A 72089-nucleotide genomic window follows, 5' to 3' on the forward strand; every position below is an offset into this window, starting at 1 on the left:
TATTTTCAATAAGTATACTCGCATTGCGTAAAGTCTGACGTCACACATATTTGAACTCTTTCATTAGAACGGAAAATATAAATTGAATTTTCGACCTTTTACAATTATTTTTTCGGAGTTCTGACCTCAGATTTGGATTTTTCCCAAACATAGGAATCGACCATTGATTTATATTTTTTACCCATTTGCAACTGCTCCATTATGAAGTTGGTACAACCGTTCATTTTCATGATAGGTACTAGTGGTACAAACAAGAAAATCTTTAATCTTAAAACAGAGCAAATCACATTTAGAAAAATATGTTTAAAATCAGAGGATTTTCGTAGAATACGACTTGGGAAAGGAAAATATGGAAAGAATAATAATAAAAAAATAATAAAAGTAATAAAATAGTTTATATAGTAATAAAGAGGACGCGTAAAGGAAACATTAAGACCAGCTGTTGTAAGTTGGAAAGTCGGTAAAGTACCTTACCATGAAGAAAATCAGACACTTTAGAATGAAAAATGGAAATGGTTTTGTTACGCGAAAAAAAAGCACCGTAAAAACAAAAGAATGATTTTACCAGACTGCTTTCCCTCAAAAATACAACCGATGTTTTGTTTATGAACAAGAGTGAAACTTATACCTCCATCATGCGAGTGAAACCATATGGTATATGGTATGTAGTATGTACCTAAGATGTTTACATTCTAAAAGAACCTATTACTAAAACCTATAGACAATATTAATTAATTAATCGCATATCTTGTGAAACTTATACCTCCATGCGAGTGAAACCATATGGTACCTATGTAGTATGTACCTAAGATGTTTACATTCTAAAAGAACCTATTACTAAAACCTATAGACAATATTAATTAATTAATCGCATATCTTCCTATGTAGTATGTACCTACCTAAGATGTTTACATTCTAAAAGAACCTATTACTAAAACCTATAGACAATATTAATTAATTAATCGCATATCTTACCTATCAATGTGTCAGATGAGAATTTTAGGTGTAGTAGGCTGAAGGTAAGTTGGTATATCTCTCTGAAACAAGTGAAATAAAGTTCAAATTAGACTATAAATACATGAAAAACAAGCACCCCAACCTTCCCAAAAATAAAAAAAAAAATGGTAGTTCTAATGGAGATTGTTGAAATTTCTGACATGTTCTGGACACACATTATTTGTTATGTGTACATACCGACCTATATTATAAGCATTATAACAAACAACACCCCTTCGTAACAGCAATTTTTCAAAATTTACACCAAAACAGAACATGGTAGTTCTAATGGAGATTGTTGAAATTTCTGACATGTTCTGGACACACATTATTTGTTATGTGTACATACCGACCTCCTATCATTAATATTATTAGGAGGCAAACTGATGATGAGAGTGAAGCAGGAAGCATGTCTACCCCACTTAGTGGGGACGAGGGTTCTGCAGAAGTGAGATGACAAATCACTTCATCTCACAAGGATGATATTTCCTCGTTTTTCCCATGGCGTAGTCCTAGTCTATCATTAATATTATTAGGAGGCAAACTGATGATGAGAGCGAAGCAGGAAGCATGTCTACCCCACTTAGTAGGGACGAGGGTTCTGCAGAAGTGAGATGACAAATCACTTCATCTCACAAGGATGATATTTCCTCGTTTTTCCCATGGCGTAGTCCTAGTGGTGAACATCTCCTGTAAGGGGAAACTTGAGAACCTCGAGAGCTAGGTATTCCACCGAAAACTTCTCGGAGAGAATTGAGATTTATTCCACGAAGGACTTCTTACCTCTTGCGCAGGAAAACGCTCTCTCGTACCGTTTATCATTCCTGCGCGAGGATGAACTCTAAAGTTCGGAGGAATTCTTTGGAGAAAATCCGATGTTGAGTCGAGGTTTGAACGCTTCACTGGGCAGCCAAGCAAATGACACATTTCATAGTGCACCACATTGATAGTAGGTGTGTGATTTTCATACCATTCATCCAGGTCCTTCAAAATGTCCAAGGTCAGGTGATTCAGCAGTTTCGAATGCCACACAGCCATAGCTCTTGTGAACACGGTAATCATAGGCCTATATCAGTATTAACACGAGTTACTTCACACGGTCCATGATATTCTCCTCTCACAACTTTCTCGCTCATCCTCATAATATTTGGTCCGCACCATTATCATCCATTTCTATTTCTACCTCCTTCACCCTCACGTGAAAAATGAGAAATGAAGGTTCATAAGCAAGCACCACTGTAATCTGTCAGAGAGATATGAAATGCAATTTTCATCGCTTCATCATATAGAATGGAAAAAAAAAGAGAGGAGAACATATGGAATTTTTCCACTACTGCATTTCATTTTTATACGAAGACAACTTAATAAATCTGACTCATCAAATTCAGCATAATGTAAACTGTATCATAGCAGATACATATGTGTAATCCTTGCACTTTATATGGAGCAGAACAGATTATATCCTATACCACTCGTATGAGATATAAGATAACTTGTGGACTAGGAACTTTATTTTGACATATTCCAGGAATTTACAAGATCTTTTTGCCTACATTTCGGATGATACAGCAGAAAGAATCTCAGGATTCTTAGGCTATATTTTCAAAGGGACAATTTTAACAAGTCGGATGTGGAAGCTAAAATGATGAAAAAAATTCTCGGGTTACTGATTGAATCGCAACCGAGATTCGGCGTACAACTTCCAAATGGCCAAATGCTATATCGCTTTCGCCTATTTACCGGTAATTTTATCCTCTGCCCAAACGTAACAAATAACTAAGGCTCAAAGTAGAGAGGTAGGTAATCTCGGAATAAATATGATACGAGTATTATGCATCAGCCTATTGATACAATTTTCTTCGCTCCTGTACAAAAAAGCACGGAAAAAAATATTCCAATTTCCTTCCAAATATATGAAAATGGAAATATCCCAGAATTTATGCCATTTTATCTCTACTGGGCTCAAATCTCCTTGAAATCATTTCAAGTTTATATAGAGGTTTTCTATTAACCCTTATCTGTATAAGGCTTCTTGGATATCATCACACCACATAATCCAAATATGTATTATAGGTAAGAAGGGAGACGGAAAGGAACTTTATGGGTTTGTACTTTGTAGATACTGTTAGTGGATGTGCTAAAACACCAAGATTCCAAATGCAGGATGACAGAGAGAGAATGCATTTCTTATTGGTGTACGAGTGTATGTATGTACCTAACGGTTAAGGCAGAGTTGGAAGAAGTTGTTCCATAAAAAGGATAAAACTGCCTCCCTAAGTAAGAATATCAAGGTATAACCACAGGAACACTGAAGATATCTCCCCTTGATATTCAAATTTTGACCATTTTAAATATTTAACTCGATTTGCCTTCAACTTCTTGAAATTCTGTGAAAATTGTACTACAGCCCGGTAGGTATATGGGTTACTCTGCCTCATTCTCTATGGGGTTGATTGATACCTCATCAGGGAATATACTTTGGTCGAGGTGCACCGAAAAAGAGGGACACAAAATTTATCCAGGGGCTTTTTTTTGTACTTATACATAAGTAGTGCCTATCCTATTTTCCCCTGTTAGATTTCGAGAGGGAAAGCTTAAATTCTAGAAATTCAATTTTCATTCTGGTCACTCAACACGTTCTCTTTGCTTTTTTTCACAGAGGAAAATCTTTATTACTACCTTTCTATTGTTTTCCAGTACTTATACATAAGTAGTGCCTATCCTCTTTTCCCCTGTTAGATTTCGAGAGGGAAAGCTTAAATTCTAGAAATTCAATTTTTATTCTCGTCACTCAACACGTTCTCTTTGCTTTTTTTCACAGAGGAAAATCTTTATTACTACCTTTCTATTGTTTTCCAATACGCTTAAGCCACCCCCACGTCTTTGTACAGTCTTATAGGCAATTATATTAGGTAGGTACGGTATTTACAATTGTATGCAGTTAAGTGTAGAGTGACTATACCCACGTCTTTGTACAGTCTTATAGGCAATTATATTAGGTAGGTACGGTATTTACAATTGTATGCAGTTAAGTGTAGAGTGACTATAATTTAGACTGAGATTAGGGCATGTAGTGTCACTGTATCAACAGTAATCTCTACTATTGAACCAATACTTTTCATTGCCGCATTAATGTGTCACTGTATCAACAGTAATCTCTACTATTGAACCAATACTTTTCATTGCCGCATTAAACCCACATGAAAACGCATCCAAGGGTCAGTTTCTTATCTAAGTTATCTAAAAGGATGTTACATTTAGGAGAAAAAGGAGAAATACCAACGTCTTATACGCTTTTTTCTCGTACAGTAACCATGAGAGATAATATAGAGGCACCTATATCTAAATCCACGCTTCTATGGCATAGCTCTTGCGATGTGCTTTTTAAAACACCGAGTTTCTATTGCAAAAAGCTCTTAACATTTACGATTATTACCATGTCGTTAAAGAATATATGTTTTTAAGCACTTCTATTGTTTTAAACTTTTGTATGTATTAACTTGTTAAATAGGTAGTTTCTAGTGTATTAAAGTGCTGTTGTAATACCTAGGCGAATACGAGTATATTAAAGTCGCTATTGTAGTCGACCTCTGTTTGGAGGATCATTGTTTTTATAGCGGAATGTTTAGGTATTATTTAAACTGCATAAACGATGATATGGGATACCATGATCTGTTTATCCAGTGCTATTATCTTTATCAGATTGTATTACAGTCATAGTATTTAAACTGCATAAACGATGATATTAGATACCATGATCTGTTTATCCAGTGCTATTATCTTTATCAGATTGTATTACAGTCATATTTTTTTACAGGATTTTCATTAGTTGTTCTCAAGATTATTAAGGAAAAATCATTCCATACCTTAAAGTTATCTCACCCTTCTTATTCCAGCTTTAAACTGCATAAACGATGATATGGGATACCATGATCTGTTTATCCAGTGCTATTATCTTTATCAGATTGTATTACAGTCATATTGTTTTACAGGATTTTCATTAGTTGTTCTCAAGATTATTAAGGAAAAATCATTCCATACCTTAAAGTTATCTCACCCTTCTTATTCCAGCTCTGGCGGGAACATCTGGAGTAGTAAGTTATATCTCGATCAACAAAGTTGATATATATATATATATTTTTTTTTTTACATTGCACTGAAAAAGAAATATTCAATATTAATTTAAAAGTCACCTCTTCTGAGAAAAAATATTCAACATTATTAAATTTTCTAGCTTGAAACATATTTTCTTTAGTTACATTTATTACTGAAAGAGTATCATCAACTTCATCACATCTTTTTCTTGAAGAGAAAATTAAAAATATCTTTTGTGAACTTCTGTTACTTTATCTCTCTATTATGCTTATCTTTTTTTTTTTTTTTTTTTTTTTTTTTTTTTTTTTTTTTTTTTTTTAAATTTTTTTTTTTTTTTTTTTTTTTTTTTTTTTTTTTTTTTTTTTTTGTTTCATTATTATTGAAGATTATATTATTAGTTGTTTATTTTGTTCATATTAATATTCATAATTCCTTTATCTTACTTTTTTGTGATCTCGTGATTGATAATGATCTCGGGCTTGATACTTTCTTGGAGCTTCCCCCTGGCCCCTGGGAAGCTTCAAGAAAGTATCAAGAAACTGAATACGGACCTATGTTATGAGATCATTTAGCCCTATATTAGGTTATGCTAAGTTATGTAAGTCACATAATTATATAGGTATTGGTTGCAAAATGTGTAAAAGGTAGATAGGTAAATACCTACTAATGTTTGTTTTACCTTTACGTAAGGTTTTACCGTCAGATAAAGAAGGAGAAAATATTCATGCCACAATGATTTCGTTCAATTTTTTCTTTAAATTTCAAATAAAATTTTATGTTGATTTAGACATTTTATTATTTAAGCAGAATTTTTGAAAGTTACCCGAGTAATATTTTTTTCCAACTCGAGTTTTTTTTTTTTTTAATTTAAACTTTTATTTTTATATTTATTTTTGTACAGCCCTCTTCAGATCTTGAAATATTTGCCTCTTGGAAAACGGATTTAGGTAAGCATTAGTCTTCTTGTGAATGTGTGTGATGTGCCGAAAATGTGAAGAATTTCATAGAAAACAGTCAGTATAGGATTAGTTTTGTCTATTTCTTACTTTCCTTATCCTATAGGAAGGAAAGTAATGTAATCGGGTCAAATTTTCGATGGTCTGTTTTTAGTGCCAAAACACGTTTTGAGGTCCCTAAAGTCTAAACCCAAAGTTTCAGCCATTGCATTGGTCCGTGTGTCTGTCCTTCCGTCTGTCTGTAAAAAATAAATAAATAAATAAATAAAAATATCTCGAGAACGGTAAGAGCCAGAGACTTGAAATTTGGCATGCAGCTGTCAAATTTGACAAGGATGGGACACGAAACTTTTGGTTAAGATCGATGCAACGCTTGGCGGCATTTCGGCCGCTTTTTGGCGGTTTTCGGTGTAATTCAATGATATCTCGGGAATGGTATGAGCTAGATACTTGAAATTTGTTATGTAGTCCACAAATGTGACAAGGATGCAACAAAAAACTTTTGGTTAAGATAGGTGCTACGGTTGGCGGTATTTTGACCCCTTTTTGCGGCTTTCGACAGCTTTTTGTGGTTTTCAGCTATACTGACTAAACGGTTAGAGATATTGTAAAAGTTACAATAGATTAACACCCAAATAAGCATCATTGAATAGGATAAGGAAAGTCGTGTGATGTTCACACCAGATTTTTTTTAAGTTATTCATTTGTCCATTAAAAACAAAGAATAAATAATTAATTTAGTAGTCGCATACGCACGTCCGTCCCCATTTGACCTTTGTGAAATATTTCAGGGACTAAAGATATGCGAACATTTTCCATTTAGGTAAGTCATCAGGCTTTTCTCAAGTTTTTTTTTATTATTATTTTTTTTTTTTTTTTTTTTCTCATCATCATTATTAATACCATCATCAATTCGTAAAAAAAAACTTACAGTAGTAATGAATGAATAAAATTTAAAAAATAAATAAAAAGTTCATTTGGAAGACGAGAAAAAGTGGAAAGATTTTTTTTTCTTTTTGCCCATCAAACTTTCGAGGTTTTTTTTTCGCACTCATAAAAATGAGTTAAATTTTTTTTTTTTTTTTTTTTTTTTTTTTTTTTTTTTTCTCATCATCATTATTAATACCATCATCAATTCGTAAAAAAAAACTTACAGTAGTAATGAATGAATAAAATTTAAAAAATAAATAAAAAGTTCATTTGGAAGACGAGAAAAAGTGGAAAGATTTTTTTTTCTTTTTGCCCATCAAACTTTCGAGGTTTTTTTTTCGCACTCATAAAAATGAGAACCACATGAAAAAATAATAAAAATATAATCAGTTTTGTTTCGAGGAAAAAAAAGTTGCCTTGAAAGAAAATGGGAGATAAAAAGTTGACCTTGTAGGTTGAAGTTGGAGTTAGGTAGGTAGGTATATGATCTTAATTTAGGGTCAAAAATAAGGACTTTCAGCATGAATCTGGTATTGACAATTCTTGAGATTTCCGATGGTTTAGTACAGACGCTATCGAACAAAAAGAGAGGAAACGCGCTTCAGAAGATTTTTTCATTTTGAAATTTCAGAATGAAAATACAACTCAATTTCATTCGAAAGCTACAGGGTAGACGTACCCTATGGAGTCTTAGTGTCCTCCATAAATAAATCTTTCAGACTAATGTGGCCGTTGGGACCTTGGGAGAACAAAGGCCAGGAGAAAGAAAGGACGAGAGAGAGAGAGAGCATGATGTCTCAAATCTTTCTTCTTTCTTGTTATAGACGTTACACTGTGGACTTCTATGTCTCCTTCTGTATACTCGGACTTGAGAATCTCGAGAGGTACTCCACCGAAAACTTCTAACTTCTTCTTGCTTTGAAAAGCGTTGTACTAGTACGGAAGAATTGATAGACGATGCGATACGTCTAACGTTTTTTCCGCGAGAGGATGAACTTTGAAGTTCGGAGGAATTCTGTGGGGAAAATCCCATGTTGTCTCGACCCATACTTAGCTAGGCAGGCAAGCGAATGACACATTTCACAGTACACCACATTGATAGTATATGATTTTCAAACCATTCATCCAGGTCCTTCAAAATGTCCAAGGTCAGGTGATTCAGCAGTTTCGAATGCCACACAGCCATAGCTCTTGTGAACACGGTAATCATAGGCCTATATCAGTATTAACACGAGTTACTTCACACGGTCCATGATATTCTCCTCTCACAACTTTCTCGCTCATCCTCATAATATTTGGTCCGCACCATTATCATCCATTTCTATTTCTACCTCCTTCACCCTCACTTTTCAGCATGAATCTGGTATTGACAATTCTTGAGATTTCCGATGGTTTAGTACAGACGCTATCGGACAAAAAGAGAGGAAACGCGCTTCAGAAGATTTTTTCATTCTGAAATTTCAGAATGAAAATACAACTCAATTTCATTCGAAAGCTACAGGGTAGACGTACCCTATGGAGTCTTGGTGTCCTCCATAAATAAATCTTCCAGACTAATGTGGCCGTTGGGACCTTGGGAGAACAAAGGCCAGGAGAAAGAAAGGACGAGAGAGAGAGCATGATGTCTCAAATCTTTCTTCTTTCTTGTTATAGACGTTACACTGTGGACTTCTATGTCTCCTTCTGTATACTCGGAGCTTACAGTTTTCTTATTACCTCTCTCTCTCTGTTTCTTATTATTCTTTCTTTATTCTACCTCCTCCAGTCCTCCTCCTCCTCCTCCTCTCCCCCCTCTTCCTTCTTTCTTTCCTTCCTCTCCATACCTTCCTTCTCCTCCGTCCTTTTCTTTTCTCCATGATGCGATTTGTTCCATTTTTAGCTTCTCTTCCGAAGGTGTGCGAAAAGACATTTTGTCCTCTCTCTATATTATTCTTTCTCCTATAGGTACCTATATTTTATTATTACCCAAGTATTATTATTTCTCTCTCTTCTCTCATTCTCTTCGTTTTTCTCTGTATTTTCTTTCCTTGCCCTTCCTTCTTATGTCACTTTCTTTACCTTTCTCTTCTCTCTTTCATTTAATCTTTAGCTTTTCATGCTACATAAGCCGCTTCCTCGGTACGTTAAAGGCGAAGAAGAAAGCTCTCTTTATCCCTTCCTCTATCTCCCATCCTTCCTCTATATCTCTTCCTTCAAGGCAGTGACAAAGTTCATCTCATGGGAAATGTCACAGCTTGGAATTAGCATCACAAATTTTGAAGCGTGGAATTCGCGAAAACATGACACAGAAATGGGCCCCATATTGTCGCTAAAAAGCAATATGAAAATGGAATAATAATAATCTAGTAGCAGATAGATAAATATTTGTCAAAGTGATTCTATTCTATTCTAGTAACCAAGGTACCTAAATTCATAAAACTAACGTTCTGCCCTATCAAATAAAAAAAAAGCCCCAAATTTTCCGACACAAATAAAGTTCCCAGAACATTCCTGAAAAGCTGCAAACAGTAAACAACCATATATTATATACATGCACACATACTTATCTACATAGAGCTAATAACAGAACTATAAAATACCTTTTGTAAAAGCTATACAAAAAGCTTCGAGTGTGTACTTTGTAAAATCTATATTTATAAAGTAATAAATTTAATATGAAAAGCTGCTTTAATAGTGCTCCACAATAAATCAAATCAAATTTATGTATATTCTGTAAGGTACAGTCATGTATACTGTTAGGTACTGCATTTTCCTTATACCTAGCTGTTCATTTATATAGCACTGTATAAAATTATAGATATCTACTTAGGTATGTACCTACACAATGTATGGTAATCTTACTCTGTGGATTATTATTCCTGAATAAATATACATACATTAGATAGAGAATAAAACACCTACGGTACACGAAGAGATTTCAGTGTCATAAAAGATCCATCTGAAGAAGTATGTGTGTTCTACAAGATTTGCCAATCTTATAGTATTACCACACCATCAACGAGAAAAATGGCATAATGTTGAAATGAGATTCATAAAAGATCCATCTGAAGAAGTAGGTACACACAATGTTCTACAAGATTTGCCAATTTTATAGTATTACCACACCATCAACGAGAAAAATGGCATAATGGTGAAATGAGATTGTATGTATAGGACAGATAATAGTATACCTATAGGCGTAGAGTATACATGGAAGCTCTCAGCCTTATTCTCCTCAGAGCTGTCAGTGTGAAAAATATAAATATCATCATCATGGTGAAGAGAAACTAAGTGTAGGATATAAAAAAGAAGAGAAAGATGTAGGCGAAGAAAAGAGAAGAGGAAAAGTTTTCTTCAATTTTGATGGAACAAGAAAGAGAGACTAATGTAATACAGGAGAGAGAAGGAGGAAACACTTAAAATAGGGGGAACACATGTTCATGGAAGATAAATTTCCCTAATAATGTAATTTGTTTTGAGAACACAAGTTATTATTATTATTCCTGTCTACAAAAACATTGCGGAAGAAGTTGTAAAAGGAAAAATGACGGGAATAAAAAAGAAAGTAATATGACGAAAATAGTTGAAAAAAGAAGGAAAAATTGCAGAACGTATGTGCCGCTAAAAGAAAATATAAAAGTAGATGAAATTCCAAGTGAGGAAATTAGGTAGGTAGGAACATAATGTGAAAAAATGGGGAGATATATAAATTAGAAGAGTGAGAAAAAGAAAATACGTGCTAGAAAATGAAAATAAACATCAGATAGAATTAGGAGGAATAGGGAGGAAACCGAGAGAAAAATGATAAGAAATAAAAATGATAAAACGTATAGCATAGCGGGAGTAGCAGGTGAATAAGGGGAAGATTGGGAAATGTACCCCAACAAATGCTCGTATACAACATACAACACTCATGTACCTAAGTATTATTAGCAGATAGTATCTAGAGATATAATACCATATATTGCCTATCGTTACACAAGAAGAAAAATAATAAAGACATTCATAAGTACTGCACTAGTGACTGAGAGAATGGTCAATGGTATCAAAGATAATATCTGTTGTATCGTCTCTCTAACTAACGCAAGTTCGACTGTTTCTGGTACAGACCAGAAACAGTCCGACTGTTTCACATTTTCAATTGCATCATGAATGCTGTCAACAGACAATACAGTAAAATAGATATTAATATACAGCTAAAACTCTACCCTCCTACCCATCACATACGGCAATCTCCATGGCCAAGTGACAAACCTCAGAGTCGAATTTTTTTCGGCTTTGTGCTTAGAATTTGGGGTGCACTCAAACCACTTTCAATGAGTAACGACAATTGGAGGTATTATCAATGTTTCATGGCATTTATCCAGGACATTCCTAGACCTGCCTAGAACTAGACCTACCTAGAAAACCATTAGAGATACAACATGAGCACCACCGATACCAAAGCATGATATAAACATGGAAGGTATAGCTGTATTCGAAATTCCAAGTGAGGAAATTAGGTAGGTAGGAACATAATGTGAAAAAATGGGGAGATATATAAATTAGAAGAGTGAGAAAAAGAAAATACGTGCTAGAAAATGAAAATAAACATCAGATAGAATTAGGAGGAATAGGGAGGAAACCGAGAGAAAAATGATAAGAAATGAAAATGATAAAACGTATAGCATAGCGGGAGTAGCAGGTGAATAAGGGAAAGATTGGGAAATGTACCCCAACAAATGCTCGTATACAACATACAACACTCATGTATTACCTATATTAGCAGATAGTATCTAGAGATATACATATACTGCCTATCGTTACACAAGAAGAAAAATAATAAAGACATTCATAAGTAGGTACTGCACTAGTGACTGAGAGAATGGTATCAAAGATAATATCTGTTGTATCGTCTCTCTAACTAACGCAAGTTCGACTGTTTCTGGTACGGACCAGATCACATTTTCTATTGCATCATGAATGCTGTCAACAGACAATACAGTAAAATAGATATTAATATACAGCTAAAACTCTACCCTCCTACCCATCACATATGTATTCGTGCATGTTTTCCCCCTATTATTTATTTAATCCTCACAATCCTGCATAGCTGTTTCTCTGCAATGATGTTTCCATTGCCTCTCCATCCCACTTCATCAAACTTATTTAGTACGCACACACACATATTGCTGTATCATTTAATTTATTTTTATTTCCGCTTTCCAGACCGTTTTTATGTCGACAGCATCGACTTCAACTCCTTTATGGAAGTTTTTTTCATACTTACATTATATACGTACATATTTTGAACAATATCTCCCTTCTCACATACTGTCTCACATCACCAATGTGTCTGCATGATTGTGTACTTCTATCAGAGTGGGCAATACACGATATAGTAATGGCAGATTGCTTAGAAGATTACTTGAAAGAATTTTCCTGGATGAGTTCTAAACTTGTCTACAATCTACGACACTGGCTTCAGAAGTCAAAATGACTGCAAGAAAATCTTAATGTTCAGTTCACAGACTTCACAGTTTGTATGATGTTTAGAGGTGTCTTTGAAGTCGACTAAATAGATGGTTAAACCCAACTGATTTTCGGTACGTAGACGCTAGTATACCTACCCTACATGGTGTGAATTATTTATGCTAGGTACTTACACAATCGTACAATGTACATACCTACTCTCTATACTTCTATAGTCTGTCAAAACGTCAACATACACATGACATGTTGATGGTTGATGTAGATAAATTCAACACAAATTCCGAAAGTACCTATTGAAAGGAAGCTCATGTTTTCAGAGCCTATTTTCCATAATGGTGTAGTCGGCTTAATGAAATCCATCTACTCATTAGCACAATCACAAAACCTACAACACTTCTCTCAACTTAAACAGATTAGAGCAACTTTCAGACAGAGCACACACAATAATGTTCTTGATGGCAAAATGAAACAGGGACAAAAACGTATGGCAAAACAAAGAAGATGACAGAAGCAAAAACCCTGCGGAACAAACAAACACAAGTTTACTCGACATGTCACTTAGTGTGCGACTGGGAGACAATGAAATCCCTCTGATTTTCTATAAGTAGAGCTCTTCCTCTATCCCCGATTCCCCGTGTTCTTCTACAGTAACTGCTCCTCTGTACTTTCCCTTCAGCAGTGTTTCCCGGTGCTTTCCGGATGTACATTCCTGGTGTTTTCATTATTGTTTTTCAGTTTCGGTAAAACTGAACAACTGGCGTGAAGTTTGCACCGTCACCGTTAAATAAAAGATCGATACCACGTGAGACAAGCACTTACGCCTTGTGGTTTGTGAACCAAAGCAACGTAAAGTAATTAGAAATGAACTGATACCTACATAATTAAAAATTGTCAGTTATTCTAGAACACCTTAAGCTCGTTATCAATAGAGTAAAGAGAAGTCCCACACTTGCCTAATCTAAAACTGTAAATGTCATTGTTAATCGCACGAAAGCTACGTTTTATGATCAACGGTCACAAGTTTTAATAAGTCCAAATCCATGCTGGGTGCTCCTTTGTTTTTTCATCCATTCAAATTAAAATGGTCACTGTTTTGTGAATGCGTGTGGTGGTGTACTCTTGAAATCCCGTTCTAACACGTAACATAATGAAAGTTTTATTGTATCCCAAACAGCAGCGGTCTATCTTCAGAATAATTTCGCATCCGGGAAAGAGCGAAAAAGTTTCTAAAAAATGTTTTCCTTTTTCCTGTAGGTTAACAAGACCTTTGGAATCTGTCACAATAAAAAACCGGAATTCAATTTCAAACTTGGAAGCTGTAAGGGACAAGCAATCTCCATGGCCAAGTGACAAACCTCAGAGTCGAATTTTTTTCGGCTTTGTGCTTAGAATTTGGGGTGCACTCAAACCACTTTCAATGAGTAACGACAATTGGAGGTATTATCAATGTAAAGATAATGCCATGATACCAACGAAAATTGTAAAAAGGCTATCCAGCTTCACGACAATATGTTCAATGTTTGTATTTGTTTGAGTAGGAAAAGGACAGTTTCTCATTTCAGGTCAATAAGTCAATCCCTGAAGCGGCCGTAAAACATTAAAAACTCCAAATAAAAAGACCATGGAAGATGATCATGCATTTCAGCTGTATTCTTCATCAGTAAAGCACATATTACGTACGTGTAGGCACAGTACATTATTTTTACCGACAGAACGGAGTTTTTTAAAAAGTTCACAATATCACAATAATTTTCTACGCCAAACTTCATCACCACACTCAAAACTTCCTCCTGCTCTCCTTACCCCACCTCTTCTTTCCCCTCCTCCTCTTCGTCCTCCTCCTCCTCCTCCTCTTCCTTCCGACCCCACTCCGTTATGGAAGTTTTTTTCATACTTACATTATATACGTACATATTTTGAACAATATCTCCCTTCTTAGAGCATATTTCGCACCACTATGCTGTCTCACATCACCAATGTGTCTGCATGATTGTGTACTTCTATCAGAGTGGGCAATACACGATATAGTAATGGCAGATTGCTTAGAAGATTACTTGAAAGAATTTTCCTGGATGAGTTCTAAACTTGTCTGCAATCTACGACACTGGCTTCAGAAGTCAAAATGACTGCAAGAAAATCTTATGTTCAGTTCACAGTTTGTATGATGTTTAGAGGTGTCTTTGAAGTCGACTAAATAGATGGTTAAACCCAACTGATTTTCGGTACGTAGACGCTAGTATACCTACCCTACATGGTGTGAATTATTTATGCTAGGTACTTACACAATCGTACAATGTACATACCTACTCTCTATGGTCTGTCAAAACGTCAACATATACACATGACATGTTGATGTAGATAAATTCAACACAAATTCCGAAAGTACCTATTGAAAGGAAGCTCATGTTTTCAGAGCCTATTTTCAATAGTGGTGAAGTCGGCTTAATGAAATCCATCTACTCATTAACGCAATCACAAAACCTACAACACTTCTCTCAACTTAAACAGATTAGAGCAACTTTCAGACAGAGCACACACAATAATTTTCCTGATGGCAAAATGAAACAGGGACAAAAACGTATGGCAAAACAAAGAATATGACAGAAGCAAAAACCCTGCGGAACAAACAAACACAAGTTTACTCGACATGTCACTTAGTGTGCGACTGGGAGACAATGAAATCCCTCTGATTTTCTATAAGTAGAGCTTTTCCTCTATCCCCGATTCCCCGTGTTCTTCTACAGATCTACAGTAACTGCTCCTCTGTACTTTCCCTTCAGCAGTGTTTCCCGGTGCTTTCCGGATGTACATTCCTGGTGTTTTCATTATTGTTTTTCAGTTTCGGTAAAACTGAACAACTGGCGTGAAGTTTGCACCGTCACCGTTAAATAAAAGATATTAGATACACCGTGAGACTAGCACTTACGCCTGGTGGTTTATGAACCAAAGCAACGTAAAGTAATTAGAAATGAACTGATACCTACATAATTAAAAATTGTCAGTTATTCTAGAACACCTTAAGCTCGTTATCAATATAGTAAAGAGAAGTCCCACACTTGCTTAGTGTAAAACTGTAAATGTCATTGTTAATCGCACGAAAGCTACGTTTTATGACCAACGGTCACAAGTTTTAATAAGTCCAAATCCATGCTGGGTGCTCCTTTGTTTTTTCATCCATTCAAATTAAAATGTTCACTGTTTTGTGAATGCGTGTGGTGGTGTACTCTTGAAATCCCGTTCTAACACGTAACATAATGAAAGTTTTATTGTATCCCAAACAGCAGCGGTCTATCTTCAGAATAATTTCGCATCCGGGAAAGAGCGAAAAAGTTTCTAAAAAATGTTTTCCTTTTTCCTGTAGGTTAACAAGACCTTTGGAATCTGTCACAATAAAAAACCGGAATTCAATTTCAAACTTGGAAGCTGTAAGGGACAAGCAATCTCCACCAACATCACCCAGTATGAAAACAAAATATTTCTACAATTCAACAAATCCTCCATTTCCCCCAGTAATTCGAAAGTTATGAGTAGAAAGCATTAATGCTTTTGTTTGTTTGTATTCTGGAATAGCAATCAGCATTAGTATTAGGTACTATTAGCAATAATAAATATGGATGTCGTTTAATGATGGTCGATAAATGGTCGGAAGGTAAAATTTCCCCTGCTCTAAGCCGGATTTGTCCACAGGAGCAGGATTTAAATTTTGCGAACAATACCAGTCATACTGGTATACTGTAGGTAGATATGAAGGTACCTACAGGGATGAATGAAGATTTTGAGCCAAGTGTGCTTCGTCGTTTGTAATACTTTCACGCCAATACTAATAGCAACTCAATTTATTCGTATGGAACTTCACAAAGATACCTAGTGTGGATTTATACATTTGCTGCAGGAACATGGCATCCACCCCACCCAGTATAACGTTATGCTCATAAAAATATTAAGCAAATAATAGCAACCTTAACACCGAACGCTATAATTTAATACATTGATATTAACGACTTCTCTAGGTAGATATGAAGGTATACCTAATACAGGTATGAAACTTTGAGGACTTTGAGCCAAGTGTGCTTCGTCGTTTGTAATACTTTCACGCCAATACTAATAGCAACTCACTCGGAAAAAACCCTCTGGTAGCCCAAAACCTCCCAACGGTGTAGCAAACTTCATCATCACATTCATATTTACCATTCCAGAGTTATCGCGGAACACACAGACAAAATCTTGGTGTTAAAACATGGAACTCTTTTCATTCCTTGGAAAGTACATGCAGAGAAATCCATTTCCAACCTAAATTCACCCACCAGGGTTTTTTCTTCGTCATATAGTGTGGATTTGTACATTTCAATTGTTCCCAGGAATAAGGGCCTACGTCAGTTAGTAGCAAACATAACATAGGCCCTTCTTCCTGGAAACTATTCATTTGCTGCAGGCACGTGACATCCACCCCACCCTGTACAACGTTATGCTCATAAAAATATTAAGCAAATAATAGCAACCTTAACACCGAACGCTATAATTTAATACATTGATATTAACGACTTCTCCCTTACCTTGTCTTCCGTTTTATGACATTGTAAAAGTTTTGCTGTCTGGCTCAAAACTTAACAGATAACCACCGTAGCTTCTCATCTGCCAACACACAAAGGAAACATAAAAACACTGTAAGACGATTTAAAGTTTATGATTCAATGTTAGTAAATTTATTATTTAAAGGTTTGGTGTTTTACTTACACCAAAGTACTTAGGAACTAATAAATACGTAGGTACCTACTTGTCGTAAAAATGTAATTTTCTACCATCTAATACCTCATCAGAGATGATGTAGTGTTCATAAGAATTGAAGGTCACGCTTTTTTTGTGTGAAGTGCAACTGTGCAAAGTCTTTCTCTGTAGAACGTCAAATCGCTCTTTTCGAAGGAATTTAAAAAGTTAGACCAGAAATAATTGGGTAAGAGCACTTGGTAGAAGGAATCTTCACAAAATCATTTAGACGGTAATGTATGAGTAGAAGAAGGAGGAGGATCTCAATGTTCTAATTTTCACTAAGCACATTTTCACAGAACGGTATCACTTGGATGAAATACCTACTGAACTAGGTCATGAGGAGGAGAAACAAAAAGAAAAACCCTCCGTCTCTGAAAAGTTATGTATTACGAGTAATGTTCTTGAATATTAATCAAACTTGACACACAATTTCCAATTCTAACTCTGAACGAAGAAAACTAAAAACTGTGCTCAAATAAAACTTTTTTATCTACCAATGATATAAATAAAAACAGGATAAAATGGAAAACAAATAATAAAAGATTACAAAACTATTTAATCTACTTTTACGGGATAAAAAATTGAGATTTTCATATCATTTTTCCTGATGCTATGTGAGACGTCTGTTTTTTCCCACTTTCTGTGGGCATGCTGTATTGTCAAGTGGACATGATGACGATGACGGGCGTTCAGACGAGGTTGAAACCGGGGAAATTTAGAAAAGTAGAGAGCGACAAGTTGAGAGAAAGCTGAAAATAGTGGGAGCTCTACTTTTCGGATTTATACCGAGGTAGCAAAACCTGGCCACGTCTTCCCTCTTCCCTACAATAATAATGAAAGCTTATTAAATATTTGTGATCTTTCTCCGTTTTTCTCTCCTTCCTCCTTTCCGCTTTCTCTCCCATTTCGTCTCTCTTTTCCTCTCATGTTCTTCTAATTCTTTCTTTTCCTCGCTTCCGTTTTTTCTCTCCCATAAATTATATGACTCAACATTAATAATAAATTGGTAAAATGCTGAGGTAATATTTTCTTAATAAGTGCTGCTGATTACCCCCTTTCCCCGACTCTTTCTCATTCCCTCCCTTCGTGTCGTGTCCTTCTTCTCCTCTTCTCTCTCTCTCTCTCTTCCTCTCTCTCATTTCTCATTTTCTTATCTACTTTTCTTATTTTCTCACTTTTTGCGTCTCCTCACTCTCAATGTCCTTCTTCTCCTTTCCATTCCTTTCCATTCATTTTCTCTCTACCTCTTCTCTCTCTCTCTCTCTCTCTTCCTCTCTCTCATTTCTCATTTTCTTATCTACTTTTCTTATTTTCTCACTTTTTGCGTCTCCTCACTCTTCCTCTCTCTCATTTCTCATTTTCTTATCTACTTTTCTTATTTTCTCACTTTTTGCGTCTCCTCACTCTCATTTTTCAAATTTTCATAAAAACTCCTGTTTTTAGCCCGTCCTTCCTTTATTATTACGATAGTAATAAAAAAAGGTATAAGGGACGGGCTATTGTATTCGCTTAATTTTCATAGCCCCGCTTGTTTTTTTTTCCTCTCTCCATTTTTTTCCTGTCTTGTACCTACTTTATTTGCTTGAATTTTTAACTTCTTTTCCCCTAATTCCTGTTTTTTCCTCTCTCCATTTTTTTCCTGTCTTGTACCTACTTTATTTGCTTGAATTTTTAACTTCTTTTCCCCTAATTCCTGTTTTTCTTTTCTTTTTCTCAGTAATAGTAATTAACATTATATTATCAATTTCAACTCTCCACGGTATTCTTCTCTTTCCCTCTCCCCGTCTTTCTCTGTCCCTCCTCCAAGTATGAACTTACTCTTAAGTCAATTACCCTCCCTAAGTACGATCTTATAGTCTCAAGTCAATTAGACATTTAGTAAGAGAAGAGTTCCCCAACGGAAAATACCTCGTAAGGTCATAAGACTATAAGTATACTATCCTCAAGAAGTTGAGAGTATCTACCTACCTATAGATCGGCAAAATGTACCTAGGTAAGTACATACAAGGTTCATGCATCAAAAAACTTCTTTTACCTACATAAGTAGGTACCTACCTTCTTTATCCAACTCAGTTACGTGGCTTACGTGTAAAAGTTCAAACTTCAGACCACTTTACAAAAACATTGTGTAAACATGGTAAGGGCACACATAGGTAATATTATGAGGCAACTTTAAACAAACGCTACCCAGCATGCAAAGGACGAAGGGATCTGAAGACGAATGAATTTATTGCATGCCTTTAATACCAATTAATATCGACCCAATAATAAGTACAATGCAGAGTATAAATTAATTCGAATAATAATACCCATTTCTATATTGGTAATAATAACATATTACGAGAAAAATACAAAATACGTATACAGGATGGCCGAAATCACGAGTACTTACCTTTTAAATCACCTACCTATACTCTGATGTCTGTTCACACCGATTTTTAAAGGAATAATATCTATATCCTACCCCAGATACCTATCTATGTATAAAAGGAGAATAAAATGAAACCCAGGTAAAACACTATAAATAGTGAGCTTTGAAAGAATATTTACTTCGAGCGCGGGGGATTCCCTGTACATGTTAGAACACAGAGCTGAGTGTCCAACATCACCCAGTATGAAAACAAAATATTTCTACAATTCAACAAATCCTCCATTTCCCCCAGTAATTCGAAAGTTATGAGTAGAAAGCATTAATGCTTTTGTTTGTATTCTGGAATAGCAATCAGCATTAGTATTAGGTACTATTAGCAATAATAAATATGGATGTCGTTAATGATGGTCGATAAATGGTCGGAAGGTAAAATTTCCCCTGCTCTAAGCCGGATTTGTCCACAGGAGCAGGATTTAAATTTTGCGAACAATCTCCATGGCCAAGTGACAAACCTCAAAGTCGAATTTTTTTCGGCTTTGTGCTTAGAATTTGGGGTGCACTCAAACCACTTTCAATGAGTAACGACAATTGGAGGTATTATCAATGTAAAGATAATGCCATGATACCAACGAAAATTGTAAAAAGGCTATCCAGCTTCACGACAATATGTTCAATGTTTGTATTTGTTTGAGTAGGAAAAGGACAGTTTCTCATTTCCTTCACGACAATATGTTCAATGTTTGTAGGTCAATTTCAGGTCAATAAGTCAATCCCTGAAGCGGCCGTAAAACATTAAAAACTCCAAATAAAAAGACCATGGAAGATGATCATGCATTTCAAAAGCTCTTTTCTCACCCTCTACCTCTGTTCCAGAACCTCAGCTTTATGGCCTGACTTTACCACTTTATTTTTTACCTTCCTCAGTTCCTCACCCACATCACCATTCCTGCCTTCCTGTAGTATCGTGTTGTACTTGTACAGGAGTGGTGGGATTTCAAGTGCATTTATTTTTTGTCCCATGTTCCATTATTTTTATTTTTTTACTCTTTTAATTATGTTTTTATTTTCTGTTGGATTAGACGTGTATAATATGCAGAGTGGATTTTGTGTTCTCCTCTGGTGACACTTTTACTCTGCTCGGACAAAAATGTGTGGACATTTTGAATCACACTCGAGCTACGCTACTTATCAAAGAAAAGAAATAAATGAATAGAATTACATACATATTATTTATGTAAATGTAAATACTCAGGAAATCAGACAATTTCTACAGTGATTTTCGGATAATGAGAAATGTGCGGGATTCAACATTTCATGAGAAGAGATACTGGCAGCTTGATGTAATTGTTCTTCAAAATAGATATTGAAAAAGACAAAGCAAACTTTGCTTTGAAGATTATAATAACCAAAATTCGCCAGCCTAGTTAGCTTAGTTGGTAGTGCGTCTGCCTTGTAAGCGCTAGGCCGCGGGTTCGATTCCCGCCCGGGGCGGATTAACTCGAGCTACGCTACTTATCAAAGAAAAGAAATAAATGAATAGAATTACATAGGTACATATTATTTATGTAAATGTAAATATTCAGGAAATCAGACAATTTCTACAGTGATTTTCGGATAATGAGAAATGTGCGAGATTCAATATTTCATGAGAATAGATCAATAGATACTGGCAGCTTGTAATTGTTCTTCAAAATAGATATTGAAAAAGACAAAGCAAACTTTGCTTTGAAGGTTATAATAACCAAAATTCACGTAGGTAAAAGGTATAGAGTATAGACGGTAGGTACATAAGTTATAACCTCACTGAAAATTCAACACAGATGCTATTTCTTAATGTTAAAGTGCAGTGAAAGGATTTACTCATGACACGTGCTCCAAGGGGTTTACATAAAATAACATTTATGTATTGTTATTTAAATAAACCCTACAAGCCACTGTTTCTGAATATTATTCCAGATAAAACAAAACTAGCGCAAAACAAAAGGTAGAAGAAGCCACAAATCATCTGGAGTCTGGACAGATATCTCTGAAGAAGAGATTAGAGAACGTGAAAAGGAAAAGTGAAGGCTTGCTAAGGGCCCCTACGTAATATCAATTGGGTACCTTAAGGAAATGCTGAGGCAGTTTTAATTATCCAAAGACTAGCCTGAATTTCAGACAAAGACTTGTAAACTCCATGTGCATCAATCCTCCTTACAGTGATATTTCGAGCATACTCTACCACCTGTATGGAGAAAAAATTGAATGCATTTTCATTCATTAATGTCACTGGAGGGAACAAATAGATAAAAATGTAGGTATCTTCTTACAGTGATATTTCGAGCATTCTCTACCACCTGTATGGAGAAAAAATTGAATGCATTTTCATTCATTAATGTCACTGGAGGGAACAAATAGATAAAAATGTAGGTATCTTGAATGTAAACAAACAAAAAACACAAACCATTACCTAAAAACATTAGACACTGTAACATGCATCATCAGTGCAAGTCGATAACTAGGGCATCCCACCACGCAAACGAAATGAATTGCTAGCTGGAAATGAAAAAAAAAAGCACAAAACGAAATAGCTGTACAAAAACAAGGTTGCGAAATAATGTATTTCACCTAATTGAAAACACAATAAATAAATAAAAGGATAAAAAAAGCTAAGTACTTGAGTAAGTTGGTGAATATAAAAAATACATTGTATAGGTCCCTCACACTTACAAGTAGAAAAAAGTTGCCTTCTTTTGTGGGAAAAGAATAGAAAGTAACAGGGATGTAGGAGGAAGGAAGGCGGGAGAAGAGAACTTTAAAGTCAACCTTTTTGAAGTGAAGCACAAGGCAGGGATAAAAAAAGCTAAGTACTTGAGTAAGTTGGTGAATATAAAAAAATACATTGTATAGGTCCCTCACACTTACAAGTGGAAAAAAGTTGCCTTCTTTTGTGGGAGAAGAATAGAAAGTAACAGGGATGTAGGAGGAAGGAAGGCGGGAGAAGAGAACTTTAAAGTCAACCTTTTTGAAGTGAAGCACAAGGCAGGCGGTTGATTTTCTTTTCATCTGAATGGAAGGAAATTGTTGTTGTTTCCACCACAATTTGTTTGGAGGAAAAAAAAGTTTTTTCCCTACAAAAAAAAAAAAATCCCTGACAAAATGACATTACCTACATTTTATCCTGTCAGGTTTGTATACGGTAAAGTTGGAAGTACCTATTTTCTTACACTTTAGTCTTGTCTGTCTGGTTCTAGATGTCAGTAGGTAAGTGTTGAAAGACGTACAGACGTACACTTTAATTAAACATTTACCATACTAGCTGAACTTTTCACCGATGACCGGTACTGTTACTAACTCAATAGCGAAAGCATAGCAATTACAGAACTTGGAAACTTAGTACAATTATTATACGTACGTAGGTAGGTAAGTACTGGTTTTTGATAACTTTTGATCTTTCGTGTTTGATTAATAGGAGGAAAAGCAGAGTTGAGATTTTCATATTATTTTTCCTGATGCTATGTGAGACGTCTGTTTTTTCCCACTTTCTGTGGGCATGCTGTATTGTCAAGTGGACATGATAACGATGACGGGCGTCCAGACGAGGTTGCGAAACCGGGGAAATTTAGAAAAGTAGAGAGCGACAACTTGAGAGAAAGCTGAAAATAGTGGGAGCTCTACTTTTCGGATTTATACCGAGGTAGCAAAACCTGGCCACGTCTTCCCTCTTCCCTACTTCAATAATACTCATTTACATGACTATAAATTACCTATGACAGGTGGCACCTACATTTATTTTGATCAAAAGGAGAAAGGAGCCCAATTTTCTCAGTAAACTGTCTAGCACGCTGCATCAGAGCTTTAATAATGTGCATTGTAAAATAGACAAAATCGACATTCTAAGAATTCAACTGAAATAAAACCAACTATAATAATAAGAACCAGGGATAACAAGAACTAGTAGCATAATAGAGTTAATAGAACTTCAAGTTCTCTCCAACTATAATCAACTAATCAAAGAGCTTAAACTTTCAAGCCCTGATGTGCTCTAGTTAAAATTTTACGGGCCAGCCTAGTTAGCTAAGTTGGTAGTGCGTCTGCCTTGTAAGCGCTAGGCCGCGGGTTCGATTCCCGCCCGGGGCAACTCAATAGTGAAAGCATAGCAATTACAGAACTTGGAAACTTACTACAATTATTATACGTACGTAGGTAGGTAAGTACTGGTTTTTGATAACTTTTGATCTTTCGTGTTTGATTAATAGGAGGAAAAGCAGAAAATGTAGATAAGTACGTACCTACCTATTGTTATTCATAATAAATTATCACAAAATACCTAATTACATATATATAGGTAAAGCAACAATAGTCAATAATACTCATTTACATGACTATAAATTACCTATGACAGGTGGCACCTACATTTATTTTGATCATAAGGAGAAAGGAGCCCAATTTTCTCAGTAAACTGTCTAGCATGCTGCATCAGAGCTTTAATAATGTGCATTGTAAAATAGACAAAATCGACATTCTAAGAATTCAACTGAAATAAAACCAACTATAATAATAAGAACCAGGGATAACAAGAACTAGTAGCATAATAGAGTTAATAGAACTTCAAGTTCTCTCCAACTATAATCAACTAATCAAAGAGCTCAAACTTTCAAGCCCTGATGTGCTCTAGTTAAAATTTTACGAAACCTGAAAGTTTCCTCAGAGTACCTGTACATACATATATATCAAAACTCAAAACTGTAGATATCTACATTTCACGGAATAAATGAAAGTAAGTAGGTGACTAACATTAACATACCGAACGCAGTAAACTTTCAAGCCCTGATGTGCTCTAGTTAAAATTTTACGAAACCTGATTCCTCAGAGTACCTGTACATATATCAAAACTCAAAACTGTAGATATCTACATTTCACGGAATAAATGAAAGTAAGTAGGTGACTAACATTAACATACCGAACGCAGTCTAAGGAAAAGGCTTATCAAAAGCTTCAGTTGACTTGAAAAGTTCACAAGTGCCACCGACGTAGACATATTTTATTCAAAGGCGCATTTTCTAAAGGCCTCGTGAAAATTTCTAAGCTCGGAGGCACGACATATAGAAATACCTGGGTTCAAGTGGGAGACACACCACACAATATTGTGAGATGTGACATAATATCAAGCATCCAGCGAGACGAAAATCCCAACACTCTGCTATAACACGAGAATTTCTGGAATGAAAATGAATGAAAAGATTGAAAAGATGAACGACTACCTAAGTAACTGCATGAGATGATGAAAGAAAATATTAATGCAAGTCAATGAAGGCAAAAAATTAGAGATGGTAATAGTCTCTACGCCTCTCGAAGACTCGTTATTCCTGAATTACTTTTTAATACTTATAAGTATATATTTTAAGAAATAAATATACTAAAATATTTTAGTATTAGGGAAGATGTCACAAAGTCACAAGTATCTGATGATACAAGCAAGTTTACATCACCCCCCCTTACGAAATATGATTTAAGTATAAATAAACTTTCCATTCAATGCCATGATGAAAATGCAGGAAAAAGTATACACTTTTTAATAAATAAAAGAAAAACAATTTTTGATAGAAAAATCAGATACCGATTTGTAAGAAAATTGAGAAAAACGCAGGAAAAAAGGGGGAACGCATAGTCGCATACGTAAGATAAGGGAATGCGTGGGTTGATTGTATGGAAGAACTGATATTTGTTGAAAAATATAATATCGTGTTTGAATAGACACTGTAAGACGATTTAAAGTTTATGATTCAATGTTAGTAAATTTATTATTTAAAGGTTTGGTGTTTTACTTGCACCAAAGTACTTAGGAACTAATAAATACGTAGGTACTTGTCGTAAAAATGTAATTTTCTACCATCTAATACCTCATCAGAGATGATGTAGTGTTCATAAGTATTGAAGGTCACGCTTTTTTTGTGTGAAGTGCAACTATGCAAAGTCTTTCGCTGTAGAACGTCAAATTGCTCTTTTCGAAGGAATTTAAAAAGTTAGACCAGAAATAATAATTGGGTAAGCTCACAAAATCATTTAGACGGTAATGTATGAGTAGAAGAAGAAGGAGGAGGATCTCAATGTTCTAATTTTCACTAAGCACATTTTCACAGAACGATATTACTTGGATGAAATACCTACTGAACTAGGTCATGAGGAGGAGAAACAAAAAGAAAAACCCTCCGTCTCTGAAAAGTTATGTATTACGAGTAATGTTCTTGAATATTAATCAAACTTGACACACAATTTCCAATTCTAACTCTGAACGAAGAAAACTAAAAACTGTGCTCAAATAAAACTTTTTTATCTACCAATGATATAAATAAAAACAGGATAAAATGGAAAACAAATAATAAAAGATTACAAAACTATTTAATCTACTTTTACGGGATAAAAAAAGCTAAGTACTTGAGTAAGTTGGTGAATATAAAAAAATACATTGTATAGGTCCCTCACACTTACAAGTGGAAAAAAGTTGCCTTCTTTTGTGGGAGAAGAATAGAAAGTAACAGGGATGTAGGAGGAAGGAAGGCGGGAGAAGAGAACTTTAAAGTCAACCTTTTTGAAGTGAAGCACAAGGCAGGCGGTTGATTTTCTTTTCATCTGAATGGAAGGAAATTGTTGTTGTTTCCACCACAATTTGTTTGGAGGAAAAAAAAGTTTTTTCCCTACAAAAAAAAAAAAATCCCTGACAAAATGACATTACCTACATTTTATCCTGTCAGGTTTGTATACGGTAAAGTTGGAAGTACCTATTTTCTTACACTTTAGTCTTGTCTGTCTGGTTCTAGATGTCAGTAGGTAAGTGTTGAAAGACGTACAGACGTACACTTTAATTAAACATTTACCATACTAGCTGAACTTTTCACCGATGACCGGTACTGTTACTAACTCAATAGTGAAAGCATAGCAATTACAGAACTTGGAAACTTACTACAATTATTATACGTACGTAGGTAGGTAAGTACTGGTTTTTGATAACTTTTGATCTTTCGTGTTTGATTAATAGGAGGAAAAGCAGAAAATGTAGATAAGTACGTACCTACCTATTGTTATTCATAATAAATTATCACAAAATACCTAATTACATATATATAGGTAAAGCAACAATAGTCAATAATACTCATTTACATGACTATAAATTACCTATGACAGGTGGCACCTACATTTATTTTGATCATAAGGAGAAAGGAGCCCAATTTTCTCAGTAAACTGTCTAGCATGCTGCATCAGAGCTTTAATAATGTGCATTGTAAAATAGACAAAATCGACATTCTAAGAATTCAACTGAAATAAAACCAACTATAATAATAAGAACCAGGGATAACAAGAACTGAAGCTTATGAAGCTCCTTTTGAAAGGCACAATACCTATGGGCTTCGGCGACACGAAAGTTAAAACGTCCGAAAATGGACCAAAATAGAGTCCAAATGAGATTGCAGACCTGGCTGATCTTTTGTTATATCGGTTCTTTTGATATCAACATCATGGCTTGGATGTTCTTCATTATAATATGGCTAGCCCACCATCATTATTAGAATCATCATGATATTATTTCATTTTACATTATCTGAGTGGTGAGTGGGTTGGCTGAATAAGATAGTCACTCTGTTCAGAAGGCCAACAGATGTAGCGAACATTCTCTGATAAGGTCATAAGACTATAAGTACTATCCTCAAGAAGTTGAGAGTATCTACCTAATACCTATAGATCGGCAAAATGTACCTAGGTAAGTACATACAAGATTCATGCATCAAAAAACTTCTTTTACCTACATAAGTAGGTACCTACCTTCTTTATCCAACTCACTTACGTGGCTTTCGTGTAAAAGTTCAAACTTCAGACCACTTTACAAAAACATTGTGTAAACATGGTAAGGGCACACATAGGTAATATGAGGCAACTATAAACAAACGCTACCCAGCATGCAAAGGACGAAGGGATCTGAAGACGAATGAATTTATTGCATGCCTTTAATACCAATTAATATCGACCCAATAATAAGTACAATGCAGAGTATAAATTAATTCTAATAATAATACCCATTCCTATATTGGTAATAATAACATATTACGAGAAAAATACGAAATACGTATACAGGATGGCCGAAATCACGAGTACTTACCTTTTAAATCACCTACCTATACTCTGGTGTCTGTTCACACCGATTTTTAAAGGCATAATATCTTTATCCTACCCCAGATACCTATACCTATCTATGTATAAAAGGAAATGAAACCCAGGTAAAACACTAAATAGTGAGCTTTGAAAGAATATTTACTTCGAGCGCGGGGGATTCCCTGTACATGTTAGAACACAGAGCTGAGTGTCCAACATCACCCCACCAAACAAACGAGTCTGGCAAGTGAGAGACGGTATTAAGAACACATAGGCAAATTAGACAAGCAAAACATAATCTACAGAAAATTCAATCCCTAGATTTATCCACCGGAATAACTACACCGAGGAAAATTTGGTGATGGGGTGTCACAAGTTAGGGTGGAAGAACTCGATTATTGGTTTCTAAATACCTACTAGTCTAACTTTCCAAGTAGGTACAGTCCATTAGTACTTACTCTGTTTTAGGTTGTTAGAATGCTATATTATGGTGTCAAGCTTTACGATGTACAGTTGTTCCATATTAGAGTTCCGGAACTCAGTCAATCGATTGGGCTTCCAGCTTCCAGGAAGGAAGGGAATCAGTCATATTTTATTGTACCTAAGTCGCTAAATACCTACTAGTCTAACTTTCCAAGTAGGTACAGTCCATTAGTAATGGACCACATACATATTTTTGAGTCACACTGTTGAAAGGAGTGTAGAGTTGGAGGGAGGTGTGACGGACTGACGGGTTTGTGAAGAAGGCGGAGGGTGGGAAGTAAGCACGAAGGTCTATGGGAGAGAAACATACGAAGGAATGGGAGAGGAAGAGGGAGGTTTTCAGTGAATGAACCGTGTGTGTTCGTCAAGGAGGTTTGTGTTTAATATTTTTCGGTGTTTATTTAAAAACATGCTAGCTTTTGAAATAACCACAGACGGTGGGTAATATGGGCGAGGTATGTTACATTTTAATTTGATGTAGGCTCATTTTATTCACGAAATTAACTCACACATGGGTACCTAGTACCTATTTAACACACATCTTGTAAGTTCCCTGTTCCCTCCACCGTTTCCCCAGAATGGCCCTACTACATCTACGCACTTCCTTTTAATTACCTACCACTTAGTTACTAAAGCTGAGAACAAACTTTGTCTTTGTCTGAAATGGAATAATTATTATGTCTACCTACTTGGGAAATTAAAGTAGGAAGTTAAGTAGGTACACAGTTACAAACGTTACTAGATACTAAAATGTATGTAGAAACAGGAACATACAAATGTATGATTATTTACCTATTTAACACTAGGGTTGGGACATCGACATCGATGTTTTGAAAACATCGATACATCGGAACAAAAACATCGATGTCAACATCGATGTTTTTGATTACGATATATCGGATACTCGATATATCGAAGTTTAAAAACATCGATGTATCGCACATCGATGTTTTCGTCTCGATGTCCCAACCCTATTTAACACACATCTTGTAAGTTCCCTGTTCCCTCCACCGTTTCCCCAGAATGGCCCCACTACATCTACGCACTTCCTTTTAATTACCTACCACTTAGTTACCAAAGCTGAGAACAAACTTTGTCTTTGTCTGAAATGGAATAATTTAGATGTAGTGTATTTTGGAATATGCAAATTCCGCTGAAAACTTGCACACGTACTTAGATACTGTACGTCTCCAAACGTTTGAATTTATAACGAAGGCGAGAGCCAAGCCGGGACATATTATGAAGGCATAATTTGTCTAGCTCTGGCATACCAAACCTTGTTTAAATGCGAATTCTGGACATTCATTTTGTCTTCAATATCTTTCATAGATGTGGGATCAACTGATTGATTAATCATCAGGCTTCTGAATGAATTTTTTTTAAAATTCTCGAGATAAATCTAATAAATTCAGAGGTTTTTCATACCTCCCTATGTATAGGTAAGTCCTCTTTATTTAAAAGGCACTTTTACTCACTCTCCTTTCAGATCACTCTGAATCAGTACCAAGGCTTGGATCATTTTCGGTCTTCTTCTTTGATGTCCACAACAGTATTTCATCAATGTTATCTGGAAGGCATTTCACAAAGCTGAAAACACCTTGTGTCAAGAATTACACTCAATTATGAATAACGTTCAAGAACGTCACATAATCATGTTTATGCCTGCCCTTCATGTATATCTCTCCTAGCTTTGAGTCCTCTTTATATCAATTTGTATAATGCAATGCAAATTGTCCAGTCCTATCAAAAACCTTTAAATGGAAACCCAGAGAGAGTCAATAAAGCCATTCAACATCTTTCATAGATGTGGGATCAACTGATGATTGATTAATCATCAGGCTTCTGAATGAATTTTTTTTAAAATTCTCGAGATAAATCTAATAAATTCAGAGGTTTTTCATACCTCCCTATGTATAGGTAAGTCCTCTTTATTTAAAAGGCACTTTTACTCACTCTCCTTTCAGATCACTCTGAATCAGTATTAAGGCTTGGATCATTTTCGGTCTTCTTCTTTGATGTCCACAACAGTATTTCATCAATGTTATCTGGAAATCTGGAAGGCATTTCATAAAGCTGAAAACACCTTGTGTCACAGAATTACACTCAATTATGAATAACGTTCCAGAACGTCACATAATCATGTTTATGCCTGCCCTTCATGTATATCTCTCCTAGCTTTGAGTCCTCTTTGTATCAATTTGTATAATGCAATGCAAATTGTCCAGTCCTATCAAAAACCTTTAAATGGAAACCCAGAGAGAGTCAATAAAGCCAGCACGAGAATTTTCGATATTCGGCTAGCAACAAAAATAATTATGCAGACCAGACCGTGTATGAAGGTAATGAAGGCCGGAATATTAATTATGTGGAACAGCATAGACCGTGTAACACACAGGATTCTATAACTATACCCATAACAATGGTGTTCATATCGAGTCAGCAAGATCAATGGCGGTCATTTTCAATTTTATGGAAATTTAAAAGGTTTCTAGTTAGTTACCTTGTCTAGTTTGGCTCGAGAATTCAATTATATCAGAATGTTCGTTAGTATAAACACTGATATGGGGCAATAACGTTTTATTAAAATTGTAATAGCAGTGTGCCCCCAAAGGGGATAGAAAATTGTGTTTGAGAGGTAAATTTATTGGAAAAATGTTTAGGTTACATCAATCTATTTTTAGTTCCTCGAACTCTTTCTATTAGGTTTCTAATGCTCGCTGCGTTGTGATTTTGTATCATCATGATATTCAAACATTCAGAGTGATCAAAATATCTGTCGAATAACAATACCTAATTCTGGCATTAGTACATTACAACATTTCCAGCACGCAGATCAATCAACCAACCTAAAGTGGTTTTGAGTGTGTTGAAATGACAGTGACAAAATGATTAGAGGATATGAGGCTTTGAAAAGAGGATGGGAAGGAAGAGAAGAGGCAGGGAGGATAAGAAGGAGAGGTAGAGAGGAAGAGGAAGATGAGTGTGAATGGAGTATGAGGGTGCGTGCGTGAGGGAAGACTGGAATAGGTAGAGGAGGGAGGAGGAGGAAGAGGAAGAGAAAGGGAGAGATGTCATGAATACCATTTCCTATTTCACAATGGGACTCCGTGTTACAGGATGACTCAAGTATATTGATGTACGGGTGCGTGCGTGAGGGAAGACTGGAATAGGTAGAGGAGGGAGGAGGAGGAAGCAGAAGAGAAAGGGAGAGATGTCATGAATACCATTTCCTATTTCACAATGGGACTCCGTGTTACAGGATGACTCAAGTATATTGATGTACTTTCCACCAAACAATCATGTCTGTCAAAAATAGGAACGGTATTTGGAACAAATAGGCAAATTAGACAAACGAGACACAATTTACAGAAAATTCAATCCCTAGATTTATCCACCGGAATAACTACACCGAGGAAAAATTGGTGATAGGGTGTCACAAGTTAGGGTGGAAGAACTCGATTATTGGTTGTTTGAATAGAGAATTCACAATCATTAAAAAAAGTAAAAAAAAAATCTGGTGTGAACATCACACGACTTTCTATTACATTTGAGTATCGAACCCGCAACTTCTCAACTCTAAGTCAGAGAGTGCTAAAAGTTTCACCATTCGATTCGGCGTGAAAAATCCCATGGGATCAACTATTCACATGCTTACTTGTTAATGGTTTACAACTAAAAGGGAAATTCTTTGACACCGGGGAGTACCTATCGAACTCGCAACTTCTCAACTGTAAGTCGGAGAGTGCTAAAAGTAGCACCATTCGATTCCGCGTGAAAAATCACATGGGATCAACTATTCACTTGCTTATTTAGTAACGGTTCACAAATAAAAGGGAAATTTGTTGACACAGGGGAGTATCGAACCCGCAACTTCTCAACTGTAAGTCAGATGCTAAAAGTAGCACCATTCGATTCCCCGTGAAAAATCACATGGGATCAACTATTCATTTGCTTATTTGGTAACGGTTCACAAATAAAACGGAAATTTGTTGACACAGGGGAGTATCGAACCCTCAACTTCTCAACTGTAAGTCAGAGAGTGCTAAAAGTAGCACCATTAGATTCCGCGTGAAAAATCACATGGGATTGACTATTCACTTGCTTATTTGGTAACGGTTCACGAATAAAAGGGAAATTTACGACACAGGGAAGTATCGAACCCACAACTTCTCAACTGTAAGTCAGAGAGTTCTAAAAGTAGCACCATTCGATTCCGCGTGAAAAATCACATGGGATTAACTCTTCTCAACTGTAAGTCAGAGAGTGCTAAAAGTAGCACCATTCGATTCCGCGTGAAAAATCACATGGGATCAACTAGTCACTTGCTTATTTGGTAACGGTTCAAAATAAAAGTAAATTTGTTGACACAGGGGAGTATCGAACCCGCAACTTCTCAACTGTAAGTCAGAGAGTGCTAAAAGTAGCACCATTCGATTTCCCGTGAAAAATCACAAGGATCAACTATTCACTTGCTTATTTGGTAACGGTTCACAAATAAAAGGGAAATTTGTTGACACAGGGGAGTATCGAACCAGGAACTTCTCAACTGTAAGTCAGAGAGTGCTAAAAGTAGCACCATTCGATTCCGCGTGAAAAATCACATGGGATTGACTATTTACTTGCTTATTTGGTAACGGTTCAAAATAAAAGGGAAATTTGTTGACACAGGGGAGTATCGAACCCGCAACTTCTCAACTGTACGTCAGAGAGTGCTAAAAGTAGCACCATTCGATTCCCCGTGAAAAATCACATGGGATCAACTATTCATTTGCTTATTTGGTAACGGTTCACAAATAAAACGGAAATTTGTTGACACAGGGGAGTATCGAACCCTCAACTTCTCAACTGTAAGTCAGAGAGTGCTAAAAGTAGCACCATTCGATTGTGCGTGAAAAATCACATGGGATCAACTATTCACTTGCTTATTTGGTAACGGTTCACAAATAAAAGGGAAATTTGTTGACGGCGTGAAAAATCCCATGGGATCAACTATTCTCATGCTTACTTGTTAATGGTTCACAAATAAAAGGGAAATTTGTTGACACCGGGGAGTATCGAACCCGCAACTTCTCAAATGTAAGTCAGTACCTATTTAACACACATCTTGTAAGTTCCCTGTTCCCTCAACCGTTTCCCCAGAATGGCCCTACTACCTACATCTACGCACTTCCTTTTAATTACCTACCACTTAGTTACCAAAGCTGAGAACAAACTTAAGTAGGAAGTTAAGTAGGTACACAGTTACAAACGTTACTAGATACTAAAATGTATGTAGGAACAGGAACATACAAATGTATGATTATTTTTTCGGACTCGTTCTGCCTTTGAGTGATTGGAAATCCAACTAATCAATCACTGATATGGCTCAAATCGGCAAAAGGCCTTTCCTTAATTTCTCCTTCATTGACAAAGCCCAATTTTCCCAACGTCTACACTCAAAAAGAAACTTTTGAAGCTCCTTTTGAAAGGCACAATATGGGCTTCGGCGAAACGAAAGTTAAAACGTCCAAAAATGGACCAAAATAGAGTCCAAATGAGATTGCAGACATATGATCAGCCAAGTTTCTGGCTGATCATTTGTTATATCGGTTCTTTTGATATCAACATCATGGCTTGGCTTGGATGTTCTTCATTATAATATAGCTCACTATCATTATTAGAATCATCATGATTTTATTTCATTTTATGATTTTACATTATCTGAGTGGTGAGTGGGTTGGCTGAATAAGATAGTCACTCTGTTCAGAAGGCCAACAGATGTAGCGAACATTCTCTGGAATCAATCACTGATATGGCTCAAATCGGGAAAAGGCCTTTCCTTAATTTCTCCTTCATTGGCAAAGCCCAATTTTCCCAACGTCTACACTCAAAAAGAAACTTTTGAAACTCCTTTTGTAAATGTAAATGCAGTTTCTTTGTGTTATTATATCACAACTTTGGTGCTCACTGCAGCATTGTAGGATTTTTCCCAATATCTCAAGGCAAAGCCCAATTTTCCCAACGTCTACACTCAAAAAGAAGCTTTTGAAGCTCCTTTTGAAAGGCACAATATGGGCTTCGGCGAAACGAAAGTTAAAACGTCCGAAAATGAACCAAAATAGAGTCCAAATGAGATTGCAGACATATTTATGATCAGCCAGGTCTCTGGCTGATCATTTGTTATATCGGTTCTTTTGATATCAACATCATGGCTTGGCCTGGATGTTCTTCATTATAATATAGCTCACTATCATTATTAGAATCATCAAGATTTTATTTCATTTTATGATTTTACACTATCTGAGTGGTGAGTGGGTTGGCTAAATAAGATAGTCACTCTGTTCAGAAGGCCAACAGATGTAGCGAACATTCTCTGTAGAAATACAATAATTTTGCTCTTCCATATTCAACAGGGGGTATAGCTCAGTGGTAGAGCATTCGACTGCAGATCGAGAGGTCCCCGGTTCAAACCCGGGTGCCCCCTCAATTTTTTTATAGTCTTTTATTTTGTTTGTATGATCTTAGTCTATTAGGTATCGTTTTGATCGAGAGTATCCAGACCTCAGCAGTTATGGTCTATCTTTTGGTAACAGAATTGTTAATCAGATATCAGGATTAGCTCGATTTTGGGAAAGTCAGGTTAGAAATCCAAATTCTATCCGAGGGTCACTCCATAGTCCGTAGGTATGTCCAATTTCAGCTTTGAATTCTTTGGTTCGAAGTGATCTTAGTATATTAGGGTATCGTTTTGATCGAGAGTATCCAGACCTCAGCAGTTATGGTCTATCTTTTGGTAACAGAATTTGTTAATCAGATATCAGGATTAGCTCGATATTGGGAAAGTCAGGTTAGAAATCCAAATTCTATCCGAGGGTCACTCCATAGTCCGTAGGTATGTCCAATTTCAGCTTTGAATTCTTTGAATGTTTGTACTTGTACTAATACAAACAAGCTATGGTCTATTCTAAACAACTTGTTTCTTTACAGCTCGTAAGTATTTATCATTGTTGTTATTTCTTTAGCTCGATATTGGGAAAGTCAGGTTAGAAATCCAAATTCTATCCGAGGGTCACTCCACAGTCCGTAGGTATGTCCTATTTCAGCTTTGAATTCTTTGAATGTCTATACTTGTACTAATACAAACAAGCTATGGTCTATTCTAAACAACTTGTTTCTTTACAGCTCGTAAGTATTTATCATTGTTGTTATTTGTGACTGTTCAAAAACCAGAGTAAACACTCCACAAAACACCATCACATAAGAAAAGAATTAAAACACAAATTTGTTGACTCAGGATCTTGAAATCTGGAAGAAAAAAGTGAATGGGGAATTGAATACTAACATCGAAAGACTAGTGATTTGAGAACCAAACAGAAAATTAAACAAATAAACTGATCAATCTGTTTTCTTTATTTAGGGTTTTCAAGTAATTCTTCGGACGGATAAAATGAATAGGTAGGTTACTAACAAAGTGATGCTCAATCTTGACTTCTGTAGATGTAATTCCGTTTCCTCAAAAGAAGACTAAAAGGAATGGTAAAGGAAGAACATAAATTTGAAGGATGAGGTCCCATGGAAATTCCATGTGTTTCTGTAAATTAGAAAATTATTCCTCACCCAATTGCTAAAGTTCGCAATCCATTTTTCATTTCCATATCCAAAACATTCTCCCAAATAAATTCGACGAGCCATTATTCCTGAAATCCTGGACATCACACACTCGTCCTGGGGCCTGGGTTTTCATTTGAAAATATTTCCTCGTCCTATCACAGACAGAATAGACTGACGACGCCTATGGAATACAATACATCTTATAAATAGATTAGTCTAGAACTCTATGTACAGGCTATACGTCCATTTCAGTCCACTTTACATTTAGGCTGGACCTTTTTGTATCCTGGATTAATCACGAAGATAGGTATTGTCCTCACTCCCTCATCACAGACAGAATAGACTGACGACGCCTATGGAATACAATACATCTTATAAATAGATTAGTCTAGAACTTTATATGTACAGGCTATAGGTACGTCCATTTCAGTCCACTTTACATTTAGGCTGGACCTTTTTGTATCCTGGATTAATCACGAAGATAGGTATTGTCCTCACTCCCTCGATTCCTCACTACATGGGTTTCCTGATATTTCACGCCTGATTTCCCACCGCTTTCTTAAACAAGTTTACCTTTCCTACCTGCCCTACCTCTAGCAATATCATGTTACATCTCACCACAGCTTTCCTCGTTTGCATTTCAACATAAAGGGTAAACATACACTTATCCGCTGTCTTGTACTTGTTTGAGCTCTTGTAAGTTGCTCCGGTCATATTAATTGATGTTAAGGGTTGGGACTAGGATATTGAGATGTACTTTACATACCTGTAGCACGAGCAATGGGTACAAACAACACGTTTTGTTCTATACTGAATGTAAAAGATATCTACTAAACAGCAATGATCTTTCCGTCCACTTTACATTTAGGCTGGACTTTTTTATTCCGTCCACTTTACATTTAGGCTGGACTTTTTTACGAAGATAGGTATTGTCCTCACTCCCTCGATTCCTCACTACATGGGTTTCCTGGTATTTCACGCCTGATTTCCCACCGCTTTCTTAAACAAGTTTACCTTTCCTACCTGTCCTACCTCTAGCAATATCATGTTACATCTCACCACAGCTTTCCTCGTTTGCATTTCAACATAAAGGGTAAACATACACTTATCCGCTGTCTTGTAGGTACTTGTTTGAGCTCTTGTAAGTTGCTACGGTCATATTAATTGATGTTAAGGGTTGGGACTAGGATATTGAGATGTCCTTTACATACCTGTAGCACGAGCAATGGGTACAAACAACACGTTTTGTTCTATACTGAATGTAAAAGATATCTACTAAACAGCAATGAGGCGTGTAGACTTGAGAATCTTAAGATTCTGTTTGAGATTATGTGATTCTGCGTGCTGGAAATGTTGTAATGTACTAATGCCAGAATTAGGTATTGTTATTCGACAGATATTTTGATCACTCTGAATGTTTGAATCCGGTCATATTAATTGATGTTAAGGGTTGGGACTAGGATATAGAGATGCACTTTACATACCTGTAGCACGGGCAATGGGTACAAACAACACGTTTTGTTCTATACTGAATGTAAAAGATATCTACTAAACAGCAATGAGACGTGTAGACTTGAGAATCTCACTTTACATACCTGTAGCACGAGCAATGTGTACAAACAACACGTTTTGTTCTATACTGAATGTAAAAGATATCTACTAAACAGCAATGAGACGTGTAGACTTGAGAATCTTAAGATTCTGTTTGAGATTATGTGATCTGCGTGCTGGAAATGTTGTAATGTACTAATGCCAGAATTAGGTATTGTTATTCGACAGATATTTTGATCACTCTGAATGTTTGAATATCATGATGATACAAAATCACAACGCAGCGAGCATTAGAAACCTAATAGAAAGAGTTCGAGGAACTAAAAATAGATTGATGTAACCTAAACATTTTTCCAATAAATTTACCTCTCAAACACAATTTTCTATCCCCTTTGGGGGCACACTGCTATTACAATTTTAATAAAACGTTATTGCCCCGTATCAGTGTTTATACTAACGAACATTCTGATATAATTGAATTCTCGAGCCAAACTAGACAAGGTAACTAACTAGAAACCTTTTAAATTGAACATTTTTCCAATAAAGATACCTCTCAAACACAATTTTCTATCCCCTTTGGGGGCACACTGCTATTACAATTTTAATAAAACGTTATTGCCCCATATCAGTGTTTATACTAACGAACATTCTGATATAATTGAATTCTCGAGCCAAACTAGACAAGGTAACTAACTAGAAACCTTTTAAATTTCCATAAAATTGAAAATGACCGCCATTGATCTTGCTGACTCTATATGAACACCATTGTTATGGGTATAGTTATAGAATCCTGTATGTTACATGGTCTATGCTGTTCCACATAATTAATATTCCGGCCTTCATTACCTTCATACACGGTCTGGTCTGCATAATTATTTTTGTTGCTAGCCGAATATCGAAAATTCTCGTGCTGGCTTTATTGACTCTCTCTGGGTTTCCATTTAAAGGTTTTTGATAGGACTGGACAATTTGCATTGCATTATACAAATTGATATAAAGAGGACTCAAAGCTAGGAGAGATATACATGAAGGGCAGGCATAAACATGATTATGTGACGTTCTGGAACGTTATTCATAATTGAGTGTAATTCTGTGACACAAGGTGTTTTCAGCTTTATGAAATGCCTTCCAGATTTCCAGATAACATTGATGAAATACTGTTGTGGACATCAAAGAAGAAGACCGAAAATGATCCAAGCCTTAATACTGATTCAGAGTGATCTGAAAGGAGAGTGAGTAAAAGTGCCTTTTAAATAAAGAGGACTTACCTATACATAGGGAGGTATGAAAAACCTCTGAATTTATTAGATTTATCTCGAGAATTTTAAAAAAAATTCATTCAGAAGCCTGATGATTAATCAATCATCAGTTGATCCCACATCTATGAAAGATGTTGAAGACAAAATGAATGTCCAGAATTCGCATTTAAACAAGGTTTGGTATGCCAGAGCTAGACAAATTATGCCTTCATAATATGTCCCGGCTTGGCTCTCGGCTTCGTTATAAATTCAAACGTTTGGAGACGTAGTTACAGTATCTTATTAGAAACATAACGTGTGCAAGTTTTCAGCGGAATTTGCATATTCCAAAATACACTACATCTACATCATGCGCTAAATGGAATAATTATGAAAACATGGAAAAGAGACATAGGGCATTTCAAAAGTAGATCAGAGTATGAATGGGAAGGAAGAGAAGAGGTAGGGAGGATAAGAAGGAGAGGTAGGGAGGAAGAGGGAGATGAGGTTTAAATGGGAAAAAGTAGAAAGTTACCATGGGCTAAAAACCACTTTTTTGGAATCAGGGGACCCCAAAACGGATATTTCCACCCATTTCCCGATTTTGAAAATGGAGTATGAAGGTGCGTGCGTGAGGGAAGACTGGAATAGGTAGAGGAGGGAGGAGGAGGAGGAGGAAGCAGAAGAGAAAGGGAGAGATGTCATGAATACCATTTCCTATTTCACAATGAGACTCCGTGTTACAGGATGGCTCAAGTATATTGATGTGCTTTCCACCAAACAATCATGTCTGGCAAAAATAGGAACCGTATTTGGAACAAATAGGCAAATTAGACAAACGAAACACAATTTACAGAAAATCCAATACCTAGATTTATCCACCGGAATAACTACACCGAGGAAAAATTGGTGATAGGGTGTCACAAGTTAGGGTGGAAGAACTCGATTATTGGTTAAACAAGAGAAGAAGAACAAGACAAGGTGGAAAAGGAGGAGAAGAAGGGCACGTGGAGAGGAGGAAAGGGAGAAGGAGGAGATAGAAAGATATATCGTACAAAATATAAAATATGTTGATACATTGAGCTGAAAATCTAACATTATAGACAGGGAGATAAAAGAGGAGCTATTAGGAGAAGAAGGGCACGTGGAGAGGAGGAAAGGGAGAAGGAGGAGATAGAAAGATATATCGTACAAAATATAAAATATGTTGATACATTGAGCTGAAAATCTAACATTATAGACAGGGAGATAAAAGAGGAGCTATTAGGTACCTTAAGTGGGACTGTCTACCTCTTCCATAATGTGGTGATGGTGATTCACAGTTTAGCAAAGTAATATAAGTAGGTTTTAGCCCTTTCTTGGCATTGTAACCAACCGTTAGCCTTTTCCAGACAGGGGGAGTGCCTTTCACTAATTTTTTCAAGTATTGACCTTTCTGTCCTTCGTATATCGTATTTTTATTCACCTCAATTTTTATTATAAAATTGGATAAGAAGAGGAAGTCCCTTTATCAGTTTAGCAAAGTAATATTAGTAGGTTTAGCCCTTTCTTGGCATTGTAACCAACCGTTAGCCTTTTCCAGACAGGGGGAGTGCCTTTCACTAATTTTTTTCGAGTATTGACCTTTCTGTCCTTCGTATATCGTATTTTTATTCACCTCAATTTTTATTATAAAATTGGATAGGAGGAGGAAGTCCCTTTACCAAGGCTTGGATCATTTTCGGTCTTCTTCTTTGATGTCCACAACAGTATTTCATCAATGTTATCTGGAAGGCATTTCATAAAGCTGAAAACACCTTGTGTCACAGAATTACACTCAATTATGAATAACGTTCAAGAACGTCACATAATCATGTTTATGCCTGCCCTTCATGTATATCTCTCCTAGCTTTGAGCGAGAGCCAAGCCGGGACATATTATGAAGGCATAATTTGTCTAGCTCTGGCATACCAAACCTTGTTTAAATACGAATTCTGGACATTCATTTTGTCTTCAATATCTTTCATAGATGTGGGATCAACTGATTGATTAATCATCAGGCTTCTGAATGAATTTTTTTTTAAATTCTCGAGATAAATCTAATAAATTCAGAGGTTTTTCATACCTCCCTATGTATAGGTAAGTCCTCTTTATTTAAAGGCACTTTTACTCACTCTCCTTTCATATCACTCTGAATCAGTACCAAGGCTTGGATCATTTTCGGTCTTCTTCTTTGATGTCCACGTCTGAATGTTAAAATATCATGATGATACAAAATCACAACGCAGCGAGCATTAGAAACCTAATAGAAAGAGTTCAAGGAACTAAAAATAGATTGATGTAACCTGAACATTTTTCCAATAAAGATACCTCTCAACACACAATTTTCTATCCCCTTTGGGGGCACACTGCTATTACAATTTTAATAAAACGTTATTGCCCCATATCAGTGTTTATACTAACGAACATTCTGATATAATTGAATTCTCGAGCCAAACTAGACAAGGTAACTAACTAGAAACCTTTTAAATTTCCATAAAATTGAAAATGACCGCCATTGATCTTGCTGACTCTATATGAACACCATTGTTATGGGTATAGTTATAGAATCCTGTATGTTACATGGTCTATGCTGTTCCACATAATTAATATTCCGGCCTTCATTACCTTTATACATGGTCTGGTCTGCATAATTATTTGTTGCTAGCCGAATATCGAAAATTCTCGTGTTGGCTTTATTGACTCTCTCTGGGTTTCCATTTAAAGGTTTTTGATAGGACTGGACGATTTGCATTGCATTATACAAATTGATACAAAGAGGACTCAAAGCTAGGAGAGATATACACGAAGGGCAGGCATAAACATGATTATGTGACGTTCTGGAACGTTATTCATAATTGAGTGTAATTCTGTGACACAAGGTGTTTTCAGCTTTGTGAAATCCCTTCCAGATAACATTGATGAAATACTGTTGTGGACATCAAAGAAGAAGACCGAAAATGATCCAAGCCTTGGTACTGATTCAGAGTGATATGAAAGGAGAGTGAGTAAAAGTGCCTTTTAAATAAAGAGGACTTATCTATACATAGGGAGGTATGAAAACCTCTGAATTTATTAGATTTATCTCGAGAATTTTAAAAAAAATTCATTCAGAAGCCTGATGATTAATCAATCAGTTGATCCCACATCTATGAAAGATATTGAAGACAAAATGAATGTCCAGAATTCGCATTTAAACAAGGTTTGGTATGCCAGAGCTAGACAAATTATGCCTTCATAATATGTCCCGGCTTGGCTCTCGCCTTCGTTATAAATTCAAACGTTTGGAGACGTAGTTACAGTATCTTATTAGAAACATAACGTGTGCAAGTTTTCAGCGGAATTTGCATATTCCAAAATACACTATGTACATCTACATCATCATGCGCTAAATGGAATAATTATGAAAACATGGAAAAGAGACATAGGGCATTTCAAAAGTAGATCAGAGTATGAGAAGAGATCAAAATAATACACCCATTATCCGACAGACTATAAAGGTGTTATTTAAATCTATGTTATCGAGGCAGTGTGGACGATTCAGTCGTACATCCATCAATTTCGATCGACGGCCGGTCGACTATGTGTGAACACACCCTAATATCAGCAAAGGATGATCACTGAATTTTGACGATAGTATGAACATGGTGCTTTTTAGACTTCTTTTCCTCATTACAATAACCATTAATTAGAGCTTGGGGGTTAGGTAATGATGAATTTCCTTTTACAAGAAAGATCAATCACGTGAGTTGTGTCGTTCTTCAGAAAGATGAAGACAAAAATGAATTAAGTAAAGGGAAAAATACACCCGTTATCCGACAGACTATAAAGGTGTGTCCAAACTTAGTCGACCGGCCGTCGATTGACGTATTTCGACGAGGTAAATCTATGTAACCTATCGAAGCAGTGTGGACGGTTCAGTCGACATCAGTCGCCGGCCGGTCGACTATGTGTGGACACAGGGACACACCCTAATATCAGCAAAGGATGATCACTGAATTTTGACGATAGTATGAACATGGATGAATGATGAATTTCCTTTTACAAGAAAGATCAATCACGTGAGTTGTGTCGTTCTTCAGAAAGATGAAGACAAAAATGAATTAAGTAAAGGAAACATAACTTTGTTTCTTCTAAATGTTTTCCACAAAAACACAACACATTGCACTATGTTCCCAAAAATATGTATAAAAAATAAAAAATAAAATAAACCATGTTTTCCTGAAATTTCGTAACGGTATCTCTTCGGGTGGTGGTGTTTTCTTTTTATCTTTTCCCATTTTTTAGGTATAAATGTTTTCCACAAAAACACAACACATTGCACTATGTTCCCAAAAATATGTATAAAAAATAAAAATAAAATAAACCATGTTTTCCTGAAATTTCGTAACGGTATCTCTTCGGGTGGTGGTGTTTTCTTTTTATCTTTTCCCATTTTTTTTTTTCTTGAGTTTTTTCTCCTTTTGTTTATATTTTTGTCACGAAAACGATATAATTTTAGACAGTGTGTGGATAATGTATGTGCATATCTTACACATGAACTTACGACATAAAAAACAAGAGAAGAAGAACAAGACAAGGTGGAAAAGGAGGAGAAGAAGGGCACGTGGAGAGGAGGAAGAGGAGGAAAGGGAGAAGGAGGAGATAGAAAGATATATCGTACAAAATATAAAATATGTTGATACCTACATTGAGCTGAAAATCTAACATTATAGACAGGGAGATAAAAGAGGAGCTATTAGCTATTAGGTACCTTAAGTGGGACTGTCTACCTCTTCCATAATGTGGTGATGGTGATTCACAGTTTAGCAAAGTAATATAAGTAGGTTTTAGCCCTTTCTTGGCATTGTAACCAACCGTTAGCCTTTTCCAGACAGGGGGAGTGCCTTTCACTAATTTTTTCAAGCATTGACCTTTCTGTCCGTCGTATATCGTATTTTTATTCACCTCAATTTTTATTATAAAATTGGATAGGAGGAGGAAGTCCCTTTAATGACAGTCGGGTGTAATCCGGATGTATAACACAAGGGGAAGAAATTTGTCATAAAATACCAATAGAATGACCCTGTAGAAAAGAACTCTATTTACATCCATAAAATGCTGCATCCAAAATGATAAAGCACTAGAGCTCGGAATAAAGATGAGGTAATTCGAATCTCGGATCAGAATTTCTTCTTCTCTCTGGAGACATGCTGCTCACAATGTGGTGAAAATCAGATCTCGAATGGGTCTGTAGACCTGGCTGATCATTTGTTATATCGGTTCTTTTGATATCAACATCATGGCTTGGCTTCGATGTTCTTCATTATAATAAAGCTCACTATCATTATTAGAATCATCATGATTTTATTTCATTTTACATTATCTGAGTGGTGAGTGGGTTGGCTGAATAAGATAGCCACTCTGTTCAGAAGGCCAACAGATGTAGCGAACATTCTCTGTAGAAATACAATAATTTTCCTCTTCCATATTCAACAGGGGGTATAGATCTCGAATGAAATTATCAACTGTGTCCCTATATGAGGGAAAATGAAACAGTTATCTAGTGTGAAAGGAGGTAAGGTAAATTATTTGTGTATGGAAAAGTAGCCAGAAATATTTCGTCTTATTTGGACAGTAGAGAGAGAAATTTATAGACAGAAATTTAGAGAAAGGAGCGACGAGGAAAGTAAGTAAAGTGATGATAAGAGACATGCTGCTCACAATGTGGTGAAAATCAGATCTCCGATGAAATTATCAACTGTGTCCCCATATGAGGGAAAATGAAACAGTTATGTAGTGTGAAAGGAGGTAAGGGAAATTATTTGTGTATATGGAAAAGTAACCAGAAATGTTTCGTCTTATTTGGACAGTAGAGAGAGAAATTTATAGACAGAAATTTAGAGAAAGGAGCGACGAGGAAAGTAAGTAAAGTGATGATAATAAAAATGGAGAGAGATCGAAATAGATGCGTCTATTCAATCTGTCCATTGCTTTGATTAGATCAAAGTAAACTTCACTAAGTTCCTAAAATGGAGAGAGATCGAAATAGATGCGTCTATTCAATCTGTCCATTGCTTTGATTAGATCAAAGTAAACTTCACTAAGTTCCTATTCCTACCTCTTTTTTTTAAATTGAACTAAAAATTTTCCCTTTACAGCATCCATACCTATTCACTTACAGATGCTTCAGGCTTTCTAATATTAGTTCTGAAATTGAACTAAAAATTTTCCCTTTACAGCATCCATACCTATTCACTTACAGATGCTTCAGGCTTTCTAATATTAGTTCTGCTATTGCTTGATAAATGAAACTAAAGTCAGTAAATGAAGCTCGAGAAGAGGAAAAATCTAAGAGAAGAAGGGAAAACTACGGAAAAAAGCGAAAATAAGAGAGCGTGAAAAAATGAAAACACCGAAAAATAAGCTTAATAGAAAACAAGAAACTCTGTCCATTGGGTGTGAGCGAAAATAAGAGAGCGTGAAAAAATGAAAACACCGAAAAATAAGCTTAATAGAAAACAAGAAGCTCTGTCCATTGGGTGTGACACAATGCTTCCTCCAGATACTGAAAGAGGAAACAGCTTTGATTCCAGAGAGCGTTACTTGAAAACCAGAGTTAGATCGAGGTCGACTAAAAAGAGTAAATCCGTTGCTTGACTCTAACAGTCTGTTTTAGGTAACACAGCAATGCGGGATTGAAGCCGAAGCCGCATTGGGTATGAAAGGGTGTCGTCTAGATATCCTAGGATCAAGCGTAGACAAACCTCGATATAGGATCAACCTTAGAAGATATAGGATCAACTGTAGACAAAAGGGTGTCGTCTAGATATCCTAGGATCAAGCGTAGACAAACCTCGATATAGGATCAACCTTAGAAGATATAGGATCAACTGTAGACGAACCCGGATGGGTGAGGATACAAATATCTTGCGGCTAATATCATCAGAGCTTCCAATGAGTCTGCTAAGTTGGGAAGCAAACATATACACACATTACCTACTCCTACTAATACATGAAGAAGGGACGAGACGTGGAGAAGACAAAGAAAGTAAAGCCAGAGAAAGGGAGAAAATGGAAAAATAAAAGAATTGGATGTACAAAAAAGAAAAAGAAACTCCTGGTTTCAAAGTTGCAGATGTCATCGAAAAACTAAATGGGAAAAAGGCCATGTCATAAGTTGTTCCACAGCTGTGCAGACCTGGTCAGGGTTGGGGAGCTATGTGCCATGAAGAAACCGAATTTTCTTTTTCAAATTTGGACAAAATGAAATTTTCGGAAGGAACATTATTAGAAAAACATCCAAGAACACGAGACATGTGTTACGTAGAGTTGACAGTTGATGTCCTGCTGTCCATTTTGGTCAAGGTTGTTCTTGTTCTCGCTTTGACATTCGTATAGATTGAAATTTTCGGACCTAACAAATAATGCATAACGTATGCTTTGCAAAAGCTCCATGTGGCGGACACATCAATTATTTTCATTTCAATGTCACCTATCTTGTTTTACTTACAATAGGAACGTGTTATGTACCTACCTATATCTCAGTCGATTTGTTTTGCAGACATTCAGATGTTAAAATAGGGTAGAGTTAGCACACAACACAAAATTCAGGACCATTTCAAGCCGATATTGCAAATTGTGTCATCGGCATCGGTAAGTAGGTCCGTACATATTAGTATTTACGTAGGTACTCCAAAACTATCTATCTCCAAAAGTGATAGACTTCACGATTCGCCACTATAATAAACATTCTGATCTGAACAATTTCGAAATTCAGGACCATTTCAAGCCGATATTGCAAATTGTGTCATCGGCATCGGTAAGTAGGTCCGTATCCGTACATATTAGTATTTAGGTACGTAGGTACTCCAAAACTATCTATCTCCAAAAGTGATAGACTTCACGATTCGCCACTATAATAAACATTCTGATCTGAACAATTTCATCCAAAAGTGATAGACTTCACGATTCGCCACTATAATAAACATTCTGATCTGAACAATTTCTACGTTATCTGTGGGTTGGCCAAGTACTAACCATGTAATAATGAAACAGCTTTATATTATGTAAATTGTTCAATGATAAGCAGATGGGGATATAGCTCAGTGGTAGAGCATTCGACTGCAGATCGAGAGGTCCCCGGTTCAAACCCGGGTGTCCCCTTAATTTTTTGATCCTTTTCTTATTATTTTCAATCAATGCTTGGCATTATACACATTTCAATTTGCAACGCTTACTTATAGCCTTGTAGGGCTGTATTTCATTTCTTTTCTTTTTTTACCACAAGCACAAGATTCATCCCTTATTCCAGAAAATTGAGTCTCGGAAAATAATCATAATCACAAAACCAGAAAAGAGTGTTTAACACGATTATATTGTATCTCTTCTCCTAATGTATGAGATTAATGAGTGTAAATATTTTGACATGAAGAGATTACACGACATAAAAAAATACAAACAGAAGTCTGAGGGGGAAGAGAGAGGTGGATGAGAACATTCTGATGATGGAGATGGTGGTGGGGTGTCACAAAAAATGTGTTTTTAAATCTTTCGACACAGGGGAGGTCCCAGACCCCCGCCCAAGCCCCCCTGTCAAGTTCTCACCACATCTTACGTCTCAGATCTTCAGAGTGTAAGATTAATAAATATTATTTGAACACACTTATCTTGCTAGGGTCTGGGTGTTTCTAATGTGAAAAGATGACATGAGAAGTGAAGAATTAAAGTGTTAGTCTCAGATCTTCAGAGTGTAAGATTAATAAATATTATTTGAACACACTTATCTTCCTAGGGTCTGGGTGTTTCTAATGTGAAAAGATGACATGAGAAGTGAAGAATTAAAGTGTTCTAGCTCGACTCTTCATTATGTTAATGTGTTCTCAGTTCAAACGAAATGAAGATGCTCCAAGAGAGGAGACGAAAATGAAATATTAGCCCACAAATATTTAAATGACTTTTTCGTTCCATTTGTCTGTCGCCCGCGGGTGTTTTGTCGTTTGCAGTATCGTTTTATCGTTCAATTTGGAGCTAGGGGTAAAAATAGCAAACATTTCTTCGTGTCGTTTGTTTTTTCGAATTCTTGACGTTCAAGTAGTTTCCAGGACTGGTATCGTTTTATCGTCCAATTTGGAGCTAGGGGTAAAAATAGCAAACATTTCTTCGTGTCGTTTGTTTTTTCGAATTCTTGACGTTCAAGTAGTTTCCAGGACTATTAATTGCTCATTTAATTTATGCTGTAATAGGGAGGAATTCTAACTTTCTTAGTTTCTTGATGAACCCTGTCCTTTTCAGCATTTCTTTGAATTCACTGAAGTAATAGGAAAGAGCTGCCCAATCTTTGAACTTGGCACTTGAGTATGTAGGTGTGCGTGTTCTGATGGTTAATATCCCGCCCTCAATATGCCCTCCCTATTTAATAGGGACCTGTCCTTTTCTAGACAGGTATCTCATCCATCTCCCTCCCTCTCTCATTCATCATTTACTGCTAGTACAATGTAATGCCGCTCAGGCCGTCTGAGAGACCATCGGAACGTGTGTGTGGCGGGAAAAGCTAGAAGCCCAGGTCTTCAAACAGTCTGAGCCAGCATAATGGAAGTATCATCTATTAGAGACCCAGGTCTTCAGACAGTCTGAGCCAGCATAATGGAAGTATCATCTAATCTTTGAACGCTCCCAAGTATCCCTCTCATTTTAAAAGCTGCCTCTTTCACTCTAAATGTCAGGAACTAGACAAAATAGGTACTTATGTTCTATTCTATCCCATTTTCCGCCAGAAAAGATTGAAGAAGAAACTAATCGAGAGATGTCAAGATCAGATATATACAGTTGGGAGAAAACTTTAAATGTTGTCACCCCGACACATTGGTTTCAAATGCCTCTTGGTGTTGGAATTTATTCCATTTGAGGTTTTCCGCCAAAAAAGATCGAAGAAGCGACTAATCGAGAGATGTCAAGATCAGATATATACAGTTGGGAGAAAACTTTAAATGTTGTCACGCCGACACATTGGTTTCAAATGCCTCTTGGTGTTGGAATTTATTCCATTTGAGTGAGAAGGAGAGAGATAATTTATAAATAGGGAGACACAGTTGGGAGAAAACTTTAAATGTTGTCACCCCGACACATTGGTTTCAAATGCCTCTTGGTGTTGGAATTTATTCCATTTGAGTGAGAAGGAGAGAGATAATTTATAAATAGGGAGACAGGGAGAGAGAGGAGGGAGAGGGAGAGAGAGGAGGGAGAGGGAGAGAGAGGAGGGAGAGGGAGAGAGAGAGAGAGAGAGTAAGAGAGAGAGAGGCTCGAGGGAAAGAGAGAGATTTAGAAGGGCTAGGGTAATGGGTAAGGAGACTTCTGAGGGGGTATTCTCTACATTCAGTAGAAGTAGGAGGGAGAGGGGGAGAGAGGAGGGAGAGAGAGGAGGGAGAGAGAGAGAGAGAGAGGGGCTCGAGGGAAAGAGAGAGATTTAGAAGGGCTAGGGTAATGGGTAAGGAGACTTCTGAGGGGGTATTCTCTACATTCAGTAGAAGTAGACATAATGAGATTAGGTATGAGAATGAGAGGGTGTGTTTATAATTAATGAGCACCAGAAGATAGAGGAAGATACATCTCAACTCAAGTGATAATTAAACATGTTGGTGATATTTTGAAATTTAAATACACTCAACGAGTGGCTGTTTGTATTTCGAAAAGGTTAGTTATAGAGGGGGAGAGAGAGGGAGAGAGAGATAAGGAAAGAGAGTAAGAGAGAGAGGGGCTCGAGGGAAAGAGAGAGATTTAGAAGGGCTAGGGTAATGGGTAAGGAGACTTCTGAGGGGGTATTCTCTACATTTTTTTTTTAAATAGAGGTTTGACAGAGGGAACTGTAACTTCTATGGTCTTATCGTCCCGAAATCGAAGAGTACCTAATGATTTAAAATTTTCAAGACTAGAGCCCGTTCTCCCTTTATTCCCAATATGATGTTGAAGTCACCCCATCCATTTATTAGCCTTGCTCGGAGTAGCTTAACACAGGTGACGCTAAAACCGGTCTTAAAATAACGACTGAAGTGTTATCTAAAACTTTCTCGCTTTGAGTTATAGGTCGTCGCGACAAATTTCGAAATCAGAGCTCATTTGTGTGAGAAAATGTGAAAAAAACCAGTTTTTTTGGACAAAATTTGCCCCACCACTTTCGTGTTCCTGGTAAAAAGATCTTTAATTTGATATATAGGTCGACCAGGTTTGGACAAGTCCTTCTATGGGAACAGACAGACTGACAGACACCGAAGCGAATACAATAGCCCGTCCACCATACCTTTTGATATTACTATTGTAATAATAAAGGTAGGACGGTTGGTGATATTTTGAAATTTAAATACACTCAACGAGTGGCTGTTTGTATTTCGAAAAGGTTAGTTATTTTGGTGATATTTTGAAATTTAAATACACTCAACGAGTGGCTGTTTGTATTTCGAGAAGGTTAGTTAGGGTAAGTGTACCATTTATTCGCCCACCTAAAAAACGTACCATTTATTGGCCCACCTGCCCACATTTATTTTTCTAATTTTTGAGTAAACAAAGGGTCCGAAAAACCATATGACTTACCTATTGGCTAAATTTGCACACTATATTCTGACTGACTGTAATATTTGACAATGTTCGACTAGAACCTAAACAAAGGGTCCCTAAATTTTTGGGTCCGAAAAACCATATGACTTACCTATTGGCTAAATTTGCACACTATATTCTGACTGACTGTAATATTTGACAATGTTCGACTAGAGAATAAATGGTACACTTACCCTATGTGCCCAGGATGGGGCTCAAATGACAGGGAGGAGGTAAACAAAGGGTCTCTAAATTTTTGGGTCCGAAAAACCATATGACTCATCACCTATTGGCTAAATTTGCACACTATATTCTGACTGACTGTAATATTTGACAATGTTCGACTAGATTCAATTCGTTGACTCCCAAAATGAGAAAGTTATTCTAAAAATAGGAAGTTAACCTTCTCGTTCGAATAACTACCTATATATTTCTACGATTATATTTTGCTTTTCCAATCAAGCGAGCGAGTTTTATATCGAAATAAAAGGAAATTCGAGTTTTTTATAGGTTGAATGCAATTTAAAAACAAAATGATCATTCATTTGATTGGACAAATTAGAGCGGAAAATTGGATAGTAATAGAAAGCTTGAAAAGTTGACCAATATTCATCAAGGGATTTGTTTTAGGTGCATACCTACCCATCAGGAGGTCTTGTTTTAGGAACTTTGTGAGTGGAAAATCAAAAGGTAAGTTTTGAAATCACTTAGGTATTGAAGCAATTTTATTAAAAACTAAGTGCATGAGATCAAACACAAAAAGCCCTCTTTGTGGCTTGGGTGTGGGGGCAAGCAGCCCTAAAAGATGGGTTGAGCTAATACGAAAGTACATGAGATCTACCTATAAGTTACAAAAGATCTAACCAGGTCGCAGTAACATAGGGTGTTTATTATAGCCGATGACACTATTTACACCAATACCTATAGGTAGGCTTGCCAAACGTCCCGAATTGGCCGGGACAGTCCCGAATTTCAGGGGGTGTCCCGGCGTCCCGTTCAGTTTTTTAGTCTGAGCCAGCATAATTGAAGTATCATTTGCCTTTGTAAAAACCTAATTCAACTGAGGAACCTAGAAGTCAAAGGCAAAGGTTTACTTCCAACTCTCATTCTCTCCTCCACCTCCTCGTCCTTCTCTCTCTCTCTCTCTCTCTCTCTCTCTCTCTCTCCCACCCTCTCTCTCCCTCTCTCTCTCTCTCCCTCCCCTCTCCCCCCCACCCTTCAGTTAATTATTATTATTATTGATTTGATTTTACTTTCATCTTTCATGTAATGATTTAAAATCACGACTAGAGCCCGTTCTTCCTTTGTTCCTTTTAACATTTCCTTTATTCCTTTTCCTTTTAATTATCTACTGAAGTGTTATCTAAAACTTTCTCGCTTTGAGTTCATAGGTCGTCGCGACAAATTTCAAGTTCAGAGCTCATTTGAGTAAGAAAATATAAAAAAAAAAAAAATCTCCCAAAAAACAGGGTTTTTTTGGGCTTTTTTGTTTTCTGGACAAAATTTGCACCACCACTTTCGTGTTCCTGGTAAAAAGACCATTAATTTGATATATAGGTCGACCAGGTTTGGATAAATCCTTCTATGGGGACAGACAGACCGACAGACAGACGACACCGAAGCGAATACAATAGCCCGTCCCTTATACCTTTTTTTATTACTGTAATATTAAAGGAAGGAAGGACGGACTAAAAAGGACAAGGAGAAGGAATAGAAGAGGACAAGGAAAAATGAGAAGGGAGAAAAGGAGGAAAAAGGGGAACAAAAAATAAAGGGGTCGCGGATTTGGCGATTTTGTTCGCGGATTTTGCGATTATGTTCGCGGATTTGGCAATTATGTTCGCGGATTCGCATCCCGAATAAGTTTTGGATATTTGGCAAGCCTACCTCTATCCAAACCTCTTTAAAAAAGTCGAAATAACTGCAACCCCTGCGGGAGTCAGACTATAGGTAATTATTAAGCTTCTAGACTTCAAATTCTTTAGAAAAATCTTTACCAGAATTTCCCAGGTTCCTTCAATCCTATGAGGGTATTGGGGATCTCATCACATCCAGAACACATAACTTCTATGAGGGTCTCAAGACACTTTCCGCGATCTTCCGTCTTTATTATGAAGAAACGCGGAAATATGCAAATTGGATTTATTAACACAGAAAAGAAAGTGTCTAGGTTTCCACCCGAACAAGCACTAGCGCATCTGAGAATTGATTATACCGAGTACCTTAGGTATAAGAATACAAGGTACCTATACAAAGAATTACAGTGGGGTGGGGTGAAATTTTCAAAAGGAGAGGCTATTAACCCATATACAGCATACTAATCTGCTTATGTGTTTACCTCGCCAAGTGTGGAACCGGAAAAATAATGCTTCAAAAAATAAATCAGCATCAACAATACAAGCAAGCACAGGAATCGAAAGAAAATGCCTTCCAAAGAGCACAGTATGTGGGTCTACCCGGTATGCTTATTCCATAAATAATTATGCTAAGAAAACACGTTAATCTTAAAAGTTACAACATTTTCGGATAAAATATTACTTAGTCCTCACTTCGTCCCCCTCTACCGTTCCAAGACCCTTTTACCTAAGACGTGTTTAGGAGGGGGACATGGGGAGGGAGCTGGAGGGAATATGTGAAAGAAAAAGGTGGGAAGGAACACGAAATGTTACTCTACTAATGGGATATTACTTAGGTACTCCTCACTTCGTCCCCCTCTACGGTTCCAAGACCCTTTTACCTAAGACGTGTTTAGGAGGGGGACATGGGGAGGGAGCTGAAGGGAATATGTGAAAGAAAAAGGTGGGAAGGAACACGAAATGTTACTCTACTAATGGGAAAGGCGACTCTCTATCTTAATCTACCTGAAGAGGTGCGGGCACATTTGAAAGGAAAATCTGCGAAACCGCACGTTGTATTAGCTGCAGGTGGAAGGGCTTGGAGGGACGTTTTGAGAGACAAACCAAAATGTTTGACATCTCCGGGGATTCCGACTGGGATTTCAGGATTCAGGACGGGGATTAAAAGGAGTTTTTAGAGAAGAAAAGGGATTGAAGATATGTATCTGAATGTACCATAAATACTTAGGTGGCTAATTGGCTAGATATGTAAGTGCTTTTTCAGACATCAAAGAGGACAGTTGAATAATTCGTAAAAAAACCCAATGTATTTATGATCACTGTAAGTACTTACTTAATAGGTACCTACTTATGTACTAGGTATTCTAGGTAACACTTGGAAAGCTGAGAATATCCATCAAGATTCTGGGTTTTCTTTAGATTTTGTGGATGTGAATTACCTTATCACTTATCACCGGCACCGGGTTATGATTACTGTAAGTAGGTACCTACCTACTTATGTACTAGGTAAAACTTGGAAAGCTGAAAATATTCATCAAGATTCTGGGTTTTCTTTAGACTTTGTGGATGTGAATTACCTTATCACTTATCACCGGCACCGGTTCTATTTTTAGGTGAATTACCAAATTACCTACCTAAGTACCTACCTACTTCTATCACCAACATCTGCTTCGGTCCTCCGTCGGTTGCCTATTTACGAGTCACAATATTTTGGAGACAATGAAACTTCCAATTTCAAACCAAGTCATATCCCCAAAACCGTAACATTCTTTCCCAAGTGTTCTTAGCTGCCGAGCTGATTGCAATACACATTGAACATTTGAGATGTCCACTTTCGTATTCCTGGTAAAAAGACCATTAATTTTATATATAGGTCGACCAGGCTTGGATAAATCCTTCTATGGGGACAGACAGACCGACAGACAGACGACACCGAACCGAATACAATAGCCCGTCCCTTATACCTTTTTTATTACTATGGTAATATTAAAGGAAGGACGGGCTAAAAAGGACAAGGAGAAGGAATAGAAGAGGACAAGGAAAAATGAGAAGAGAGAAAAGGAGGAAAAAGGGGAACAAAAAATAAAGGGAAATCGAAAAGAAATAACGGCACTAAGGTACACAGGAAAACTTGTTTGAAAGTAATAATAAAGGAAGGACGGGCTAAAAAGGACAAGGAGAAGGAATAGAAGAGGACAAGGAAAAATGAGAAGGGAGAAAAGGAGGAAAAAGGGGAACAAAAAATAAAGGGAAATCGAAAAGAAATAACGGCACTAAGGTACACAGGAAAACTTGTTTGAAAAGACATCGAAATGGAACAAGAAGGTAAGTAAAGCAAGAAAGGAGAGATCCTAGTCATTGCGAAAGCAAAGCAAAAGATTGCACAACGATAAAAGGTGGAACTTACCTAAATACACTTGAGGATACAAATCTACTGACACAGTAGTGTATCCTTGCCACTGGAAACTAGGAACTTTTGCATGGCAAACAACGTAAAAGGTGGAACTTACCTGAATACACTTGAGGATACAAATCTACTGAGCTACTGACACAGTAGTGTATCCTTGCCACTGGAAACTAGGAACTTTTGCATGGCAAACAACCAGGATATATTACCTCTGTGGACCGTGTCCGGAATTTTCACCTCACCATACTTCAGATAGGTACATACTGACTTAACACAGATCAACATCGCCTGAAAATTTGCATTCCATCAAATTCACCTAATTTATATGGGTTCCATCCAGTCTTCCATACTGACTTAACACAGATCAACATCGCCTGAAATTTTGCATTCCAACAAATTCACCTAATTTATATGGGTTCCATCCAGTCTTCTAGTCATAGCCGATCAACACTAATCGACAACGATTGACAATATTCTACGTGGATCGGCTACAGTGTAAACGCATCTTTACGACTAGGTATCTAGTTATGTCAAGAGTTTATGAAGTACGACCTTCATAATCCTGAAAATCCCGACATTCACAGTTTCACAGAATCGCAAAATCTGCAGAGGACGAGGCACAGCAGATCGGCATCCTGTAAGGCCACTCACGTTCTGACTATCTGACACACCTAGGTTTGACATCATCAAACCGTCAACGCGTGTGTGACGGGAAAAGCTTCCAACTTCTATTCTCTCAGAAGGTTTGAATTGTTTGGAGACAGAAGTTTGAAACTTCATCCGCCACACACGTTTCGGCGCGCGGCGGTCTATCAGGCAGTGACAGTCGGAATGTGAATGGCTGGCCAAGTTGTGAATACCTACATGGGGTTTTTGAGTTTTTACAGTTGTGTCCACACATAGTCGACCCCGTCGATCGACCATCGATCAACGTATATCTATGCTGTCGAGGCAGTGTACCGTTTCAGTCGACGTCGATCGAAGGCGTCGACCATGTTTGGACACACCTTTAGGTTCCCCTTTTGAAAACCTCCAACTTTTATTCTCTCGGACGGTCTGAAGACAAAAGTCTGAAACTTTATCGGCGCGACGCGCGACGGTCTTTCAGGTAGTGACAGTCGGAATGTGAATGGCTGGCCCAAGTTGTGAATACCTACATGGGGTTTTTGGGTTTATACAGTTGTGTCCACACATAGTCGACCCCGTCGATCGACCATCGATCAACGTATATCTATGTTGTCGAGGCAGTGTACCGTTTCAGTCGACGTCGATCGAAGGCGTCGACCATGTTTGGACACACCTTTAGGTTCCCCTTTTGAAAACCTCACCACACGCCTCTGCCAGTAAGTACAATGAGGGGTGCAAGATAGGGTGCACCGGTGCTGCTGGGTTGATCATAGAATTTTATGTTATAGCTTGAAAATTTTCGAAAAATTTTCTTCGCCACGTATGAGTTTGGTTTTCTCGAATGGAGAAATGAAATTATCGTCAAGTGTTACCAATGTAGGTAATAGGTATATCTGGGTAAGTATAGGTAAGTATAATCTAGGGAGGTAGGTAGTAGGTAGATACATACCTAATAAGCTAATAACTAATAACAAAGCTAAGTAGGTAGATACGTTTTCAATTCAGTCGATCGACAAGACATGAATAGACTTTTTTTTATGAGGAGGAAAAATCTTTATGACTTCTCCAGCATGGTGTGGAGGGTATGCTGGAGTCACGGCTCAGGGTATGGTGTTTCGCCCTTCTGTGGCACCATTTCTGGCCGCTCAACCCCTCTTCTTTCTTGGTCCCGGAACTTTTCTGTTATGACTTCGGGAAGCACATCAATAGACTGGAACCCTTTAAGAAGGTAAAGGTGTGTTATCTATTAGAGACCCAGGTCTTCAGACAGTCTGAGCCAGCATAATTGAAGTATCATCTATTAGAGACCCAGGTCTTCAGACAGTCTGACACGGCTGTCAAAGTATTTTGGTGGAATGAAAAGTTTATAGTGTTTACCTAACTACTTGCATAGTGTGAACGCTGTCTACCCTCAGGATTTACCTTTACAGGTGAAAATGTTAGAAACTTTGCCATTTATTTTACCATCTTTTAGTCCCTACCAGGGCAGCTAAGGAGGAATGTATCTTTGGGGGCGAACTTAGCTGAGAATATCCATTTAAAACATTTTAAAATTTCAAAAGTATGTAGGTAGGAAAAACTGCTTTATTTTTCCTTTCCTTAAAAACCGCCATACATCATGGGAAGTGGGAAACTTATTTGTTTTCCTGTCTCAGAACTTTGAGAGAGCTAGGTAGATCCATTATACACATGTTAAGTAACCACCTCAAAGAAACTTGGTAAGGACTTACCTTAGGATCTGTCTTCGTTCTTTAACAAGTAGCCCAAAACAGACAGAAGTCTGTTGTCCGGAATTTTCACCTCACCATACTTCAGATACATACTGACTTAACACAGATCAACATCGCCTGAAAATTTGCATTCCATCAAATTCACCTAATTTATATGGGTTCCATCCAGTCTTCTAGTCAAAGCCGATCAACACTAATCGACGTCGATCGACTACACTCCAAACGCATATGTACGAGTAGTTATGCCAAGAGTTTATGAAGTACGACCTTCATAATCCTGAAAATCCCGACATTCACAGTTTCACAGAATCGCAAAATCTGCAGAGGACGAGGCAATAGAATAGAATAGAATAGAATAGAATAGAATAGAATATACCTTGTTTATCCTGCCAGAATGAGACTGAAAAGTTTTGAGAGAGGTAGGTAGATCCATTGTACACATGTTAAGTAACCACCTCAAAGAAACTTGGTAAGGACTTACCTTAGGATCTGTCTTCGTTCTTTAACAAGTACCTAGCCCAAAACAGAAGTCTGATGTCTGATTCTATTTTAGAACAAGAAAATTCCTCAGTATTTACCTACTAAATTTCAGGCTAAAAACTAGGTCTCTAGGAAGATAGGTAGAGGACGAGGCAACCTTGTTTTGCTTCCTACGTGACAATCCTCACCGGAGAACAGAGAGAAAAAAAAAGAATTAAAGATTTTTAAATTAAAAGAAATAAAGAATATGACACAGAACCCGCCCGAACCGCCAACCCGTAGACCCCAAGACGGGAAGCGGAGAAGGTAGATTGGAAGAAAAAATAATACAAGCGATTTTCAAAAGTTTTTTTCCTCTTCTCTTTCTACCTCTCCCTCTTTCCCTCTTCTTCCCTCCTTCTTCCTTTCTCCATCTCTCTTTCATTTTCCCTTTCTCTCTTCACCCCTGTCTTTTTACCAATCATCTTTTCTTTCTTTCCATCCCTTTGACTAACTGTGGATTTTCATTTCCACTAATTGATCCTTCAGTGTCTGATTCTATTTTAGAACAATAAAATTCCTCAGTATTTACCTACTAAATTTCAGGCTAAAAACTAGGTCTCTAGGAAGATAGGTAGGTCTCCTAGGCATAGGTACCTAACCAAATTTTATTTACCTTTCGGAATTTCCCCCTCTTCCGAAGCCCGTTTCCTGCCGTGGTAGGTCCTGTTCTAAACCATATGATCTGTATTCGGTTCAAATTTCAAAAGGAAAATACATACTTCTCTTCCAGGAATATAGGAACAACAGGGTCCCTGGGTCCTTCCCTATGACACTAGATAATTCCAGACCTGTCCCAACTTTAAAGTGCTTTGTCCCCTCACCGCGCCATAATAATTCAAAGTAGACGACCTAGTTGATTACAATGCGAGGGACGGGGGTTCGGCGAAGAAGAGGGATAAACTTTTCTCTTAACTTTTTTCGCCAGGTGAAACTGGGTATGATTTATTGGAGTTTTCTGAATTCCTAATTTCTTTCATTAAGAGAGGCGAGGTTAGAGAGGTGGACAAGGAGTCTCTTTTGTATCTCCTACGTTTTCAAGTTGGTTGGGTTTCAAACTTGAAGGGTCTATTTTTCATCTCGTTCTTCCTTCTCCTCCTCCTCCTTCTTTCGTCTTATACTTTTCCTTCTTTCATATTCTCCTTCGCATCCTTTCACGAAATTCTTCTTCCTCTTAAAGACTATGGTAGGGATTCCTTCTTGGTTATCTTCAATTCGACATTATACATCTTGGTACCTAAGTAGGTAAGCAAGTACAAGAAATTGAGAACCAGTTTACTAGTACCTCCTCTTCTCACAAATTCCACTGCAAGTGCCAACGCTCAAACTAACTACTCATGGTCCCACGTGGCTGATTAGAGAGCATCCAAAAAAGCAAGCGCCGTCGCCAGCACAACAAGCAAAAGTCTGCAAAAGGAACTTCGTCTTCCTTCAGCGCGCCGGCCTGGTATGACAGTAATTTGGTTCAAGTGACTATCAACATTAGGTAGTTGATGTATCCCTTCACAAGTACTTCTTAGCTTACGTATCAGATAAGAAATAAAATTTATGTGTCTACTTACCTAGCACATTCGCTTCATAATCATTGTGAACATCCACAAAATCAGCCGTTTACTCAATCCCGGAATAAGCACACTTGAAACACAATTTAACACACCAAAAACTTTTTAATCAATTTACAATTAAGTTAACAATAAGTGACGTTTCTTTACAAAGATCCAAAAGCTGGACTTGAATTTTAGAAATAAGAATTTACTATGAGCAGATCAAATGCTTGAAGACCATCTAGAAAACAAGGTTGATTTCGTTAAAGTCGCACTTATCAGGTAGGTATCGAAAACCTTTTCAATTTTTTCTACAAAATTAAAAGAATTTTAAAGCAAAATAATCTTAAAATTATTTATTTAAAAGCATTAATTATGTATGTACATTATTTATTTACGAAGAAAATTTGAGAGATGAGAAATATCGAAAACCTTTTCAATTTTTTCTACAAAATTAAAAGAATTTTTGAAGCAAAATAATCTTAAAATTATTTATTTAAAAGCATTAATTATGTATGTACATTATTTATTTACGAAGAAAATTTGAGAGATAAGAAAAAAGGCAAGATGAAAAGATCGTAAGAAAATTTGTCACCGGTGTCAAATTTTATCCAGAGCGGACCACTTTTACATAAATTTACACAAACACCTACCTGGTTATATTAACAAGGCAATTGTCAAATCTAACTACCTAGTTAATTAAAAACACTTTTAACTACCAACGAAAACACTTTGAATAAAAAGTAAAAATCAAAATTACGAACGCAGGATAAAATTTTCAAAACGAAGACACAAACACGGAGCTGCAAGCACTTCGAGTTCAGAACGGGTTATATTAACAAGGCAATTGTCAAATCTAACTAGTTAATTAAAAACACTTTTAACTACCAACGAAAACACTTTGAATAAAAGTAAAAATCAAAATTACGAACGCAGGATAAAATTTTCAAAACGAAGACACAAACACGGAGCTGCAAGCACTTCGAGTTCAGAACAAAAACTGACAAAAATTTGAAACGAAAATACTAGCGGAGCAAAAGCGTCAGGGGAAAAGTTCAGATGAGCTGCCCCATCTACTCGTACCTACTTATAGGAGCCAGAATTTTTTATTGTGACCGAAATTTCTTTTTAGTTAAGATAGGTATCTAGGTTAAATAGATCGCTTCCTACTACCTACCTAGGTAACTATAGGTATAAAGGTGTAATTACCAATCGATGTCGATCGACGAAGAGCTGCCCTATCTACTCGTACCTACCTACTTATAGGAGCCAGAATTTTTTATTGTGACCGAAATTTCTTTTTAGTTAGATAGGTAGGTATCTAGGTTAAATAGATCGCTTCCTACTACCTACCTAGGTAACTATAGGTATAAAGGTGTAATTACCAATCGATGTCGATCGAGGTATGTAGGTTAAATAAGTATATCGCTTCCTACTACCTACCTAGGTAACTATAGGTATAAAGGTGTAATTACCAATCGATGTCGATCGACAATATCAACATAAAGTGGAGGAAGAGCTGCCCTATCTACTCGTACCTACTTATAGGAGCCAGAATTTTTTATTGTGACCGAAATTTCTTTTTAGTTAGATAGGTATTTAGGTTAAATAGATCGGTACCTACTACCTACCTAGGTAACTATAGGTATAAAGGTGTAATTACCAATCGATGTCGATCGTCAATATCAATATAAAGTGGAATTCATATGAGGCAAGGATTTTGGTGGAGTGGAAAACCAAGAGATTATTTTGGTATCGCTTATCGCAATCTGGATAAAGCGATCTGCAATCAAAAGGCTCTTCAGAGGCGAGATCCAGTAGTGATCGAACCAATTAGCAATTTTTTTGCGAGGACTGAGAAGTGCAAAAGAACTTCAAGTGGAAATCAGAACTTTGAGTGAGGAATGAGGCAAGGATTTTGGTGGAGTGGAAAACTAAGAGATTATTTTGGTATCGCTTATCGCAATCTGGATAAAGCGATCTGCAAACTGCAATCAAAAGGCTCTTCAGAGGCTAGATCCAGATGGCAGATCACTTGAGATCACCTTCCTAGGGCTCTCTGAAATTCGCACTTTTCACGAGTGCTAAAAAATTAGTGATCGAACCAATTAGCAATTTTTACTGCGCGAGGACTGAGAAGTGCAAAAGAACTTCAAGTGGAAATCAGAACTTTGAGTGAGGAATGAGGAAAATGAAACGGGGGAAGCGGATATAAAAACGCTGGCAGAAGCTGGATTGTGCAAAATATTGGAAGACTGTCGCCTGAAGAATTAATTCACTGTTCATATCAACTCATCTATGCAAGACTGGCAAGACAAATGTCGCCTCAATTTAGTCTTTTCGCAATTAAAATCTTTATTTCCCTTTTTCCTATTTTTTGCACATTCTCTATTTTATCTATTTTTCTGCTGTTCTTTTCTTTATCTGTCTATTTTTTATGAGAGTTCAATTCATACTGATTCTTTCTTTTCAGAAAAAAATAATAATGTAAATGTGTATTTTACGATCCATTCTCTGAAATATTTCTGTAGACACCATTAAGATTTCTGTATCTAGTTATTTCCATTTTCCATTTAATAGGTCTACTATCTACTTATGCAGTTTGTCCTAGATATGTATTAGAAAATCATAATCATTAAGTATCTAGGTACGTAACACTAGCAATGTCGTTCCCAATTCCCTTCGTATTCATAAAAGTTAAATACGATAGTGCCGATTATATGGGAAGATCGTAACTCACTATTCTGTTTATCAACACGTTTTATTCTGGGCTTCCAATCTGCCACCTTTTTCCTCAAAACCGATAACAACCCCCTTCATTCGAACTTTTATTGCAAGGGAAGGTGGCCATTTACCTTGACGTTTTTTTACGCCTGTTCTTTTCATCCGTTCTTGTTCATGCTGAGTCGTGCTTAGAAATGCCAAAATGTTAGTTGTTAGTGTTGTTATAATATAATTATGGGTTTATTAAATACAGATAAGAATATGGTTTTGAAATCGAGGCTTATTCACCAAAATAAGACATATCTTCACTGATGGTATGTACAGTAGTAGGTTCATAAATAATATTTTCCATTAGATACCTAGGTACATACCTACCTAATTATAACGTTGGAAAAAGTTTTATGGGGAAGATTTTCGACATTTCCACTAATTTACAGAAAACATCTCCCGCACTCTTCTCTGTAGCTTCGTTTGAATTGTTCAAGTTATCAGGTTTTAATATCTCTGATTACCTAACTTTATAATATTTTTTTATTAATTAATTATTTTGGCATCATAACTTTCTTAAAGCTTTATTCTTGCACTTTAAGCAACGACATAGGCACAATATTATAGGATTAATTAATTATTTTGGCATCATAACTTTCTTAAAGCTTTATTCTTGCACTTTAAGCAACGACATAGGCACAATATTATAGGTAGGTATTAAGTACATTATAACTACTGGTCATTTCCCTCGTTCCCTTATGGTTCACAAAGGTGTATAAAACATGAATATAATAATTATGAGCTCCTCAGTTATCGCACAACATATGGGTACTTGTACCTCAATCATAACATGGACCTGGAATTTCACCTTGTTTCCTCAAAAATTTTCAAAATGGGGAGTAAGTAGGTAGTTGAGGGTGATAAATGTTTCACTTTACTAATATCAAGGTTTTGCAACGTTTTTGCCGTGACACGAAGCTTGAAGTTTAAAGCTTACTCTACCTCAATCACAACATGGACCTGGAATTTCACCTTGTTTCCTCAAAAAATTTCAAAATGGGGAGTAAGTAGGTAGTTGAGGGAACTTGAGGGTGATAAATGTTTCACTTTACTAATATCAAGGTTTTGCAACGTTTTTGCCGTGACACGAAGCTTGAAGTTTAAAGCTTACTCTTACTGCTAAGTTTAGTCACAAGACTTACTTACAAGGTCAGAAGTGCAACATACGTCATGCAGTGCACCTTATTGTGCCGGTAACAATGTTCAGTTCTTTAGACTATTTTCACAGACTAGCCGTCGGCGTTTGGCCGTTCTGTTTTCCTAAACGTCCTGTTTATGTATATCAAGTCATGTATTAATAGGGTACTGTCCTCAGGGACGCAACTAAGATAACTTTTTCCAATCTAAGATATTCCGTCAAGCTCAGATGTTCAATACACCCACATGATGGTAAAATCTTATGCAATCCGTAATCTGTATCTCTGATCCTTGAATCTCTTAGTCACAAGACTTACTTACAAGGTCAGAAGTGCAACATACGTCATGCAGTGCACCTTATTGTGCCGGTAACAATGTTCAGTTCTTGCATCAAGAAGGGTTTCATTAGTTGCTGCTCACTTACCCTAATGTGTTGCTCTGATGAGGCTTGGAACTGCTACTAACCTGGACATTTTATCTACATAGAGTTCTAGACTATCTCCTAAGAAAATTTATTGGGAACAGCCTGTGTTGAAAAACTGCTAACTAAAAATTCCCTTTCAAAATTCGCCCAAACCATAAACATGGGATCCTTAAGTTCCCGCAACACGCGTCACAAATGAGTAAGTAGGTGTGTGTGAGAGTGTGTAAATTCCTCACAACTCAATTTAGATTAATACACGGGTCACCTCAAGGTCAGAAGTGCAACATACGTCATGCAGTGCACCTTATTGTGCCGGTAACAATGTTCAGTTCTTGCATCAAGAAGGCTTTCATTAGTTGCTGCTCACTTACCCTAATGCCTTGCTCTGATGAGGCTTGGAACTGCTACTAACCTGGACATTTTATCTACATAGGGTTCTAGACTATCTCCTAAGAAAATTTATTGGGAACAGCCTGTGTTGCAAAACTATTAACTAAAAATTCCTTTTCAAAATTCGCCCTAACCATAAACATGGGATCCTTAAGTTCTCGCAACACGCGTCACAAATGAGTAAGTAGGTGTGTGTGAGAGTGTGTAAATTCCTCACAACTCAATTTAGATTAATACACGGGTCACCTGAGAAACAATGTTGATCAACACTACACCGTCCCCACTATTATTTTCAATTTTGTTGATTTGTTGACCAACAGTATTCAAACATACAGTTTTGAAAGCATAAAATTAGGATGTTGAAGAGACAGCCCACGGACGCCAACCGGTTTTGCTTTATTCAATCACAGTTCACAGACTCTGCTAGTATTCTCTAGGGAATCTGGCAATCAAATACGTATTGATCCATTTCTCCATTTGACTTTGACACAGTATAATATCTAAAATATTGAATGTGGTAATTAAAACACCATCAGGGGGTCCATTATTTAGGCTCTCTCACCTTCCCACTTACTAAGCTCACATGACATATCAGTTTCATAAACGGGTGTCATTTTCGGTAGGTAAATATTATGTGTGAGATATGAGTATATCTTATGGCAATATAAGTGTTATGAGAATTTTCACACATCTTTGTGATATTTATTCCATATTTCTTCCTCATAGCAAGTATTTGTCTCCTAAAAGCCCTACGTATGATTGTAGACGGGATTCGAGAGGTAATAAATATTTGTAATCTGGATTTAGCGATTTAGTCTCTTATGGCAATATAAGTATTATAAGAATTTTCACACATCTTTGTGATATTTATTCCATATTTCTTCCTCATAGCAACTATTTGTCTCCTAAAAGCCCTACGTATGATTGTAGACGGGATTCGAGAGGTAATAAATATTTGTAATCTGGATTTAGCGATTTAGTCTACCATATTTTTCACACACTTCTAAATCAGAAGACTTGATATTTTCATTGAATAGCTCCAAACTCGAAATTGAAAAAAATGTAAATCGGGAAAGAGAAAAAATCGTTCAAATTTCTAGGAGAAAGAGAGAAGTCGAAATAAAAATCCAATTTAAAAACACAATCGCTGCTGTTCTATTGTTTGTTGGCTCTTGTGTGAGATTAATTTATTCAGGAATGTTAAGTACCTGATGCATTAATTTAAAACAATCAATAAATTAAATTTGAAGAGCGACAGTATTAGAGTGTTTTCAGAAATAAATTAAATCGAACAAAGATGTTTTCTAGGAAAAAATGATTTTGGAAACGTGTCAAATATCCTGAAATACCTCTCTGCGCTCTGCCTCATTATGTTGAACAATACACGTGAAGAGTTGAGATGTGAGATGTGAGGAATTAAAATGTTCGAAATAAATTAATTTATTTAAGAGTTGAAGACAATAAATTGAAAACCATCAAATATCTTCCTGTAGAATGAAACAGAAAAAGGAAAGTAGGGACAGCAAGATCTTCCTCTATGATTCGATCGCTTTTCAGTTTTCAGAGCAATAGTTTAGGAAAAGCTCACTCATTTTTACGTTTTCAGGCATTTAGTTTGCAGCCCAAGTTTTTTTAAACATTGCAGAAAGATTCGTTTTATGGTGACCAAAAATAGGTATCTGTGGGCTGAACCTCTAGAAATGTACGGTTCGACCGCTATTGGCCCGCTTTCCAGAGCAAAAGTTGTAAAGGGCCTGGGGCCAAAAACGTACCTAATACTTTTCGCATAGAACTACAACTCTACATGCACTTTGTGTTCGTAGTCTGCAGTTTCCTATGTGTGCCAATAAAAACTTCATTTTTCACCATGTCCAATTTGTTGAAATCATTCAAATATTCCAACACTTGAACATACTGCTCGGAATTTATTTGAGAAACTTTTTTTTTTTTTTTTTTTTTTTTTTCAGTCCTGTTCTTCTGCATAATTCCATTATTTTGTGGGCCAATTTTTGTTCAAAATAAAGACGAGTGGTCAGTGACCCAGAACGGGGATTGATACAGTCCTTGGAATGTAGTTAAAGATGCTTTCTTTGGAATGACCGATACCACGGTGACCCTTTCTAAGTAAAACAATGATTGAAGTGAAGTCATTTCCAACAATGAAAGCAATGCTTCAAGCAAAATACATCTTACAATGTCGTCTTTATGCAGGAAAGACGGGACAGAACGTGGTTGAATCCAGAGACACTTCTTGCTGATTACTTTTCCAAGAAGTGAACTCTCTAGACTCTCCTTAGTTTGTTTATCTTCCTTTTCTCCTCGAGTTGTTCCATGTCATAGTAAAAAAAAGAAGTAAAAATCAAAGTAAAAGGTACGTGATAAAAAGTATACCTATACGTGCTGTACAAGAGCTAGAGCCCTAATAGTTATGTTCGTCCCTTGGAGTAATATTGAGTAGAATCGTCAAGGAAGCTGTTATAATAATTCTTGGTCAACGCATCAAGTCCATACTTAAGACAAGGCTTGGAACACAAAAAAGCATGAAGATAAAAGCCACCTTCTGTCCACACATAATCCCGAAGAAGAACAAGAGAACATTTCTCTGTAATGTGGGAAGGAGGGGTTTTTTATTGGCTTGAAAAGCTTCTTAGATCTTCGGAGGTGTCATAAGATATTTTTTATAATGCTAAGTGTGCTACAATTGCTGGAAAACAGCAATAAAAGAAAGTTAGCCCTGAATTTATGTACCTGTGTATCTCTTCTTCATGTCATTGTAAAAAAAGAAGTAAAAATCAAAGTAAGGAACGTGAAAAAAAGTATACTTACCTACGTGCTGTACAAGAGCTAGAGCCCTATTTATGTTCGTCCCTTGGAGTAATATTGAGTAGAATTGTCAAGGAAGCTGTTATAATAATTCTTGGTCAACGCATCAAGTCCATACTTAAGACAAGGCTTGGAACACAAAAAAGCATGAAAATAAAAGCCACCTTCTGTCCACACATAATCCCGAAGAAGAACAAGAGAACATTTCTCTGTAATGTTGTAAGGAGGGGTTTTTTATTGGCTTGAAAAGCTTCTTAGATCTTTTGAGGTGTCATAAGATACTTTTTATAATGCTAAGTGTGCTACAATTGCTGGAAAACAGCAATAAAAGAAAGTTAGCCCTGAATTTATGTACCTGTGTATCTCTTCTCTTGTAAACTATAAATTTATCTCGAACTGCCCAGTGCCCATGAGATGTAAATCTGACCCAAGTGACCAAACCTATAGAAAGATATCGTCTCCATTTTCTTGTTCTTCTCTCGTTATCTTCTTCCTGATCTCAAAATTCCCGAGAAACCCAGAAAAGAAAGGTAAACAAATATAAGTATCTACCTATAACTTAGTAGGTAGGTATTTAATGCTTACATTATGAGCGAAGTAGTGAAGTCAGTAATTAAGCTTTTATTTACAAACAACTTTTTCTGTGAAAGTAGATTGTTACAGAAGATACCTGGAATTTGTGCCCGGTCCGTTCCCTAGTTCCTAATTATCTACCAACGTAACATGTGATGAACTAAGGCAAAGGCCTTTATTCACACTTCATTAGATTTTATTCAGGTAATAAGAGCGAAATCGAATGGCCCTAATATTGTTTAGCTTTAAATGGGAATTCCTTCTTTAACTGTGCCGGAATCCCTTCAAGTTGTTAAGCTTTGGAAGGTTATTTTACTGTTTGTATGAAGCTGTACATCAAAATATCGCAGTCGAAGAGATGACCGCTAATATTGGCGCTAATAATTCTTTCTTTAACTGTGAATCCCTTCAAGTTGTTAAGCTTTGGAAGGTTATTTTACTGTTTGTATGAAGCTGTACATCAAAATATCGCAGTCGAAGAAATGACCGGTCAAGAAAGTACGTACATAGCTGTGTCTTTCTCCTGGCTCTCTGGGGAATCTGGGGATATCGGTTCTAAGTTATTAAGGGAAGGGAGGGGGAGAGCAGGTGGAAATCGCAGGAAAAAGGCGATGTGGCGATGTTGATCGGTATTTATATGCCCTTTTAGATTTTTTTTTTTTTCTGAAAGCTCATTTTGTAAAAAGGAAGGCCAATGTAAAAAGCAGACATAATTCGTACAAAGCTTAGGGGAGAGGATGAGAGAGAGAGAGAGAGAGAGAGAGAGAGAGAGAGAGAGAGAGAGAGAGAGAGAGAGAGAGAGAGAGAGAGAAGAGAGAGGAGACTAAGAGGATGAGAGATAGAGAAAGAAAGGAATTTTTCGTTAATCTCTTTTGCACACTGCATATTTGGTGGAGTTTTTTTTGTGGTTTTGTTTTTTTTGTTTTTTTTTTTTTTTTTTTTTTTTTTCCTCTTTGCTTGTGAAATCTGTGCCAAAATGTTTGGATTGCTTTTCTATATTTTCACATAAGAGATCTCTGGAAGTTATATTATGGAAATAAAATATAATATCAAATAGAGAGTGCAGGCATGGGGCTTTGAGGATTGGACTTGTCTTGAAACTTGTCGGAAAAAGAAACCTGAGGGTATGATCGTTTTTGTGGCACAAAACAAACTGATAGAGGTACACAGGAAATTGATAAAAGAAATAATCTGACACAAACACAAATATTGGGATTTTTGATTTTGAATATGGAAAACGACTGGAGATTCAAGGATCAGAGATACAGATTACGGATTGCATAAGATTTTACCATCATGTGGGTGTATTGAACATCTGAGCTTGACGGAATATCTTAGATTGTACTTAGAATATTTTTCATTCTGGAATAATGTTCTCTTTTTTTCGCCGCCTTCTTTTATATCCAAATTTTTTGGCATTTCCTACATTACGAGTATCATTAAGATCTGTTTTTGTGTCTTTTCTGCTCCGTTCTTTTCTCCTTCTCATTACACTCCGTTTATTCTTTCTTTTTCTCCTGGTGCACTTCTTTTATCCGAATTTTTCCCCTCCTCAAATCTCGACTTGAATCGTATGTCTTTATTACTCGGAGAAAAAAACGATGCTTTGCTTGGGAGGAGTAAATAAAGATGGATTTTTACTTTTTTTTTCTCCTCTCGCTTAATGGTTGCAATTTTTCGAAAAATACCTGCCTTGTCAAAGTCAAAACAAAGGGTGTCGGATTCTCGCCCCCCGGAATACACGTGGAAACTGTCTGCAAGTAGATTTATGAACATTGGAAGGTAATAATAATGTGCACTTGAAATTAAAAAGCCAGTACATTACGAGTATCATTAAGATCTGTTTTTGTGTCTTTTCTGCTCCGTTCTTTTCTCCTTCTCATTACACTCCGTTTATTCTTTCTCCTGGTGCACTTCTTTTATCCGCATTTTCCCCCTCCTCAAAATCTCGACTTGAATAGTTGAATCGTATGTCTTTATTACTCGGAGAAAAAAACGATGCTTTGCTTGGGAGAAGTAAATAAAGATGGATTTTTCCTTTTTTTTCTCTTCTCGCTTAATGGTTGCAATTTTTCGAAAAATACCTGCCTTGTCAAAGTCAAAACAAAGGGTGTCGGATTCTCGCCCCCGGAATACACGTGGAAACTGTCTGCAAGTAGATTTATGAACATTGGAAGGTAATAATAATGTGCACTTGAAATTAAAAAGCCAGGGGAGAGAGGCCTTTGTTTTAAAAATGCCGGGTAATTATTTACCGTTATTGCCAATGTACTGTGTACTGTAATTGTCTTTACTCAAGTGCGGGAGAGCTATGCGTGTTCGTACAGTCAAATTTATAGCTATAGTTGCACATAAAATTAATTGTTTAATTTTAATTGTTATTTGATGGAAAATTGACCAGTGTCATTGTGATGGATGTACTGTGTACTGTAATTGTCTTTACTCAAGTGCGGGAGAGCTGTGCGTTTTCGTACCGTCAAATTTATAGCTATAGTTGCACATAAAATTAATTGTTTAATTTTAATTGTTATTTGATGGAAAATTGACCAGTGTCATTGTGATGGGCTGTGGCGATTGGAAATTTAATGTCGCTTTCGGCAATAAATTTTGCCAAAATTGAATGAAATACCTTGTTTCAGTAACTGATATCTAAAATGTTTGGACATGTGTGACTTATTACATCAGGTAGCATGTAGGATACATACATAGGTTTTTGATAACCCTTTTGTCCATTTTAGACAGGACGGTTCTGATATTCTGTTAGTTTAGTACACAGCCTAAAATTCTCTCTCTTTATAGTCGACCCCGTTGATCGACGAGGTGAAGACGTGAATTTATGTTGTCGAGGCAAAGTACAGTTTCGGTTGACGTCGATCGAAGGCGTCGACTATACACCTTCAGGTTCCCCTTTTGAAAACCTCACCACACGCCTCTGCCAGTAAGTACAATGAAGGGTGCAAGATAGGGTGCACCGGTGCTGCTGGGTTGGTACGTAACTCACTATTCTGTTTATCAACACGTTTTATTCTGGGCTTCCAATCTGCCACCTTTTTCCTCAAAACCGATAACAACCCCCTCAGCTTATCAGTAAAGTTCGAAAAGTCTCTTGATATTTAAATCTCGCATGATATTTCAGAAAGTTATGAGTACCTACTTACCTAGTTACTTCTGGAAATGATTCGTAATTTCATACTTCACAATATTCGAATATTCGCATCTACTTTATGAAGGAATGTATGTTTTTGGCAAAAGATTTCTCTTTGCCTTCCCTCAACCCATTCGAGATCTTTCTCACTCAAGTGGGAAATTTTCAGTATGGTAGCGTCTCTTAAATGTAGGACACCTGTCTGGATTACGTACTGTTTTCTCGCCTGTTGAGGAAAATTCAGATCTAAAGGTGCGTCCCCACTGGTGTTGAATGTGTTGATCGACAATGTTGAGAAACAATGTTGATCAACACTACACCGTCCCCACTATTATTTTCAATTTTGTTGATTTGTTGACCAACAGTATTCAAACATACAGTTTTGAAAGCATAAAATTAGGATGTTGAAGAGACAGCCCACGGACGCCAACCGGTTTTGCTTTATTCAATCACAGTTCACAGACTCTGCTAGTATTCTCTAGGGAATCTGGCAATCAAATACGTATTGATCCATTTCTCCATTTGACTTTGACACAGTATAATATCTAAAATATTGAATGTGGTAATTAAAACACCATCAGGGGGTCCATTATTTAGGCTCTCTCACCTTCCCACTTACTAAGCTCACATGACATATCAGTTTCATAAACGGGTGTCATTTTCGGTAGGTAAATATTATGTGTGAGATATGAGTATCTTATGGCAATATAAGTATTATAAGAATTTTCACACATCTTTGTGATATTTATTCCATATTTCTTCCTCATAGCAACTATTTGTCTCCTAAAAGCCCTACGTATGATTGTAGACGGGATTCGAGAGGTAATAAATATTTGTAATCTGGATTTAGCGATTTAGTCTACCATATTTTTCACACACTTCTAAATCAGAAGACTTGATATTTTCATTGAATAGCTCCAAACTCGAAATTGAAAAAAATGTAAATCGGGAAAGAGAAAAAATCGTTCAAATTTCTAGGAGAAAGAGAGAAGTCGAAATAAAAATCCAATTTAAAAACACAATCGCTGCTGTTCTATTGTTTGTTGGCTCTTGTGTGAGATTAATTTATTCAGGAATGTTAAGTACCTGATGCATTAATTTAAAACAATCAATAAATTAAATTTGAAGAGCGACAGTATTAGAGTGTTTTCAGAAATAAATTAAATCGAACAAAGATGTTTTCTAGGAAAAAAATGATTTTGGAAACGTGTCAAATATCCTGAAATACCTCTCTGCGCTCTGCCTCATTATGTTGAACAATACACGTGAAGAGTTGAGATGTGAGATGTGAGGAATTAAAATGTTCGAAATAAATTAATTTATTTAAGAGTTGAAGACAATAAATTGAAAACCATCAAATATCTTCCTGTAGAATGAAACAGAAAAAGGAAAGTAGGGACAGCAAGATCTTCCTCTATGATTCGATCGCTTTTCAGTTTTCAGAGCAATAGTTTAGGAAAAGCTCACTCATTTTTACGTTTTCAGGCATTTAGTTTGCAGCCCAAGTTTTTTTAAACATTGCAGAAAGATTCGTTTTATGGTGACCAAAAATAGGTATCTGTGGGCTGAACCTCTAGAAATGTACGGTTCGACCGCTATTGGCCCGCTTTCCAGAGCAAAAGTTGTAAAGGGCCTGGGGCCAAAAACGTACCTAATACTTTTCGCATAGAACTACAACTCTACATGCACTTTGTGTTCGTAGTCTGCAGTTTCCTATGTGTGCCAATAAAAACTTCATTTTTCACCATGTCCAATTTGTTGAAATCATTCAAATATTCCAACACTTGAACATACTGCTCGGAATTTATTTGAGAAACTTTTTTTTTTTTTTTTTTTTTGCTAAAATAAAATATGTGTAGGTACCTAGGTACACAGAAAATAAGACCCAAAGCTATGAATAGAATCCATTGTTTTGTCAACGCTCATTGTTTCAACGCTTTTTTTTATATGAAATTACATAAATTTGTTTCTGCGTTATGAATCTAGGTAGGTACACATAGG

General features: G+C 36.6%; 1 long non-coding RNA gene and 2 other non-coding genes across 3 annotated transcripts; 2 read left to right on the forward strand and 1 right to left on the reverse strand.

The window, feature by feature from the left end:
- Positions 1–970: 970 nt before the first annotated feature.
- Positions 971–59212, reverse strand: LOC103522291. The gene is made up of 3 exons (XR_003394932.1): positions 58843–59212; positions 16982–17060; positions 971–1035 (listed from the first exon to the last, which is right to left on the reverse strand). It is a non-coding gene; the product is annotated as an uncharacterized LOC103522291 (long non-coding RNA).
- Trnac-gca lies at positions 34568–34639 on the forward strand. Its single transcript has one exon. It is a non-coding gene; the product is annotated as a tRNA-Cys (tRNA).
- On the forward strand, positions 46647–46718 carry Trnac-gca. Its single transcript has one exon. It is a non-coding gene; the product is annotated as a tRNA-Cys (tRNA).
- Positions 59213–72089: the final 12877 nt, after the last annotated feature.

The sequence above is a fragment of the Diaphorina citri genome, unplaced genomic scaffold (assembly GCF_000475195.1).
Source record: "Diaphorina citri unplaced genomic scaffold, Diaci psyllid genome assembly version 1.1 scaffold79, whole genome shotgun sequence".
Lineage (NCBI taxonomy): Eukaryota > Metazoa > Arthropoda > Insecta > Hemiptera > Psyllidae > Diaphorina > Diaphorina citri.